The following is a 72,089-nucleotide window of genomic DNA, read 5'->3' as shown; positions in this document are numbered from 1 at the left end:
TTTCCATGTTTAAAATTTCAAGAACTGCTTCCCTACAAAACCTTGTATTACCTACAGGTCTTTGTACAATTCCGATATTACAAAATTGAACAACGTTATTCATTGGGGAATACTGCAGAAATTCTAGGTCCAATTTGGCCTTCCACCACTTTTTCAGAAATTTCTCCAATTTGCGACATTTGGTAAGGGTGAATCAATCATATCTTGCTGTGATGAGTTGAGAAAAATGTTGAAAACCTCTGGACCTGATTCGAAACAGGAGAAGAGTAAAGCCAATAGCCAGGCGAACATCTTTGGAAAACGAGTAGAGCGAGTTCAATAGAGAGGATAAATGTTCTTGTTTCAGGAGGCTAAGCCAAACAGTCTTATAGTAAGATGTGTATAGAAAGAACAGTCAGCTCATCATTGACAAATTTATTAATAGCTGCACTTCGGGATCACCCCATATCCCATCTTTCCTGGCTAAAGGTACAAAAAAACACTAATTAAAACTTAAACAGAGCTTACAAAATTAAAATGCTTCAAAGACTGAAAATGACAATGACAAAACAAGAATAGAATACCTTCTATAGTAAGTCAGAGGATGAAAAAGTTTGATGAGAGTAAACGAAGTTAGGAAGCTAAACAGGAATAGGGAGGGGTACTAGGTTATGTATAAGGGGGTTGAAATTAAATGATTGAATGATGGAACAATTTTTAGTAACAGGATTCCAAAATATTAAGGAGGTGTTCTTTCTGCGCCGTGGTCACTATTTCAAAGTTTTTATAGTTTATTGGGTTCTTACAAATCTGCCACAGTGGATTGAGCTATCGTACTGGTCTTAGGCTAGCAAAACCTGAAATGTCCAACATTAGGAATCATGTTAATTTGTAAGAACCCAGCCAAACTATAAAACTTTGAAATGGTGACCACGGCGCAAGAAGGAACACCTTAATATTTTGGAGATCCTTGGTTATCAAAGAAAGAGAATTGTTCCATCGCTCAATAATCATTAACTTCAACCCCCTTATACATAACCTATACCCCTCCTATTCCTGCATTTACTTCTAACTTTGTTTATATCATCAAACTAAATCCTCTGAACTTTTATAGAGAAGGTATTCTGTTCTTGTTTTCGTCATTGTCATTTTCGTCAGCATTTATTTTGTAAAACTCGTTTCAGTTATTAGTGTTTAATCTTTGGCCAGAAAGATAAGGATGTGGAGATCCCGAAAGCAGCTATAATAGTTTATTGTGATATTGTTCTCTATGCATACGTCTTGCTATAAGACTGTTTGTACTCCTAATAAATAATATATATATATGTATGTATATGTATGTATATATGTATATATATATATATATATATGTATATATAATATATATATATATATATATATATATATATATATATATAAATATACTCTCTATATATACTCTTTCTCCTATATATATATATATTTCAGAAAATATGGCCGCTACAATCTTATAAGATACATGGTGTGATGAAAGAATTTTTGGTGCGAGATGGTACTGATGAGAGCCGTCAGTTGTAAAATCTTTGTATTCAGCAAATAGTTTGATTCCTCAGCTCTCTGCGCGAGAAGCTCAGCAATATTGAAGTCCAGGTGATCTCGAAGCGTTATGTATATTCGTAGTACGTACGTTACTGATCTAAATTATGCAAAAATCTGCCCTAAAAGTGAGTTTGATCGTTCGTGCAGTAGCCAGGCTGCAGTTGTCCAGTCATAGCTTTGGAGTGGTTCCAGGCTTTGAAAATCGGCAAGATGAGTAGAGAGTCTCAAATCTCTGTTTTATGGGAGAAAATTGAACTTGCGATTTTACCATGACTTTCTAATTATGAACTTTTGAACTAGTGTAGGAGATTTAATATGAATAATTTAGCCTCTTTTATATTATTATTTTTGTTGTGTTACGTTTGCCACATCTTGCTATACATTTACACTGCATTATTGTGTTTTGTATTCATGTATTTTGGAGTTTTCTATCATGTTTAATTCTTTCGACAGATGTCTGTGGACTTGTTGGAATAACATGTGGAATTGTGGTAGACTGTTTTTTTGGACATGACTTTAGTTATTGTTTGGGAGTATGTGTGATTTTAGAATTTCAGGCTATTAGCCATAATGAAACTTCTTTAATCAAGTGCTTTTGCAGTTTAGAGTTTAGTTATCTGACTCGATAATTCATTTATTATGCATTTTAATCTTTGCTTTGTTTATTCATTTCTTGTTGGGTTATTTGAATAATAAACCTATTTTTGTAAAACGATTGTTTCTTTAAATAGTCATTTAATTACTTGTAAAGAGAATGAGAGGTCGAATTGGATGAGCTTCGGAAAACGATGAGAGAGAGGGATTCGGGAAGAAGAGAAGTCGATACACGGTGAGAGAGAGGGGAAAAAAATGCGGAGTGTGATCATGGGTTGAACCTTCGCGTCTTTTTCTGAAGTAGATCACTTTGAGATTACGCTACGTACACTTCTAAAACAAGTGTTGATCTGTTCCTGTAACAGATTTTAATGAGTAACATGTGTCCATGTCTTTATGGTAGCGAAAGGAGATTATTAATAGACTAATTGGTAACGTTGATACCCAAGGCATAGCGACCTCACCTAAAATGACGAGAGACAGTGTTGAATGACTAGTGGGTCGAGTTAACAACATCTGAGGAATCTTTTTTTTTCTGTCTCTGTTTGAGTACTAGGGTGGGGAGTTTATTGGGAAATAGATCAGGTGATCTCTAGAGAGCAATTTTGGGGTTAACAAAATACCCAAATAAGTGTGATTAGTGGCGATTGTAGTTAATTACGCAAAGTGGTGATTCAACAAAAATCACGCTTGTGTTCTCTGCTTAAATCTTCGAGATGGTGACGTCTGGGTTGCACATTGCTCTGTTTTCTGTTAGCAAGTCGACGATAAGTGCTCCGAATTTCTGTTCAAATTGGTAAGTACCCCATTCTCGTAAGTTGCGCCAGAACTCCATTTTCTGTTCTTCTTTTAGAAATTGCTTTTACCGTTCTCTAGTGTTCTTTTTGGTTTATTTTTTATGTTGTTACGCTCAGGGCGTATAATCACTTACAAAATGCCGGACGATGCAGCAAGCACATCCCAATCAGTTGTGGTGCATAAAGTGACGAGCGTTAGCGCGGGAATTACTAATTTTAAAGGGTTAGTTGACGGGAGAACCAACCCAAAATAGAAAACTTTCATTGAGTCAGTGAACAATTATCTGAATTCAAGAATTACGAATGGCGCTGAAGCTTTAACAGAGGCTAAAATCATTTCTGGATTTGAATGGAGATATTGAGGAAACGGGCACGCAGTTTCAGGGTCAGGTGTAAAACTTGGAATGAACTGCGAAATTTCTCTGACCTTTACTTATGGCGGAGTTCCAGCGTGAGTGTACAGTTCGGAATTAGAGAGTTTACTCCAAAATAAAGAAAGGCAATGATTCACTAGTCACATACAGTGCAAATTTATTTGACACAATGGAGTGAAGTTAAAAATCTATAACAGGCTCTCCATGGGTAACTGGAAATAATATCTCCTTAGATAATTTTGAAAGATTGTTACACTTTGCTTGCCTTTTAACGTCGGTCCCAGATGTAATTGTAGATAGTTTTGATAAGAGAATTGATCAGGACACAGATGAATCCTTTTTGTTTGCACAGATTAATAAAAATCTGTAAAATGCCCGGCACTGGACAGTAGTTTTTGTACAGGGAGGTGCAAAGATGTCAGCTGCGGTTTTGAAACCACGGAATAATGCTAGTACCTCGCATTCGAGGAAATGATGCAACTTAGCGGGCATGTGCACGAGTAGAATCGAAAGAAAATTCCAGAGAGATCAGTCAAAACGATACGTTGTTTTAATTGTGATAAACTAGGACATGGTAAATTAAATTGCAGAGTGAGATATTGTTCCAGTTTGCAAATCTTCCAGATGGATGGAGATTTTGCCCCATACGAAGAATAGAGATTATTCAGGGAAGTCACGGGGAGGTTTTTCTAGATATGATAGGAGAATTCCGCATGATGCAAGTTCTAGATACACAAAGGAACAGCAGAATTTTCACAAGATAAGTTCGAAGACAGACACAGGATAATGAGCAATCAGGTCTTAGAGTCACCAGAACCTAGGCCGATTGTACGTGGATTCTCTAATGGCAGTGAAATTTCTGTTTCATTGATTCTGGTAACTCCAGATAACTTAGTAAATGCTGACCTTTTTCACTCCAGAAGTTTCCAGAGTGCAGAATTAGTCCCTTCTAATTAGAACGGTGTGTGATGCACAAGCGAAGCGCTGAATATTTTAGGTTCGTCATTTCTTAGGCTTTGTATCGGCGGAAGAAGACAATGGTAGAAATCATTTTTGGTCATAGAAGGATTAGCCTTAGGTGAAATGGTTTGCTAGGACACCCTTCTTGCATGCGGCATAACAATATTAAACATTCTTTACCACACGGGAATTCAGGGGATTACAATGAGTGAGTCAGGTTTATTTTGTTCCATATGTACACAGGAAAAAACTTATGAAACTTAAGACACAGTCTGAGACATGTGTAACACATTCATTAGAGAGTGAAGATATTCTGCAAAGATCTTTCAAAGTTTTTGTTGGAAGATATTGAATTGCAACCGCGAAGTTCCTACATTGGTTAAAAAGTGTCGCTGAAAGAGAAAAAGTTTCCTTCTCAAGTGTGCGTTGTTGAGGGAACCGAGAAATTCAAAGACGTTGTGAGTACGGTGTCAGTAAATGAAGTTTCAGTCGCAGGCGTGACTTCAGTAGAATTAGTTAGCTATCAAGACTCAGTGAAAAAATATCACAAGGGTACTTATGTAATTGATTTTGAAGAGTTTAATGAAGAACATAAATTAGTGAGTTTTTGTGGAGACGGGAATATGTTTCCTAACGAGGAGCAACAGTTCCGAAGTCAGGTTCTACATGAACACTTGGCTAAAGTTGATTATCCTGAGTATTCAGATAAGTAGAAAGTGTTGAAAGAATATCTAGATATCTCATTGCTTTGAAGGAGATAAATTAGGAGTTACAGTGTTTTAGAACATTCAATCCGCCTAGAAAGGGTACAAAATCCATATATATTCAGCATATCGAATTCCTTTTAAGATCAGAAAGAAGTAGAAAAAGAAGTTCAGAGGTGGGGAGTCAGGCATTATTAGGTCGTCGAATTCTCCGTTTAATTTTCCTTTGCTTGCAGTTCCTAAGAAAGACGGTAGTATCAGAGTTTGTCTTAGATTTTCGCAAATTGAATGAAAAAACATGCCCAGCAGATAGATATCCTGTGGCTTGTTTGCCTGATTTTGTTTTGTTGAGATCAGTGGCAAGAATATATATTCATCTATAGATCTTATGCAAGGGTTTCTACTAGTTCCTTTGTGAGAGTAATAGTAAATATACAGCATTTTCGGTACCAAAGGGACATTACGAGTTTAATAGGATAACCTTTGGATTACAAGGGTCACAATAGCATTTACTAGACTAGTTAACACAGTACTTCATGGCTTGTTAGGAAAGTCGGTGTTTGTGTACATGGATGACATTCTCCTTATGCACAGGAATACGTTTGAAGAACATCTAAAGGTGACCCAAAAGAAATTCCTCAAGCGATTACGGTTCGCTGGATTAAGGTCAAATTGGCCAAATGTGAGTTCTGAAGAAAAATTGTCTATTTAGGACATGTTATCTCTAAAGAGGGAGTCAAGTGAATGATGAAAGTTAAAGCCATTGTGAATTTTCCAGTTCCCAAAACCAGGAAACAGATTCGTTCGTTCCCTAGGTATGTCGGGTTTCTTTCGCCGTTTTGTGCGGAATTTTCTACAATAGCTCCATTGACAGATTTGTTGCTGAGAAGACGTTAAGTTTTGTTTGAGGTGATAGTCAGCAATTAGCTTTTGAAGCAGAATGCTTTAGTGAACCCACCAGTTTTGAAGTTTCCAGATTTTTAGTCAACCCGTTCACCTTAGTGGACTGACGCGATCCAGGAAGTGCAGTGCGTGTTTGATCTGAAATTTGAGGGTGTTGATGAAAGTTTAAAACAGCATTGGTATGTGAAAGGCTGATGTCAGTTGTGGACAAGGAGGCTTTCGCGATCGTCTCTATTGTTCATTTTAAGATGTTGTTGTTGGGAAATAAAGTTGAGATTTTTACAGATCATCAACCTTTGTTGGGGAAGCTTTTAATAAGCCAAATTTGTCGTAAGAAGAGCACAGTGGTTCCTAACATTGAGGAATTTGTGCAAGCCTCAAATGCATTGAAGGTAGCATAATGTAGTTGCAGATGCATTGAGCAGATATTTTCCGGTTGAGGATGAAATACACACCGAAGATCCTGTGTGGGAGAAGAGAGTAAATATTTATTGTCTAATGTCTCTGATATTAGTAGTTCTGAGATATCATGGAGACATACGTTTCTACAGTGCATGCTGGGAGAATAGTGAGTCGGCAGTCTCAGGAGAGATTGTTGTTAGTCGTGAGAGTAATCTGCGTGTGCTATATTCTGATTGAATGTCACTTAGGACATAGGCTTGCTCGAACAAAAGCAAGATGAAGATAAATTGTTGTCAGATGCTAAGGCATTTCTTGGGAGTTTCTGAAGAAGAAAGTTATAAATTGCCTTTCTGGTCTAGAGTTGGAGAATAATTTATTGGTGAGGGAAAGTTCTAAGTATAACTGCAGAAATACTCAAAAGCATGGGTGAGATTACACAAATCATGTTCAGAGAGTCTAGTACCACAAGTTCTAGACATTGTACATTGTAAATTGATTCCCTCATTTGGGTGTGGACAAGACATGTAAACATCCCGGAGTCAAAGTTCTTTTGGAAAAATATGTTTTCCGCAGTGAAGCCTTTGTGAAGAGTGCGCTATTTGTAATGCGAATAAGCCAGCTTAGCGACAATTATTAAATTATTCGTTTGGGTTCATCCCGTACCACATAGGCCGTTCAGAGAGTGCATATGGATATTCTGGGTAACTTCTCAGAGAGTCCACTTGGTTATAGACATTTATTAGTAGTCGTTGATAGGATTGGCTGCTTTGTCGAGATTTCCACTAGTACAAATCAGCTGAGAAGTTGCTATAGCTTTCTTTAAGGGATATTTGTGGATATGGTGTTCTGATATCTGATCACAGACAATGGTAGGGGATTTATTAATAAGACTTTAGACGGTCTTGCTAATTTACTGAGAATAAAAGAAAGTATCTATAATCCATTGGGCCACCAAACCAAATGGGTTGTGTGAGGAAGCGAAATCGGAAAATGTCGAAGCTTTGCACTTGGTGGGTGGTTCCGATGCACGTGGGACAGATCTTTGGATGAAGTGCGATATAGTATCAATACTATAGTGAATGACACAATTAGATATCTCCAGCAAAAAGCTTTGTATGGTACAAGTTGAAAGGACCTTTTGATTTGTTACCAAGGCGTGTTCAGGGTGATATTCGGTTACTTCATTGATAAATACAGCGAGAAAAGGTTGCGTATCAGTGAACGAACTTAGTTGCGTGCAATGGTAAGAAAAGTAGCGCGAAATCGAGGGAGTAGCTTTTCGATGGGTGATAGAGTGTTTGGTAAGTGAATGTTCGGAATGATCTGAATTATAAATTAAGTCCGAAGTTCCACGGACCTTTACGAGATTATGAGATCAAAGAGGAATAGATTTGTAGTTAAAGATGTAAATACTGGAGTGACGAAATTGACCCATATTTCAGAAGTTAAAGAAAGTTAGGATGTAAGAACGTTTATTAATAAGTTAGAGGGATAAATGGGTTGATGTTTTGTATATATGTGATATTTATTTTTTTTTTTTTGTCTTGTTCATTCTAGATGTTGAAGTTCTTAATCATTTGTTTTCCAGATGATTTTTGGGGTGTATGGGCTAATTTCATACGAGATTTGACCCGTGTGTTAGTGTGTTAGTGTGTTATTGTGTTATGGTGTTATGATAGGTTTTGTCATCTGACGCAATATGTGTGTTGTTTATGATTTTTTGGGAGGTACTTGTATATCGGACCGAACAGTTTTTTAAAGAAAATGAAGGGAGCTGTATTGTGAGTGATTGTAGTTATTAAGATCGTAGGAGCGATTGCCATTACGTCAATTGCTATTTTGTTGAAAATTAGTCAGATGTTGCAAAATGTTGCTAACCGGAATAGAACTTTCATGTCTTTTACGAATGTAGTACAGCACAGTGTTTGGATAGGATTCTCAATTATTTTTTTTTCCGTTGGATAGTTTTTATGGGTGAGTTCCGTAGAGTTGTTGTGCTTAGTAGTGATTGACTGTGATTGATAGTGCCCAGAATTAGTTCACATTAAAGTGTTTGACTTTTGCATTAGTAGTCTTGTTTGGTTCAATAACATGAAACCTTTTATTTATTAGACCTTTTCAGAACTTTTAGGAGACTCAGTAGTGACATGGGATGGATTAGAGACCGTGTTCATTTTGGGAGATCAATATTAAGGTTCAGGAGTTGATTATAAGACAGGGTGTACTTTAGTTAGAGAGATTTTGTGTGTGACGAACAGTATTTTCCAGTTGCAGGGATTGTGTCTGTGGGTGGTTGTGAATTATCGTGGTTCTGAACCCAGACTCCGACAGAATGTGACTTTAGACAGTTCCTGCAGAGATTACCACATAATTGTCCACCAGAACGCTTACTGCCATGTTTTGCAAGAATTATTGCAGTTACAATGATGTGCCAGAACAACAAGTCGACATGTTCGTTCTTCAAGGGTCAAGCTGTTCGATTCATCCTGCAGAATCCTGTCTACGGACTTTCTCGTACTTAGCCGTGCTGTATTCAGCAGTTCCGAGAAGATAGTTATGCGTCATACGCATAACGAGCATTTGGTAGTGGCGGTACCTACAACCAAGGTGCCAATGACTGTTCCACAGTTGGAAGACATCATTGATCCGGCGATGTTCGGTATCAGGGAATATATTAGCGCGACAATTTTGGTGTACAGATAGCTATTTGCTGATAATTCTTGTTATTGAGATGGTAAAGCTTATTCGTGTTTGTAAGATTACATGTAGGCTCTAGAACACAACTGACTTTAGGTACGTCATGAGAGCAGTCCTTAAAGCTGCAGTGCAGTAGACATTGCTCATTGGGCATAACCCTATCTGTTATGTTTTATACATGCTTTTGTTTTAGTTTGCCGTTAAGGAGGCAAGGCAGCTCTTATGTGGTGGCGAGCACTATTTCAGAAAAATATGGCCGCTACAATCTTATAAGATACATGGTGTGATGAAAGGAATTTTGGTGGCGGATAATTTACTGACCAGGCCGTCAGTTTAGCAAATCTTTGTATTCAGCAAATAGTTTTGAATTCCTCAGCTCTCTGCGCAGAAGCTCAGCAATATTGGGGTCGAGTGATCTCCCGAGCGTTATATATTCGTAGTACGTGCGTTACTTTGATCTAGATTATGCCAAAATCTGCCTAAAAGTGAGTTTGATCGTTCATTCGCGCAAACAGAACTGCAGTTGTCCAGTCATAGCTTTGGAGTGGTTCCAGGCTTTGAAAATCGGCAGATAAGGTAGAGTCTCAAATCTGTTTTTATGGGAGAAAATTGAACTTGTGATTTTTACCATGACTTTCTAATAATTATGAACTTTTGAACTAGTGTGGGAGATTTAATATGAATATTCATACCTCTTTTATATTATTATTTTGTTGTGTTACGTTTGCCACATCTTGGCTATGCATTTTACACTTTCCATTATTGTGTTTAATATTTCATGTATTTTGGAGTTTTCTATCATGTTTAATTCTTTCGACAGATGTCTGTGGACTTGTTCGAATAACATGTGGAATTGTGATAGACTGTTTTTTCTGACATGACTTTTAGTTATTGATTTGGGAGTATGTGTGATTTTGGGGATTTCCAGGCTATTAGCCATAATGAGACTTCTTTAATCAGAAGTGTTTGCAGTTTAGAGTTTAGTTATCTGACTCGATAATTCGGCTAATGTACATTTTAATCTTGCATTGTTTTATTCATTTCTTGTTGGGTTATTTGAATAATAAACTATTTTTGTAAGAACGATTGTGTTTCTTTAAATAGTCCATTGTCACGTTAAGTGATGGTTTGCGGAACTGCTGGTTCCCCGCTCGTTCCAACGTGGATTGCTGCCTCCTTACCTTCCGAGATTTTTTGTTTTGATGTTCTCGTCCAGTGAGCTGCCGTTTTTCTTTCGCCAGTCGGGTCTGGTAGGGCAGCAAAGAGTAGCGGCAGTGGCGGCAGCAGCGAGCAGTTTTTGAGTCGACGTTGGTCGAGTTTTTGAGCAACAAATTGGAGCGCCTCGAAGTGGAGCACGTCGTAGAGGTGGAGTGTGACCATGAGTGATCGTGTGATGCAGGCTGCTCATCTTTGTTGACAGCGTGAGGCTGTCCTGACGTCTCCATCGGGGTATTCTGGTTGGTGGGTTTGTCCCTGTTGCACAGCTGAGGGCTGTCTTGGTGCCCTGATGGAGGACGTATGTTTGGTATTTTATTTTCTGCCTGCTGCTGTTTATTTTTGCCTCTTTTTTGTTTAAAGCTACTTTTTGTTACAAGTTAATTGTTCTTTCAGTTTTGTTTTAGTGCTGCCTTTTGGCCCTTTATTGTACTTATGTTTTTATCTTTTTGCCCAGACCTGACTCACTTGTAAATGTTGTAAATAAATTAATTTTGAGCTCATTATATTGTTTTGTTGTTTTCCTCAGCACATTTTGTGCATCTGCCGTCAGTCATGACAGCCCCGTCCTAGTATGTTAAGAACCTGCATAACAACCCACTCGGAGGTCCAGTTACAATGGCGACCGTGACGGTAGCGGCAGTGGCAGCAGCAGCAGGCAGTTTTTGAGTCGACGTTGGTCGAGTTTTTGAGCAACAAATTGGAGCACGCCTACGAAGTGGAGCACGTCGTAGAGGTGGAGTGTGACCATGAGTAGTCATGTGACCACGAGCTGCTCATCTTTGATGACAGCGTGAGGCTGTCCTGACGTCTCCATTGGGGTTTTCTGGTTGATGGGTTTTGTCCCTGTTGCACAGCTGAGGGCTGTCTTGGTGCCCTGATGGAGGACGTATGTTTGGTTTTATTTTCTGCCTGCTGTTGTTTATTTTTGCCTTTTTTTGTTTAAAGCTACTTTTTGTTTGTTTAACTTGGATTTTGTTTAGAGCTGCCTTTGTTTCATTTTGTATTTATGTTTTTATCTTTTTGCCAGACCTGACTCACTTGTAAATATTGTAAATAAATTAATTTTAAGCTCATTTTATTGTTTTTGTTGTTTTCCCTCCTTTGTTTGTTGCATCTGCCGTCAGTCATGACAGCCCGTCCTGAGTATATTAAAGAACCTGCATAACAACCCACTCACTCGTTACAATATACCGTGACAGGATATCTGTTTTTATATATATATATATATATATATATAGGATATATATATATAAAAAAAAAAAAAATAATCTTTTTTTTCTTTTATGTGTATACCTTGTGTGTTAACCAAACAAGACATAGGTTTTTATGGAGAGGGTAGGAGGGCTTGTTCAAAGCTCGTTCCCTTTGAGGCTTGCATCACTCCCATGACATTAACAGGCTAATTTTTTTTTGAATGTGATTTTGCACTGAATGTCGTTTTCTTTTAAGTCGGGTCTAAGGGCAAGAAAATAAGTCCTCCTAGTGGCACCACAAATCAGGCCTATGTCTTGTTGAAACGTCGGGTGACAGTGACCTTTTTGTTCAGCCATCTAGAGATATAACTTGACAGACTTACTGGACACGTCGTCCTTGTGGAGTGTGACCATCTCTTTATTCTGATGTGACCACGAGAACTGCTATCTTTGACAGAAATATGCACAGCAGAGTCAAAATCAATCATCTCTTGAAGGCTATTCTGGTTGTCATTTTTGTACCTTCCAGCTGAGGGCTGTCTTGGTGCCTGATGGAGGACAAATGTTTGGTATTTTATCAAACATGCTTCTCTTTATTTTAAGTTTTTTTGTTTAAAGTACAGTTTCGATTATAAAGATTTATGAGTCGCTTAATTTTGAACACGCACACAAACACACACACGCACACACTATATATATATTTTTTGTCTTCTAAATGATAAACACACGTGATTCTGCAAGTAAATAAATTCCAAAGTGTTCTTTTATATTGTTTTTAAAACAAAACCCCACCTTTGTTTGTTGCATCAGATACGGAAGACGTCAGAAAACCCGTCTTAAATTTTAAGAGACCTTATCAAAGTGAGCCTTTTCATACACCTAAGAAACTTCGATTTTTACTTGTGAATTACCGAATGAGTAAAGTTTTGATGCAATACACAATCACCAAGCATTTTGGAAGAGCTGATGAAACTGACGGCTTATGGTTTCTTTATCTCATTTTTAAAAAAAAATATCTCCAATTTTCCATCTTGATTATTCTCAATTCTTTTTCCTTTGGAATCCCATCATTTAAATTCTGCTAATAAAAATCCAATTCTCTGTTCTCTAACTTGTATCCTAATTTCAGATGATATATTAGCCGTTCAACTGATCTCAGTGACTCGACCTAGGATCTCCTGATAAATTACATCTACGCAGATGCCATATACTCATATAGACTTATATATATGGATATTAAAGTTTGGCTTTAATTAATTTTGATAATTATTCCACTGATGTTACTATCTGTTTACTTTATCTGTATTTACTAGACAATTTAGGTTTTTATTTTGATCTTCTAAAACAATACATGTCATATAAAAGGCTTTTCAATGATTCAATCTCAGTTTTATTTCTTTTTAGATCCAGGAGCTCAATAAAGCATTGCAACTTGGTTACATCAACAGTTATTCATATCTATAAGTCGACTAAAGACTTTCAATAAGTATCGTCTAGTACCTACAGAAATAATAATAATAACAACAATATCCTTTATTTCAGCTCAGGGCCATATACATGGAATATGCAAATACAATTTCATACAATCTGGACATAAGATAACATGATATTATTAAAATAATAATCAGGAGTATTTCTAGTACAGTTCTGGAGAAGCAGTGTTCTAGAAATTCATAATAATAGTCTTGACAGTAATTATATGGAGAATAAACTCCAAGGCTTACTTTTACCGCATCAGGTTCATCACCTTTTGGAATGCTTAATTAGTTCCACATGATCTTCCGGACTTAATCATGAAATACCATGGTCTCGGACCCTTATCGAAAATCTCATGAGGAACCATTACAACCCTGTATATTCGACTCCAGGAGGGGTGTCATCCGATTTCAGTGGCTGAAGGTAAAAATGAAAAATAAAACATGGGAGAAATTGCATAAAAGACCGTTTTTTCTCTCCGAATCATTTTGACTGAATGGACGCCGCTATGCGTCCAATGAACGCCGCAACATTCAGTCACAAAACGGAAAATTGATGACGCTATTCCAAAATCAATCTCACCGTCGACTTCAAACAACTCGTTCCATCGCTCGTTATTCGTAATCACTGATTGGTAATTTGGTTTTTTGTAGGTTTAATACTGGACTCTCTGACCTCTCTCCTGCTCAGAGGGCTTGGCCTGTTGTCTGTCTCTCTCTCTCTCTCAATGTTATGCAAAAAATATTTCTCGTTTTCACTAACGTGATTAGAGGGACAACATTTCACTAACATGAAAAGTTCATATCTTCATTTAAATCAGTAAAAGAAGAATAATGTTTTGTCTCTTCATCAGGAGGCCATTTTACTCTTATACGAAGATTCTCTCTGGGAAGCATTATCGATATTAAAATAAAAAACCATTCCCTTGAGAGGAACTTTTCATTAACTGAAAAAAATTGTCCTTTGAACTGATTTGATCACAATTACCTTATCAGATTCTTAACCGAATTAAGTGTCCATAACATTGAACAAGAACAAAGCCATCCTCCAGTCAATCGGAATATGCATCGCCCTGTAAGGATACAACCATCCTACTAGCAAACCTTTTCCTTTAAGAACTTGTTTTATGCACCTGCAAGATAATAATAACTATGTACAGTTTCGTTGCGCAGTCCTTTGATTCACTACATGTTGCTCAATCAGGTGGAATTCACAACACGTTATCCAATCCTTCAAGTCTAAACGTTGCGAACCTTTGATTCAACTGCCCATGTTGCGCAAACCTTTGATTCATTACATGTTGCCAGTCCTTTGATTCAGTTACATGTTGCGCAATCATTTCATTCCTAAAATTATCCTTCTGAATCAGTCTAAGATTTAATCATCAACAGACTTTCCACGTGTTAATCAGAAATAAATTTCTGACTCACCTCTTGAGATTCACCTCACTTTAGTATGATTATACGGACGCCCTCGCTGGCCAACACTATGTCTAAAGTTTTTGGAACAAGGGAAATTATGCCCTATGAATTACCTTTGGTTTTGCAACAAGGCAAATAAAAGTGAAATAATGAATATTTCATGCGAATGAGGAGAGAGAGAAGAGAGAGAGAGAGAGAGAGAGAGAGAGAGACATCAAAGAATATTATATATGTACTTCTGACAGTAGATTCTAATCATTATACATGTATATTATGTTAGATATATACAGTAAATATATGTACATCATGTATGTATATATCCCATATATATGCATATGTACATATATATACGTTATCCACTATATATACAAGTCTAAAATAGGTTATACACAGATACTGCACACAAGGACATACCTGGGCAAAACTGCTTGCACACACACACACCCCACACTTATACTCAGCATATGACCCAATATACATCATTTCATATATATATATATATATTTATATTTATATATATCATCAATAATTTTCATACGTGTGGAATGCATTAAATAAATTTCTGACTCACGTCAGGATCTATCTCTCAGGTGGAAAGCAAGGGCGTTATCCACTAAGCCATACAAGTCTAAAAGAATTTGGAACCTGAATCAACTGCACCAAAGAATTACCTGGGAAAGCTAACTGCTTGCATACCAAACAGTTTTCCCCAACTTCTCAGGAATGACCAATAGACATCATTTCATTTTAATTAATACTTCTGTAGTGAATAATGATCAAATCATCAACACACAATCACGTGTGGAAAATTTTCATAAATTTCTGACTCACGTATATAACCTTCCATAAAAGTCACTCAGATTTAAAGCAAGGCGTTAAGACTGTCCATGTATCTAAAGATCGAGTTGGAACCTGAAACAACTGCACAAGAATACCTGGGAATAGCTAACTGGCTTGAGCATGAACTGAAGTTTTCCCCAACTTCCCGACTCAGCAATGACCAACACTGAGACAACATTTCATTGAAATTATTTCCTTTAAGTAAAAAGATAGAAATCATCAACAACAATCACACCAGGAATAGTCCTAAATTTCTATCTCAAATCGGGATCGAGCCACATCAGGTCTCTCAGGTGGAAAGCAGGGGCTTAATACAAAAGCCATACAAGTCTAAAATAAAAGAATAAAATGAATGAGCAACTGCATTTGAATTACCTGGGCAGAGATAATGCTTGCATAATAATAATAATTCCCAATAATAATAACTCATAATGACCCAATATCGACAATCATTTCAGCAATTATAATTCTAATAATAAGAATAAAATAATAATAATAATAATAATGTAACAGAAATAAATTTCACACTCAGTAAATCAAGCCACAGGTCTCTCAATGGAAATTCAATACGTTATCCACTGGGCCATACAAGTCTAAAGAAGTTGGAACCTGAGAAACTGCACCTATGCGAATAATAACCTGGGCAATAACTGCTTGCATAAATGAGTTTTCCCCAACTTCCCGACTCACGAAAGTTCAATAGATCATTTTATTCGAATTATCCCTTCTGGTGAATAAGATATAATCATCAATACACAATCACGTGTGGAAGCAGAAATAAATTTCTTCACGTCGGGATCCAACCCCAGGTCTCTCAGATATGGAAAGCAAGGGCGTTATCCACTAGGCCATACAAGTCAACGTGAGTCAGAAGTTGGAACCTTCCTATAACTGAATGGGGGAATTACCTGGTCTGTACGCTAACTGCTTGCATACCAGCGAGGATTTTCCCCAACTTCCAACGACTCAGCAATGAAATAGACATCATTTCATTGAATTATACATATTCTAATATATATAAGATAGAAATCATCAACACACAATCACGTGTGGAACAGAAATAAATTTCTGACTCACGTCAGGATCGACAGGTCTCTCAGGTGGAAAGCAAGGGCGTTATCCACTATATATATACAAGTCTAAAAGTTGGAACCTGATAACAGCTGCCAAATATAATTACCTGGGCAAGCTAACTGCTTGCATATTGATGAGTTTTCCCCAACTTCCCGACTCAGCAATGACCCAATAGACATCATTTCATTTCGAATTATCCCTTCTGAGTGAATAAGATGAAATCATCAACACACAATCACGTGTGGAACGAAATAAATTTCTGACTCACGTCGGGATCAAACCCAGGTCTCTCAGGTGGAAAACAGGGGCGTTATCACTGGGCCATCACCAAGTCTAAAAGAAGTTTGGAACCAACAGGTAACAGCTGCATTCCCAATTATGTGTGATGATTTTCTATCTTATTCATCAACAGAATCATAATTCGAACAGAAATGAAATTTCGACTCACGTCGTGATCGGGAGTTGGGTCTCAGGTGGTATGCAAGCAGTTAGCTTGCCCAGGTAACCTCCTGCAGTTGCTCAGGTTCCAACTTCTTTAGACTTGTATGGCCCAGTGGATAACGCCCTTGCTTTCCACCACCCTGAGACCTGGGTTCGATCCTCGACGTGAGTCGAAATTTATTTCTGTTCCACACGTGATTGTGTGTTGATGATTTCTATCTTATTCACTCAGAGGATAATTCGAATGAAATGTTGTCTATTGGGTCATTGCTGAGTCGGGAAGTTGGGGAAAACTCGCTGGTATGCAAGCAGTTAAGCTTGCCCAGGTAACTCCTTGGGTGCAGTTGCTCTCAGGTTCCAACTTCTTTTAGACTTGTATGGCCCAGTGGGTAACGCCCTTGCTTTCCACCTGAGAGACCTGGGTTCGATCCCGACGTGAGTCAGAAATTTATTTCTGTTCCACGTGATTGTGTGTTGATGATTTCTATCTTATTCACTCAGAGGGATAATTCGAATGAAATGTTGTCTATTGGGTCATTGCTGAGTCAGGAAGTTGGGAAAACTCGCTGGTATGCAAGCAGTTAGCTTGCCCAGGTAACTCCTTGGGTGCAGTTGCTCTCAGGTTCCAACTTTTTTAGACTTGTATGGCCCAGTGGGTGCGCCCTTGCTTTCCACCTGAGACCTGGGTTCGATCCCGGACGTGAGTCAGAAATTTATTTCTGTTCCACACGTGATTGTGTGTTGATGATTTCTATCTTATTCACTCAGAGGGATAATTCGAATGAAATGTTGTCTATTGGGTCATTGCTGAGTCGGGAAGTTGGGGAAAACTGCGCTGGTATGCAAGCAGTTAGCTTGCCCAGGTAACTCCTTGGGTGCAGTGCTCTCAGGTTCCAACCTTTAGACTTGTGGCCCAGTGGATAACGCCCTTGCTTTCCACCTGAAGACCTGGGTTCGATCCCGACGTGAGTCAGAAATTTATTTCTGTTCCACACGTGATTGTGTGTTGATGATTTCTATCTATATATATATATATATAATATATATATATATATATATATATATATATATATATATATATATATATATATATATATATATATATATATATATATATATATATATATATATATATATATATATATATATATATATATATATATATATATATAAATATATATATATAATCATGAAACTACAAATGTCATTTAATATCAAATTCACCTACCTGGAGTATCTCCGATGGAGAATTATCACCGAAGGTGAATTTATATAAGTGATAAATGAACTTATTACCACTGGGACGCAGACCCTTGACATGGACCCATTCAACGACTCAGTGGGCGTTACCACGCGCCATCAAGAGAGTATAAATCATTACCGAGTCTGCTGTACTGTTTTCCGTCGTGGCGGTGAAATTGCTTAGCCTCGAACGGCTGACCCACCTCCGCCATGATAGTTCGTTGGTACGTTTGGAACACACACTCTTATTATGAAATTTTTATCACACCGTGATTTATATACAATCATGAAGCTACAAATGTGATTTTAATATCAAATTCACGCTACCTCGAGTATCTCCGATGGAGAATTATCACGAAGGGTCATTTATATAAGTGATAAATGAACAGGTACCACTGGGATGCAAACCCTTGACATGGACCCATTCAACGACTCCAGTGGGCGTTACCACCGCGCCATCAAGAGGTATAAATCATTACGAGTCTGCTGTACTGTTTTTCCGTCGTGGCGGGGAAATTGTACCAACCTCGGCAATGACCCACCTCCGCCATGATAGTTCGTTGGTACGTTTGGAACACGCAGCTCTTATTATGAAATTTTTATCACACCGTGATTTATATACAATCATGAAGCTACAAATGTCGTTTAATATCAAATTCACGCTACCTCGAGTATCTCCGATGGAAATTATCACGAAGAGGAATTTATATAAACTCGTGATAAATGAACAGGTACCACTGGGACGCGAACCCTTGACATGGACCCATTCAGCGACTCCAGTGGGCGTTACCACCAGCGCCATCAAGAGGTATAAATCATTACCGAGTCTGCTGTACTGTTTTCCCGTCGTGAGCTGGAAATTGTACTAACCTCAGCAATGACCCCACCTCCGCCATGATAGTTCGTTGTTGCGTTTGGAACCGCGCAGCTCTTATTATGAAATTTTTTATCACACCGTGATTTATATACAATCATGAAGCTACAAATGTCGTTTAATATCAAATTCACTTACCTCGAGTATCTCCGATGGAGAATTATCACCGAAGGGAATTTATATAAGTGATAAATGAACAGGTACCACTGGGATAGCCCTTGACATGGACCCATTCAACGACTCCAGTGGGCGTTACCACCACGCGCCATCAAGAGGTATAAATCATTACCGAGTCTGCTGTACTGTTTTTTTCCGTCGTGAGCGGGGAAATTATGTTAACCTCGGCAATGACCCACCTCACGCCATGATAGTTCGTTGGTGCGTTTGGAACACGCAGCTCTTATTATGAAATTTTTATCACACCGTGATTTATATACAATCATGAAGCTACAAATGTCGTTTAATATCAAATTCACGCTACCTCGAGTATCTCCGATGGAAATTATCACCGAAGGAATTTATATAAGTGATAAATGAACAGGTACCACTGGGGCGAACCCTGACATGGACCCATTCAACGACTCCAGTGGACGTTACCACCGCCATCAAGAGGTATAAATCATTGCCGAGTCTGCTGTACTGTTTTTCCGTCGTGAGCGGGAAATTGTACTTACCTCGGCAATGACCACCTCCGCCATGATAGTTCGTTGGTACGTTTGGAACATAATGCAACTCTTATTATGAAATTTTTTATCAAACCGTGATTTATATACAATCATGAAGCTACAAATGTCGTTTTATATCAAATTCATAATAAGAGCTCGCGTGTATCTCCGATGGACGAACTATCATGGCAAAATTTATATAATTGATAAATGAACTATTCCCCCAAATTAGCAACGAACCCTTGACGGGAAAAAACCTTTTTCGCAGCAGACTCAGTACTATTATACCGCGGCCATCAAAGGCGCGTGGTAACTCACTGGAGTCGTTGTATGTTTCCATGTCATTGGTACTAGTCCCAGTGGTACCTATTCATTTATCACTATATAAATTCTTCGTGATAATTTCATATACTCGAGGTAGCGATATTATATATTAAACGTTTACTTCAGCTTCATGATTGTATATAAATCACGGTGTGATAAAATTTCTCAATAAGAGCTGCGGCGTTAACGTATCAAAACTATCATGGCGGTGGGTCATTGCTAAGTGGGACAGAATTTCGGCTCGCCACGACGGGTGGAAAAACAGTACAGCATCTCGGCAATGATTTATAGCCACTTTGATGGCGCAAGGACAACGTCACTGAGTCGCTGAATGGGTCCATGTCAAGGGTGGTTCTTAGTCCCAGTGGTACCTATAAGATTTATCACTTATATAACTTTTAGCTGGCTGATAATTCTTTCAGATACTTACAGCTGTAGCTGAATTTGATATTAAACGGACATTTGTAGCTTCATGATTGTGCAAAATCACGGTGTGATAAAAATTTCGCATAATAAGGCTGCGTGTTCCCTCCACGTACCAACCGTGTGTATCATGGCGGAGGTGGGTCATTGCCGATCTATATAATTTCCCGCCAAACGTGGAAAAAACAGTACATCCTGACTCAGGTAATGATTTATACCTGTTCCTGATGGCGCTGTTTCCAGTATTTCCACTGGAGCATTGAATCCCCCATGTCATATATTGGCGTCCCAGTGGTACCTGTTCATTTATTCATATATAAATCAAGTTTGTTCTGTGATAATTCTCCATCGAATACTCGAGTAGCGTGAATTTGATATTAAACGACATTTGTAGCTTCATGATTGTATATAAATCACGGTGTGATAAAAATTTCATAATAAGAGCTGCGTGTTCCAAACGTATGTTAACTATCATGGCGGAGGTGGGTCATTGCCGAGGCTAAACAATTTCTTACGACGGAAAAACAGTTACAGCAGAAACTTAATGATATATATACTCTCTTGATGGCGCTGGTGTGCGTCCACTGGAGTCGTTAATGGGTCCATGTAAAATAATTTTTATCAGTGGTACCTGTTCATTTATCAAATTATATAAATTCCCTGTGGTGATAAGCCTTATCCATCGGAGATACTCTTAAGGTAGTTGTAATTTGATATTAAACGGCCTACATTTGTAGCTTCATGATTGTATATAAATCACGGTGTGATAAATAAATTTCAATAAACTGGGTTCCAAACGTACCAACTTCGAACTATCATTGCGGAGGTGTAAATTGCGAGCTGAGAATTTCCCGCTCACGACGAGAAAACAGTACAGCAGACTCCTGAACAATTTTACCTCTTGATAGCGCAGTGGTGGCACGAACTGAGTCGTAATGGGTCCATGTCAAATGTTTACATCCCCAGTGGTACCTGTTCATTTATCACTTATATAAATTCCCCTTCTGATAATTCTCCATCGAGATACTCTCGGAGGTAGCGTGAATTTGATATTAACGACATTTGTAACTTCATGATTGTTCCATAAATCGCGGTGTGATAAAAAAATTTCATAATAAGAGCTGCGTGTTCCAAACGTATTGCCACGAACTATCATGGCGGTGGGTCATTGCCGAGGCTAAGTACAATTTCCCGCTCACGACGGGGAAAAACAGTACAGCAGACTCGGTAATGATTTATACCTCTCTTGATGGCGCAGTGGTAACATCCACTGGGTCGTTGAATGGGTCCATGTCAAGGTTCGCGTCCCAGTGGTACCTGTTCATTTATCACTTATATAAATTCCCCTTGGTGATAATTCTCCATCGAGATACTCCGGAAGCATAGCGTGAATTTGATATTAAACGACATTTGTAGCTTCATGATTGTATATAAATCACGGTGTGATAAAAAATTTCATATATATATATATATATATATATATATATATATATATATATATATATATATATATATATATATATATATATATATATATATATATATATATATATGTGTGTGTGTGTGTGTGTGTGTATATGTATATATATATATATATATATATATATATATATATATATATATATATATATATATATATATATATATATATATATATATATATATATACAAACACACACACACACAATATATAGTATGTATATATATATATATATATATATATATATATATATATATATATATATATATATATATATATATATATGTATATATATATATATATATATATATATATATATATATATATATATATATATATATATATATATATATATATATATATATATATATATATATATATATATATATATATTATATATATGTATATATATATATATATATATATATATATATATATATATATATATATATATGTGTGTGTGTGTGTGTTTGTATATATATATATATATATTATATATATATATATATATATATATATATATATATATATTGTCACGAATATCAGCCACCTCTCTTCTAGGGTGCAGTGATGCAAAGATCAACTTAATTCACGTATTCAACTGAAACAAGGATAGTTCCTATGTAGGAATAGTGCCGTCGGTGCACCTCATGCGGTGCAATGTAGGCATTACTTAAGGGTCTTTGCAGCGTCCCTTCAGCCCTTAGCTGCAATCCCTTTCATTCCTTTTGCTGTACCTCTGTTCATACTCTCTTTCTTCCATCTTACTGTCCTTCCTCTCCTAACAACTGATTTATATTACAACTGCAAGGTTTTCCTCCTGTTACACCTTTCAAACTTTTACTGTCAATTTCCATTTCAGTGCTGAATGGCCTTAGTTGCCTGAGTGCTTTGCATGTATGCCTAAAAAGCTATAAATCAACCAGGGTCGTCGAATTAATAACCCTGCTGACAAACAAAGACAGGTTGTGGGAAAACATCGCCCTTCCTGGAAGAATCTCTCATTCCTCACCCCTTAAAAATAATCTCTTAATCCTCCTCCTTAACCTAGTGACTGTTCAAGCCTTTCTTCCAGGTACCACCTTTTGAAAACCAAAGCACATGTTTCCCATATGGCTCCCACATGCTATGAAAGTATAGAAAATGGACTGCCAATCGAGCGACAATACCGCCACCTGGAATGAGGAAAGACGTAACCCTTATGAGGGCATAAAAGGACAGATGATGACCGGTGCCCTCTCAGAACTCGGGTAGCTAGAGAGACACCCATCCCCAGAAACCAGACACTTTTCCCTTTTTTCATCTACTCCATCAGAGCCTGATTCTACCCACATAGCTACTTTGAGCCTGAGTCTTTCTTTGTGATGAAAGTCTCCAATTCATGCCCTCCATACTGGCACTGAAGACGAGGTCCCCTGTCTCCAACGAAAAGGTAAAGTACCTGAAGCTAGATTTTGAATCAATTACGAATCTATTATCCTTCTACTGATTTGGTTTTCTTTTCTGAAGTGCAATTTTTCACAAGACCTGATTTGTTTAGTGCAGTGAATAAATATCCAAAGTTCACGTGTTCACTCGATTCCTAAATTACGCTGCCTATTTTTGTGTAAGTAACTGAATGAGTTCTCGATTGCAGACGGAGTTGCTAGCCATGGAATCATCTGTTCACCTTGTGCTTGTGTCGTGGCCATAGCCACTGCCCCTCTCCCAACAGTGTTCTACGAAGTGGATTTTCCTCATTTCTGCTATTATGTAAATTATTGTAAATTTAGTCATTCGACAGGAATCTGTTTACCTGCCTGGTTTTTCAAATTTTCCCATTCTTCTGATTTAGTTTGTTAAATGTCAATATAAGTGATTTTAAGTGAACCCCAGTGTTTATATGCAACTTTCCCTGTTGAAGAAAAGCCTTCCGCTTAGATTTCTTTCATGACTTTTACCTGATTCCACACCTGTAGTCAGAATTGCAACCCCCATGGTAAGTTCCATATTCTTCCCTAGTTGCCCAAACTCTAATATATATATATATATATATATATATATATATATATATATATATATATATATATATATATATATATATATATATATATATATATATATATATATATATATATATATATATATATATATATAAATATATATATATATATATATATATATATATATATATATATATATATATATATATATATATATATATATATATATATATATATATATATATATATATATATATATATATATATATATTATATATATTCATATTTATATTTATATATATATATATATATATATATATATATATATATATATATATATATATATATATATATATATATATATATATATATATATATATATATATATATATGTATATGTATATATATATATATATATATATATATATATATATATATATATATATATATATATATATATATATATATATATATATATATATATATATATATATATATATATATATATATATATATATATATATATATATATATATATATATATATATATAGAATACAGTAAACATTTCTCCCCGTAAACATGTGAAATATCCTTGTCAGTATAATTTTGCCCACCATGGTAGATTTAATATTTTTTTCTCATATTTTACTGAATTTAATAAGCGCAACTCTTCAAAATAAGCACAATCTTTTCTTGTCGTCTTTTATGCATTTATCCTTGGCTGATAAGCCAGCTAAATTTGTTTCTTTCAAGCATTTAATTATGTAAATTTAGAAGCTACTGCTTCCTATTTTGCCCAGAGCAATATGATTTTATAAAATTTGCTGTGACATCAGCATAAGCATGCATTCAGGTATTGTGACTATTTATGTGAGCAAGTAAATTTAAAAGCATATTAAGCAGTATTCAATTCTACATAAGCCTGTTATTTTTAACCGCATCCGCCAGCTCCGAACAATTCTCTGCAAATCATTATTTAAGGCTTGTGTTAAACCTTGTGCTAAAATCCAAGTCCATTTCTAGAATTTATATTGGTGTATTACGCACAATCCAAGTCCTTATGGGACTCATTATCCCTGTCCACCACGAACAGTCTTTAGTCTTCCCAGACATATTGATTTAGTTTATTTACAACCTTGAGTCTTACGAGACGCCTGAATCGTTCATTTAGCACAAACCCTAAGTTCTCAGGAACCCAAATAACTGCTTTCAACATTCTCTGGAATGCCTTAATTTTTCGCTACAGTTGGCCCCGTCCGTGAGTGAATAAAAACCAAAAATTATGTTCATTTGCACAACCAAAACCCCTACCTTCATTCTATAGCCGGCCACGACAGTGCATGAAATAAACTCCAAATTACTTCTTTGGAGACATTAAAAATCTGGAATGGGCAAATGCTTCCTGAACCAAACCAAATTCGTGCTATAGCTGGTCTTCTCCATGCGTGAATAAAACCAAAATTCCTACATCCTCTGGGACAATCCAAACCAATTCCCTGCAAACAAAACCTACATCCTCTGGGGCAAACCAAACCAGTTCCTCGTGAACAAACCTTATGTCACCCCCAAGACAAACCATAAAACCCATTCTATTTTTGAACAAGCCTAAAGGGCCACAAGACATTCATTTGAACTGGAGCCCAAACCTCATGCCCTATTCCCAAGGAATGAGCCTGCACCAAGAGTGCCACTATCCATACCAGAGCACCAACACTGGTTGCTACCCTACGTCCTAAGACCTTATTGTTATTCCCAAGGGCCACACCCCTCTCAACACCATCTCAAGATGTTTAGGGCAACGAGAACCCAGCACAATGATGAGCTTAAGTTCTACATGGAAGCTGGGAGGGAATTGGAACTGATGGGCCAAGTCCTGAGGGAGTGGGTCTAAGAGAGGCTAAACTCTGCCAAGGAAGAAAGAGAGGCAGAGGGAATAGCTTAAGAGAAAAGGGAGGAGAAAGAAAACAGGAGAAAGAGAAAGAAAGGGATGAGAAGGAGAAAGAAAGACAGGAAAGGAAGAGAGAGAGAATAGCTTGGGAGAAATGGGAGGAGACAGAAAGGGAGGAGAAGGAGAAAGAGAGGCAGGAGAAGGAGAAAGAAGGCAGGAGAACGAGAAAGAAAGAATAGCCCGGGAGAAACGAGAAAAGGCAGAAAGGTAGGAGAAGGAAAAAGAAAGGCAGGAGAGAGAGAAGGAAAGAGATCATCAGCTTGAAATGGCAAAGGCATGAGCAACACATCAACACCCTCTCCACATTCGACCCTCAGTAGTGTCAGCTCCCTCATAAGAAAATGGGATGAAGCTGAGCCTGAAGCTTGGCTCAACCATGTCAAAAGGGTCCTAGAAACCTATAAGTCCTCTCCCGAGAAAGTGTGTTTGATCCTAGGAAAGCACATTGAAGGGAAAGGTGTCATGGCATTCAATGTTCTCCAACCAGAGGACCAAGGAGATCTTACCCTTGTTTGCCAAGCCATCATAAAAGCTTTTGAAATAACCCCCTACCGTTGGAGGAAAAGGTGGAGAAATATGCCCAAAGAATCAGGCCAAACCTGGTCTAAGTGGATTTTCAAAAAGACCGAGGCCTTAAAACAATGGCCAGAATCTTTCAAAGCCACTAGTACTGGGGACATCCTCAAACTCTTCCAGCTTGAGAACTTCTTATTTTATGCCCTGCCAGTTCTCACCACTCATGTATGTGATAAGGGGGCCAAGACAGTGGTCAAGCGCTGTTACTGGGTTGACACCTGGGACACCAATCATCCTCACCTTAGTTCCCATGGACAAAAATTATATCCCTCCTCGCCTGCCTCAACCAGCTCTCAGCAACCTCCCAAAAATGGACAGCCCCAAAAGAAACCAGTGTGTGGATACTGCAAAAGAATAGGGCACCCCATGGAACAGTGCCATTTCAAGGCCAAGAATCAGCCAGAAAATCCCTCTAAGTCCCCAGATGGGAAAACACCCCACCGAGCCATGTATGGCTCTGGGATGAAAAGCAAAGGGTCTGCTCCCTCCAATGGGACAGTGCCAAGCAAATATTATAGCAGGAGTTATTGCCCCGCTTGCAAAGTTTATGGGCATAGCAAAACGACCTTATAAATCAAGTACTCCCACAATTGCTTTGGCAGTTACAAATTCTAAATCATTAGGACCTCCAGCCGAAGGTCCCATTTATGTGACACCACCTCAAGGTAGCTACCCCGCACACCAGGCCAAAACATAAGAAAGGACCAGGTTCCCTAGCTATGGAGCTAACATTAACTGACTTAGACTCATCACAATTGAGCATCAATCAGTTTAAAATGGTACTTTCTACTGTCCAGCTGAGAGTCACGAGACCCCATAGATCCAAAATCTGTAACCTTGCCAGTAGCAAGCTACATTCCTGGAGGTTATGACATCCTCCTGGGACAAGACTTCCAGTCTCCATCTGAAATTACAACAATCCAGGGGTCCGAACCCCTCAAGTTATTCATTAGGCATGAGTAATTCTAATGAGCCTCCATTCATTCCACTGCTAGTGCAACCTGAGTATTCTGTGCAGTGGCCACCTCTGTCCGGGCAGATTTCAAGGCCCAGTCCTGTGCCAGACCCTGCCCCAGTGCCAGTGCCAAGGCACCCAATCGATCTCCCTCCTAGAGACCCCAAGGTTGACTCAGTGCCACTTGAGTGCACTGAGCAGTGCCAAGCTCTGTCCATCCCGAACGGCGAGCAATCACCAAATCCTATACCAGTGCCTGATCCTGCCTTAGAGTTAGTGCCAGTGCATGCCCCAGATCTCCATTCAAGCGATCCCAGTCCGGATCCCCTCTCTTCCCCTGGCGTGCCTCTGTTACCAGTGTCGGTAAGAGAGACAGATTCTCTCGACCACAGGGGAAGCTCACCCAAAGGTGTGGCCTCACAACCCATGCTTGAACTGGTCATTGCGAACTGTGAGCCTCCCACACCCACTAGGACCTCGTCCTCTCTTTCCCTGTCCTCCGCAGACATGATTATGAGTAAGGATTCTGCCATACCTCAACTGGCCGATGAACTCGAGCAAGTGGAATGACTTGGGGTAGAGCCTGTAACAAATACCCCTGCTCCAGCCATCAAAGAAACCAAACCAGGTGGCACTCCGTTGTCCTCCTCCTGCTTGGTTCGACGGATTCCTCTACCAAGAAAAACCGTCAGCCTAAAAACAGGTCCACAGAAGAAAATCATGGGCATAGATGACTCCAGATAGCCTAAAGGGAGCTACTGAGCTACCTTCGGCACTAGTGCCATCAGGCACAGTGTCACCCCTTTATCCTGCAAGGACCTTGGCACCTATATCCAAAAGAGGTTGTCAGGTTTCTTCAACTGTTTATTTCCTTATAACTTGGTTATTTATTCTTTTCCTTTAACATTTTCATTTCCTTATTTCGTTCATTACCCATTATTTTACGCCTCACAAAGGCTCATATTTTACCTTGTTTGTCACTCTGCCTATGCAGAGTGCAGTTGACAGATATCCAAATTTTTGTAGGTCCTATGACTTCCCCTTCATGCCTATCAAAGCATGATACATTTTAAAATAATATATGCCAAAGCCATTAGGTATTACTATATGAGTACCAACTGGGCACAGTGCCATCATCGTAAATATTGGCAGATGATCGTGCCATGCCAGGGGAGTCGCGTCCTCTGACTGCTTGCAGCCCTTGGGCTAAAACATGAACCTAGCCATTTTTATAGGCTAAGGAGTATAATTTCGGCACATTAATCATCATGTTATCTTAGCAATTATCAATTACTTTGTGTCTGTCCTCTGTTCTTTTGTTATTCTTTTGTAATAAATCTCGAGTCCCAGACTCACAAACTTGTGTAAATTACACACAGTTATACTTCACGTATTTAGATGAGTGCCACAAGGCACCTATAAGGTTAGTGCCATGATTCGGTCTGCCTTGTCAGTGACTCCCAAAGTGAGATACTCCCTTTTATTATTGTTCTTTTCCTAGAAATTTGTAACACCTGGCTTTCATAGCCAATGCTAAGCACTGATACATCACACATACTCATAATATGTGCCTCCTGGCACCAGTGTATAATGCCCTGAATAGCACTGAGCTGTTGCTCTCAAGTATCGTGGCAACATCTAACTAAGCCCACGAATAACTTCGTTTTACTGCCTCCTTATGGTATATTAACCACATGAACTTGTGAATAAAAGTCTTTTACTAATAAGTGCATGGAATATTCTGAGCATAACAATATTAACCTCTAGATGTTAGGTTCAATTTTATAACCAATTCAGTAATCTAGCTATTTTATACTCATTAAATGCAGCTTAATCTCATTTCTTAGAAAGTAAAATTATTAATGTTGTCAGCAGCAAAATTAATTCTGCGGAGTAGAGTAAAAGTCATAAGTGATTCCTTTTGTTTATAAATAACTCTGATCTTTAGCAGAAATTATTTTAGAATAATGTACTCCAAATGTTTTGAAGAGAGAAATAATTGCCTGTTGCGATACCATAATTTTAACCATTTCAACCTGACTAAGGTTGTAAATGTCATCAAGGTGGGGAAGGTGTTGAAAATATCTTCTCAGATGCCATCTCACCAGTCAATAAGTCAAATGAAATAAGGAATATTCACCTAATTCATTTATTTTAGTATGATTCACTGCAGGCACAATTCGCCTCTAGAAAACCTCTGTCTCACCCCTGCTTTGGAGGGAAACCATTTTCATCTCCTTTTGTTTATGGAACTGCCGAAATTCCTTAAATCTCAGGTGTGGACCCAATCGGAGCTAATCGTTACCAGAGGCAATTCAGTTGGCGGACTGAACGTGTGCGTTCTGCCATCTTGAAACTTCATCTATGCTGCCCACATTTTGCCATGTGCACAGGACAATCCCAATGCCACCTAGGAGGAAAAAAAACGTAATTCCAGGAAGTTATAAAGTGTCGTGGAAGAACACGCTCGATCTCAGATTTGCTCGGAAGCTGATCCAGGACGGATGTCCTGTCCCTTGATCCATTAACCTGCCTAATTCTAACACGTGGCTGACAGTAACCAGAGCATCATTTTGCTGTGAAATTATTCACTTGCCCTCCCCGCTAGCTGGCCCCCATAAGATGAGGAACTTCATCTCCATATTAAGGCAAAGTACCGGATTTAAGGTTATTTTCATCAGTCACGTCCCTATTCATCTCCAACTATTTTCTGCTTTTCTTTTCATAGTGCAATAGACCTACATTGAGACCTGTATTGCTTTTTATATTGGTGCTGTTTAATTTGCAAAGCATTAACGTGAAGTGTAATGTAAATCGTAAAATATTCAAGTTATTGGAATCGAGTTGAGTCTAGGCATCTTCCATGCATTTCCTCGATTCCTTCATTACAGTGTTATTTTCGGTTGAGTAACTGTAAGTGTTTCGATTACAGATTAGGAGTTAGTCAGCTGTGGATCTGTGCATCATCTTGTGTGCGTGGTGGCCCCACTACATCAATTGCAACGCCTTCTGAAGCGGGCATCCCATTGTGTTTCCTCAAGCAAATTCCCAGTCATTTGCTCATTCATCTTGTATTACAGGACCGTGTTTGCCTGTCCCCAGAACTACGCTACTATTCTTCTGATATGTGTTTTCTTTTGTAAATATAATTAATTAAATTAAACCCCAGAGTTTACCTAACCACTCCCCTCTTGAAATAGGCCTTCAGCTTTATTTTCATGTATATGTTTTTTAGCTGACGTCAAGGCCAGAGTCCAGAATTTTTGCGTTACCTAAGGTAAGTTGCGTAATATCCCTAATATGCCTCATTAATCTAACTAGACCAGAGCTAAAAATCAATATATATATATATAATATATATATATATATATATATATATATATATATATATATATATATATATATATATATATATATATATATATATATATATATATATATATATATATATATATATATATATATATATATATATATATATATATATATATATGTGTGTGTGTGTATCTGTAAGCAAATTCATGATTTAGTAATTTAAGCATGACTGAAAAACTAATATTTTATCAGATTGTCTCAATAAATTCATTTGATAGATCATTCCTTAGCATAATAAAGAGCAGCCATAATCAATAGTTGATAAGGGCCGAAGGTATCAGTACGAAAAGTAAGTTGCTGCATATCTGTGGTATATAGTTCCATCTATACATAAGTAAATTGTTTTTGAGATCTAAGTACATCAGTATAAAAGGAAATAATGCATCCAGTGCTTTCGGAAAAATATGTCTTTTCACGGTTCAAAATGAAAAACAAAACCACTGGTTATAAGAATAGGAAATGGTAATTAATCAAAAAGGTTATGAAATGAGTAACTGAAAAAGAAGAAGGTATAGTAGAAATCCAAAACTGCGTAATAAAATCCAAAAATATAATAAAAGAGGATCACTAAAACATAGGATATACAATACTGAATGTATTATTTCTGGAAATGGACTATATAATATGTAGAGAGAACCAGGAAACAAAAATGCACACAAACGCATAAAAAACAGACTAACATTTTCTTGTCTACAGCACAAGCAAAAACTTATGGGGTAAAGACTGATATGTTAAGGAAAGGAGCAAGAAAAAAACACACATTAACATGCTTGCTAAGAGATGAAGCAGCCGCTGAATTTCACTGAAATTTCTGCAATTAAACTGAAAAGAGGCCCGAGAAACTGTAGAAAATAGCTCTCCCTAATTTTCAAAAACTCACCTGCAATCTTTACTGCTCGGTGCCACTTTCTGCTTCTTTTATTTGTAAAATGATTTTAATATGTGTAAATAAAGCCAGTCATTGTTTGATAAGCTACTGTATGATTTTGCATATCGCCAATAAAGCTGCAAATTTACTACCTTTCCAGGTGCTATGATATAGAATTTGAAAGAATCACCTTTCAACTAGCTGACAATGAACCCCATTGTGAGGTCTATAGCAGTTAGCTAAAATTGGCTAGTGATCCCTAATGGTGCAGATATTAATGTCTTTAATTCACCTTATAGTTAAATAAATACTTCTATTGTGTCATTCATGCTTTTCAAATCCTCATATGAAAGAATGTTTGGTGCGCCAAATCTTTTCCAACACAATTCCATAGACATGGACTCACCATGTTACATTCATTTAAACTTTCTTGAGAGCCAATGCCATTGACTGTGTTGTGACCACCGCAATGAATTTCCGATTTGTATGCACTATAGGTGAGAGTTTTGCGAGTAGAGGGAATGTTGTGGGCACAACTACTTCAAAAGACAGAACAAAAGTGCAAACTCTTCAAATAAGCCCCTACATCCTACATAACTTGATTCACAATATGCTCACCTTTGTGAACCATTTTTTTTATTATATATACTCTATATAAAGTTCGAATCCTGGCTGCAGCAGAAGCGCTTATCAATTATAATTCCCCATAGGTGTCAGCTATTCCCCAGGTAATGTGAATTCGATATTAAACGATGTTTGTGGCTTATTATTTGAGAATACAGTCCATGTTACCTTCCACATTAAACTGAATCAGATAAATGACATTCACTAGAATCGAATGCAGGAATGGTCATTAAAGATGAAGGTACAAGGGGAAGGTCAAAAGCACTTGAAATTTCAGTAGTGCAGTTGAGATGACCACTATCTGGCCTCTGAATTCAACATCTTACCAAGGAAATGAGTTTAATTACCCAATTAACATGGCTTTTGTCTTATTCAATATGTTCTAGCGCATGATGGACATATGGTGTACTTAGAAAACCTATTCAAAATTCCAACTAGGCTGTCAATTTCCATGACAGCCACCATTGCAGTTGAAAAGTAAAACTCAGGACAATTTCCCATTCAAGTTTTTGGCATCCTCAGTTTGTATATGGTCTATATTATAGAGCATATATAAGTTAAAGATGACAAAAATGCTACCCAAAGAGTTATTTTATTTGTAAAAGTTGATAATAGATAAAGATGAAGATTAAAGGAAGAAGATAATGATGACCAAGGCTGTCAAGGAGAAGGTCTGAGAGAAAATAGTTGAATCTGAGTAGGAAAGTAAAAGAAGAGAAATGTTAATGAACGAGTGGATCTCAGAACCAAAGATGCAAATGTCTTTCGAAGTTGTTGGAAGATCATTTTGTATTCCTGTGGTAATTCAATGCGTATTCTGAAGGGTTGTGATTGGAGAGGATAGAAGAGAGGTAGATCTTAGTAGAAAGAGATACTGCAGATCTGAATATCCTTGTAGAAATGTCTGTTGAGGGTAAAAGGAGGGCAATAGGAAAGTTGGTGACTGAAAATATCCCAGTAATTTATGAAATTATAATTGAGAAGCTGTAGTAGGTTTGCAGGACTATAATTAAGTGACAGACTTGTGAAACATCAACATTTTTAAAGATCTGAATCCAGTCTCGAGGGGTGCTGAGTCCTGTCTTCTTCAAGAAGTAAAGTGTAGATATTTCATGTAAATGAAAGCATAAAGGCAAAAATTGCAGAGATAAAATTTGTGAATATGTATAAGATAAGAACAAATCAGAAATATGGAGATATAAAAGAGTGGTAGAATGGCTTAGAGTAGGCAAAAAATCTATCAGAGGTGGAGGTGGTCTGGACATGTCGAAAGATAGTTGCTTAGAAGGGTAGATAATTCAGACATGTCAACAGAAAGGAGGAAAAAGAAACTGAGAAGGGATTGGCTAAATGGTTGTAAGTGTTGGCCTATGCATCACGAGAATGCATTTAGTATCAAGGTAACTGGTGCAGTATGTACGGTAGATGAGGTAGGAAAATGCTGTTGATCAACAGTGTCCTGCTTAGGTACATGAAGGTATGGTGCTAAAGGAACCCCATAGTAGTGATTGGCCTCTTGAGACCACCCTATGTGCACATTCATATGCGTCAGGAGTGACAAAATGGTAGTATTCTTGTTTTAAAAGTTAATTCATTTTAAAGTGTAGCCATATAATTCTTGCATTTTGTAGTTCTTCGTTGGACTGGTCGGCATCATTCCCGGGTAGCACTCTGCAGGACCCGCGTTCGATTCTCCGGCCGGCCAATGAAAAATTAGAGGAATTTATTTCTGGTGATAGAAATTAATTTCTCGGTATAATGTGGTTCGGATTCCACAATAAGCTGTAGGTCCCGTTGCTAGGTAACCAACTGGTTCTTAGCCACGTAAAATAAGTCTAATCCTTCGGGCCAGCCATAGGAGAGCTGTTAATCAGCTCAATGGTCTGGTTAAACAAAGGTAAACTTAACTTAATTTGCGTTTTGTATAATTGTTCTGCATCAGAGCCAGTAACCTCCATAAAACCCAGTATAGAAATTCATTCATAAACAGCCACATTGTGGATTTCGCAACATATTGTAGCAAGGACTCCCGCAAAAGAAAATTTCTTGCCATCTATGTCCCTGTAAGTCCCCCATTACGTCGAAGATGAGAAAATGTCAGCTGGGCTGGGAAATGAGGAGCTGTAAAGGCTTTCATCCTGTCTTAAGATAGGGTCTCCTGGCCGGGGATTCATATAAAGGAAATATAAAATGGAATGGTGAACATTGACCATAACATTTGGATTACGATGGGAAATTTTGAGAATGTAATCTCATAAACGTTTATCTTTTCTTTAGAGCTTAAATTCTCTCTCTCTCTCTCTCTCTCTCTCTCTCTCTCTCTCTGAGTATGGAACGGAATGAAATACAGAGTTTAAGCCAAAGGCCAAGCACTGGGACCTACGAGGTCATTCAGCGCTGGAAAGGAAATTGAGAGTAAGTAGGTTTGAAAGGTGTAACAGGAGGAAAATCTCGCCGTTGCACTGTAAAATAATTAAAATAATTGTTAGGAGAGGGTGGATAGCAAGTTGGAAAAAAAGATAATATGAATGGAGGTACAGTAATAGGAATGAAAGGGGTTGCAGCTAGGGACCGAAGGGATGCTGCAAAGAACCTTTAGTAATTCCTACAGTGCACCCCGTGAGGTGCTTTGATGGCACTACCCGGCCCCCCCTCCCCACGGGGTCGCTGAATATGAGTGTACATCCATGCATGCATGCACAGTGCGATGCATTCATACACAGATACGCATTAACCCTTTAAAGTCCACCCTAGGTTTTATGGGAAATTTCAAAAACCCTCTTAGTATGTGATAGTATATCAAAATACAAGATCAAATCATTCCTGCATTTTTTGAAATCTTGCAAAACTTGGCAAATAATTGCATTCAATGAAGTAACCCGCACGGATGCCCCCACGGACCACGCTCATCCCGTGGGGACACTTCGGACTATAACGGTAAACTTTTTCCGATAATACCACTCTTTATATACTCACCTTTTTTACCAATTTCCATGATGAATTTATTGTGTTTGACATTAATATGACTTGCTACTGTGTTTATTATGAATTTTTTCTGTTTTTTTCCTCTATTGATGTATAAAAGATACCCTGGGATAGTTGAATACTTTATTTTACAAAAATAAAAAAATATACAAGTAATACTGGCAGTGAAATGTGTTAGTAATTATAATTTACAGCTTAGACGTACATAGGTTAGCATAAAAAAATAGACAATAACAAACTCACAAGACTTCCACAACATACAAACTTACACAAAATATATACAATATTTACAAAAGTTATGCCTTGTGGAAGAGTGCAAAACAGTTCCTTGCATCAGTCAGACACAGTGCCACTTTACAGTCCTCACACATCCACCGGGACCTGTGGATGTGGCCCTTATAGAACAAAACTTACAGGTCTGCCTAGCCTTGACATCAGCAGCACTATCTACCACATCTGGCATAGGGTGTGGCACTGCAACAGGGACAGGACGGCCACCTGAAATAAGAAAAGAGTCACATTAGTAATACAGACAATAAATCATGATTGTGTTGTGTGGTGGACAATGAGTGTGTTATTGTGTGCATGTGGCATGTGTATGTGTGTGCATGTGTGTATGAGTGTGTGCATGTGTGTGTGTGTATGTGTGTGTGTAGGCACTGTGTATAGTGAATAGAATGATATGTAATCCATCAACAATGAAAAGTTTCAAAAACACCTGAAGTTATGTGTATCTGTATGAGTGTGTGCATGTGTATGAGTGTGTTGGCTCTATGTATAATAACTAGAATGATATGTATAATAAATAGAATGATATGTAATCCATCAACAATGAAAAGTTTCAAAAACACATGAAGTTATGTGTATCTGTATGAGTGTGTGCATCTGTGTATGTATGAGTGTGTGCATCTGTGTATGTATGAGTGTGAGCATGTGTATGAGTGTGTGTATGTGTATGAGTGTGTGCATGTGTATGAGTGTGTTGGCACTGTGTAAAATAAATAGAGTGTTGGCACTGTGTAAAATAAATAGAAAGATATGTAAAATGATATGTAATCCATCAACAATGAAAAAATACATGATGTTGTTATGATACTAACTAAGTAATAGGCTGAAGAAATTCCGCGCGCCAGCCAGCTCATCAGGTTGGTATGTTGGGTCCTCAGTCACTGTCTACCTCCACATCAACATCACTATCTTCGGGGGGCTATCCATGCCGTGTGCTCTTCCTCCCTGTGTTCCAAGGCAGCATTCCTTCGCCCATTAAAACATATCACTCTAATCTGCAAAAAAGTAAAAGCAATTAGCTTCTGAAAAATTTTTGAGGCGTAGAAATAATACTTTTACCGCATGACCACTTATATACTGTATTTAAAGCTATGATTTCAAATACTAAATATTATCACATCACCTTGAAAACACTTCAGCATGAAGACACATCATTCAACAACAACCTATGAAAAACTGTGTACCCATGATTACAACGGGGTGTGGGGGATCCTTCAGAACAATTTTAGCGTGAATGCACCCTATCACGTCATTCAAGAGACAGGTGGAAAAGCACACGCCCCACCCCATGGACAGTGCTGTCTTCTGATTGGTTGATTTGAAGAGTTGGGAGGTGTGACAATAAGGTACCAGATAGTCAATTTCATACACATTATTGTTGGTTGAGTTCCCAAAAGTTTAAATTATATATGTTTACGGTCCGTAGCCCTTACTACACCTTTTCTTAGTGCCTCCATAAACTGCGTGTTTGGAGATTCATGTCCTCAGAGGTAAAATGGGTATCACATTCTTACGCTTGTGGAAAATCGGAAGTAGAAATAATAGCATGCCCACTTCTTTGTGATTTAAAGCCCTCAAGTGGCCAGAGGCACGAGCCAACAGCCCCACAATTTGTACTGAGTGGAAGAGCAAGTGTATGGATTCGATAGTGGGAAGAGTTGTGTTCGGAGGTATACCTGAACATTATCTGGTTGAGGAAAAGTTTTAAGTAACGTGAAGTCTTAGTTAGCGTGTTGAAATTCATGTAAAATGTGCTGTGTTAAAGGAGCACTTAAAGGAGGAAAGATGCTTAGCGGTTTGAAACGTTTGAAAATAAAAGATGCAAAAGGAGAGAAGGTGTCTGAAAAGATCATATCTGAGAGTAATGCAAAAAAGCATCATATGTTATACCAGGACCTACAAAAAGCTTGTGATAAACATGATAGATTCCATTTAGATGGTGTTCGGGAAATAAGATGCAGAAGAAAAGTTATTGAGTGATTAGAAGTTTATATGATGAAACTGGAGTATGTTAGAATATGCAGACTAGAGAACAGTTGGGTTTGAAAGAAGGGTATGTTATGTTTTTATGATTTTTAATATCTTTACATATGACGTAATGCGAAAAGTCACAGAAAGAATGATGGATGCAGATCTATGTCGTAGAAGAAGGAAATGGGTTCTGAGTCGAGTGTAGACTGAATGATGTTTGTAGATGATACAGGACTTGTGGGATTCTAGGGAAAAGAAACTACAGGAACCAGTGAACGAGTTTGAAAGTGTTTGTAAGAAGAAAAAGTTACAAGAAAGCTTTAGTTAGTACACAGTTAAGCGTGGACAATTTGCAACCACGGATATGGAGCAATGAATGTTAATATACTGTAGATAGTAGAAGATTGGAGGCAGATGATTCATATAGATATTTTAGAGTAAATATAATGGATTATGGTAGGACGAGAGAGAGGTTCGGAGCAGAAAATTTGGGAAGAGAACTGGAGCGTCTCTGGAACTGGAGGTTTAAATGTTTGAAGGGATTATTGAGCCAGTCCTCTGTATTGAAATGAATTATGGATGTTTGAGTGTATGAAAAAAAGTTTGAGCCCATAGAGATGAACTGTTTACATAGTCTAAATGGCGTAGGAAGGACTGGGATAAGGAGGTAAAAAAGGATAGTGAGAGTAAAAGGAAGATAGGAGTGTTTGGAGATGTGTCGGTCATGCAGAGAGAATGGAGGGTGAAAAGAGTGCATGATTTCGAAGTGTCAGGAGGAAGGAGGACGGAGGAACCTTAATTAAGCTTTTACTGAGTTTTTACGTTGAGACGGAATCTTTTAAAATATATCATGGAACCAAACACGCTAATATTTATAATTTATTGAGCAACTTGACATTTCAGGTCAAAGGCAATGCTGGCAGAACAGAGTATAATATCTATACAATATGGTCTCACACGAGCTGTAAAATGCTGAAGAGTTAGAGTAATCTCTGTTGAGTGGTCCGGCCGCATGTACTGTATGTATACTCTCCACTGGCATTCCGAAATCTAATTGCTTTTTTTCTCATTATTTTGTGAAGAACTTGTAAAATATACCCTTTTTTTCTTCAGACTTTCATTTCCGTCTAAAAAAGAAAAATAAAACAAAAATAAAATTTTATGTGGTGTCAGAATTAACAAGTAAAAAATGCGTCGAAGTTTCTTCGGCGCAATCGAGTTTTCTGTACATTGTATAATCAAGGCCACCCAAAATAGATCTATCTTTCAGTGGTCTCTGTATAATGCTGTATGAGCCGCGGCCCATGAAACTTTAACCACGGGCCGGTGGTTGCCTGTCCTATATCGTTGCCAGATGCACGATTATGGCTAACTTTAACCTTAAATAAAACAAAAACTACTGAGTCTAGAGGGCTGCAATTTGGTATGTTTGCTGAGTGGAGGGTGGATGACCAATATATCAATTTGCAGCCCTCTAGCCTCAGCAGTTTTTAAGGTCTTCTGGCGGACGGACAGACAAAGCCGGCACAATAGTTTTCTTTTACAGAAAACTAAAAAAGGCCTTCATACAAGAATTAGAAAAAAAAAATATAATAAGGTCAATAAAAGTCGAGTCACTATTTAATAGAGATATTAATTCGGGTAATGTTAGAAACATCAAGGGAAAGGTCTGCATGACCTGCATAACACTTCCTCGAAGTATTTTCGTCCGAATTCTTTCATCTGTGAATCGAACTCGTGATTGAGACCCTCCTCCCAAAAGCCATTCTGCCATTTGCCCAAATAACATTCATAATTCACACCTAACCTGGTAGTCACCTAGGGCGAGAGAGAGAGAGAGAGAGAGAGAGAGAGAGAGAGTCTTACTTTGTACTTTTACCTATGGAAACGTTAGTCAGTATCATTCAGGCAACTGTATTTCAATGACCGATATTTTCTCGATATATAATAGTGAATGACCACAAAATCTGTTATAATTCTCACAGTCTTTCCGCACCTAAATTCTCTCTCTCTCTCTCTCTCTCTCTCTCTCTCTCTCTCTCTCTCTCTCTCTCTCTCTCTCTCTCTCTCTCATTAATCAATTAAATGAAGGTCTTACATGTGCCAGTAGGAAAGAAATGTTGCCTGTAAGAAAAGGAGGAGAAAGTTTCTTCCATATTGAGCCAAACGCAGAGTATTCAAGCATGAAAAGGAGGGCGCCATATTGGTCCTTGCCAAGTATAATATGGCGAGTTATGTTAACCCCAAACCTTGTATTTTTAGTTTATGTTTCACACTATTGCGAGATGTGTGTTTTCTTCGATAAAACTTTGGTGAATAACGAGAACACATTAATATTCCTGAAAATAAGGGAATGTCTTGTAACGGAAAATAAATATCCACTCCACAGCATTACATTGGATGCATGGCCATTTTTTTATTACACCCTAATCTGCTTTCCATTCATTATGAGTCTCTTCCAACCCCAGGGAGCATCTGAGAGAAAGAATAGTAGTAATTCCCCCCAAAAAAATATTCACGTTCGGTATATTCACAGAAGTGACTAATATATATATATATATATATATATATATATATATATATATATATATATATATATATATATATATATATATATATATATATATATATATATATATACATACATATATACATATATATATGTGTATATATATATATATATATATATATATATATATATATATATATATATATATATATATATATATATATATATAATGTATATATGTATATGTATATATATATATATATATATATATATATATATATATATATATATATATATATATATATATATATATGGTTGTATGGCACTCTGTTTCTTCAATACAGGTGCAGTGGCTTAGGAGTGATTATTTTGGTTGGGTGGCACTATGGTGCCAGTGCGCTCCATGCAGCAATGCAAAATGTCAGTGCATGAAATGGCACTGAAGGTGAATGGTACTCTGCCTGGGCAAAAGGTAAGTAAGGAGTAGAAGGTAAATGAGAGACTCCAGCAGAAGGTAAGGGAGAAAAGGAAAGGGAAAGAAGAAAGGTAAGTGCTTCAGTGATTGGGTGCTTAGCAGTGCCGCAGATTAGTGGCACTGTGAGAGATGGAAACTGGGTGTGACACGAGTGGGTGGCTAGTTATAAGAACTAGAGATCACTGCCTAACATAAGGACACGTAGGATATGGGGAGTGCACTCAATATGCGGTTTAGCACTTGCAGTATAAGCAAGTCTGTAAGGAGATATACCCAACTCGTGCACTACAGTTGAACAACGCGTAATTAGATAGATGTACGTGCGCTCTATAGCGTACGAGAATTGATCTGGGCTGAAGCACGAAAAGGGAAAGCAGGTATGCGAGATTATTCGCTAAACACAAGTGCTTATAAATTTCACTCACTGTGTATATGATAAAAATTTTAATGAGTAATGAGTTTGAAAGTTTAAAAGTGAGTTACACTAAAGAAAATTCTTTGCATTTAGCTTTTATGATTTGTGGGTTGTTTTCCAAACTCGTAAATAAATTTGTGTCAGTCCCGTGTTAAGATAAAAGGATAAGCAAAGAGGAAAAAACTCTCTCTCTCTCTCTCTCTCTCTCTCTCTCTCTCTCTCTCTCTCTCTCTGAATGTTAAAGTCACTTTACTTTATGGTTATGAGCAAATATATTAGATATGCGAAATTACGTTAAATTACTTTTCTTCTACAATGAACTTTTAGTATTTGGTAATTTTTTACTGTCTCGCTCTCGTCATGATAAGTGATATGGTAGGTAAAGGGTTTCAAATTGTTTCATAGATATTCACATCTTTCACGGTTTACGTTAGGGGACAGAGGGAGGAAAGTTTGTTCAGTGAACGGACGATGTGGGACTGCATCGCTTGCGGAAAACAGCTAATTCGCCCACTTGCTGCGTCGTGCGACAAAGTATGGCAATGAACTTGGACGGGAAAATGCAAACATACTCTACTTTCTTCAATAACTGCGGGTTTTTGAATGAAAAGGTGAATAGTTTAACGTTAAACATCAGTAACGTCTTTACTTTACTTCTAATATACTGGGAGGGTGGTTAAATAACTACGCTTGGAAATGTTTTTATTTCTCCAACACTGGGCAATCTACGCATGCGCCGATTTGAACCGAACATTTGCTAGCGCATCGTGTAAATGCCAGATACCGCTATACGATTCCCTGTAAGCTACTAGTTATCCCAAAATTTATCACTGATCGAGAAGTTGTACACTTTCTCGGCCGTACCTATTCCGAAATAAACTCTTAGCTACTTGTTCTCGCTAACACATGCAATAGTTCCCTAACAAAGCAATTCCTAATTCCTATGTTCACTCGTCCAGCAACACAACACTTTGCGCCTACACTTTGGAAATTTTGCAGATGGGAAATTTGCCCCTACCTCTCGTTTTACTAACTTAAGGGCATATGCTTTCTCTTGTGTTCTGAGTAAATTCTAACAACAGAGATTCGTTGTGTTTCTTTAAAAGAATATTAATATCACTTTTCTTATTTCCTTACGTATCCTTAATGTTAGAAAACCATGCAAATACCCTTTTTTACCTTAAGTCTCTGCTCCAGTCGCTTCTATGCCTTTTGTGAATAATGAAATTATTTAATTTAAATGAATGATGACATTCAAATGCCTGATTTATTTCTGGTACGGTTTTAGTCCAGCGTATAGTGAGGCTAGTTATCGCTAATGTGAATAAATCCCAGCAATTGGTTGCCAATGTCATAAACTGGGTCCTTGGTGGAGGAAGGAATTAGAACAATTTATTTTATTTGACTGCCGATGGACCAAGGGGGCCTGAGTTTATGAACAAAAGAGAAAAATTACAGGAAACTCACCTTAGAACTTCCTGGATTTAAGTACCCACTGTAAGGTTGCCATTTGGAATTAGAATTCTTTGACAATTTAAAAGGGGTTTATTTACAGATAATGGGGCAAATATGCAAGACCAAAAGAATGTAAAATGCAAACTGATTACAACCACATAAATTACATACGGTAGAGCAATAACACAGTAGCCTACTTGGCAAACGAGCAATGTAAATATGAGGGGCCACAGGTACAACAATCCCTGTTATAACAAATAACTCTGTTATGTTAAAATTACATCAAGTCGTCACAGACAGTAATACATTGGAGGGGCGAACTTCAAGGTAATGGAAATCAGTTAATTAAGATGATGGCAGGTTGGGCAACGGGTGCTTATGATCAGGCTGCGACCAGGAATGGTTGAGAAGTTGAATGGCAGTCATCACTAGTGGGACATAGATTTGTGAACTGGGCAAGATATGATGACTCCTGGAAGAGAGGTCCGGAGTTAGTACCACACGGAAAACAATGAAATCTCCCCTGGCTGTCCATTAAACAATAAATCTTCGCACAGGGGAGGAATCCAACACTTATATCACTTAGACTAATTTGCCCTTACTTTGCACTGGGGAAAGGAAATTCAAATACTTATCACTGAATCATATTAAGTTGATTTCAAAGCAAGTTATGGGGGCCGGGTTACAGGCTGCTCGATGTAGGATGACTTAACAAAGGGAAATGCTTGGTGGAGGAAGGAATTCAAGTTTGAAGGCATGAAAAAATCAAGGAATTTCAGGGGGGAGGGAAAGGGCTGGCGTACCGACTAAGCACGATCAACTTACCTGGCCTACAAATGTGTGCCTAAACAAATGTATACCTTAGTTTTACCAGACCACTGAGCTGATTAACGCTAAAGGATTAGACATTTTACGTGGCTAAGAACCAATGAGAAATACATTCCTCTAACTCTTCATCAGCCGGCCGCGGGACTTCGGCAGTCTGGTTATTCGGCCAACAAAGCGAAACATGAGAGACTTGGCGTTACACCACCAGCGGGAGAAGGAAGGAAGTGTCGGACATGCGTCCGTGTCTGGAGTCTGGAGGTCTCTGCTTGCTATCAGGGAAAAGTGCGCATTTCCCATGGTTGTTTGTGTCAAAATGTAGGCCTACTATCGACCTGCAAAAGTCATACTGCCAGCAAAGGGAGCAGAGGAAAGTGACCTTAAGATTAAGTACTTAGAGGTTAAGGTCCTACCTATCTCCCAGCCCGAAATGGGGGTGAAAGGGGGGTCTCTATTGTCCACCCCGGGTCAGCTGAGGTGGGAGGCAAGCCTACATGAGTGAGAGAACTGGCCCTAGCTGCCTTTCTCTGGTTCAAAATACGTAAGTTCTATCACAACTGCCATGTTTTCTTGCCCCCATAGTCAAATGAAAGGAGAAAAGGCGTCAAAGGATAAATGACGCACTGGCTGCTACATGAGGGAGGTATATATATACTGTATAGTCTTTATATAAATTACAACAAGTATTACGTATTAACTCATAACATAGTGCGCATGTTTTCTGAAGCTGCATAAAATGGCTGAAAATTACTCCCTAAGATCACCAATACCTAAACTGGTCTTTCAGGGATGTCCTGCAGCAGCGCTATCCTTGACAGGAACAGACATCTCGGATTAGTATAAACACCGGTTGTAATGGCCAGAATTGCGAATAATTCATGATTTATCGTATTTTCTTTCATAGCCAAAACTCCATTTGTTAATTTGGGGTAATCTCCTTAAATGGAAATTCTTTAACAAACTTTGGATACTCAGTTTTCCTTTCCAGCAGACTTTGCAAAAGGACCGCGCCCATCTTCATTTCTAAGGGAATGTTTGAAGTTTCTGGCACTTCATCTCACTGGTTGAATTTAGACACGTCTTGTTTATGTTGCGATGATATGCGGATGTTAGAGAGGTTACATTTAGTGATGCAAAAAAAAAAAAAAATTCTTTTGTTCTAGGATGACCTGTGTTCACGACAGGATGTATATTTGTCCCTTTTTTGAAGTCCAGAAGGAACATGAATGAAAGAATTTGAAATATCCAAATCCAAGTATCCTACCTGGTTAAGCTTTTTCCTGTTTTAAATTGAGAGGAGTGTCTATCGTGATAGTTCGTGTATTTGAACAGCGTGGTTTTCCAGGGTGACTACGATTTTGCTTGTAACCGATACTACTCATTTATCCTTCAGTACAGTTTTTAAAATTAAGCTTTATTCTTTTACCTTTGATTGACCATTTGCCGATCATTTCTCACTCCTCAGTTCTAGTTGTTTACGGTACGAAGAACTGAACTCTAGCTGCCTCTTACCTCACCCTTTGTTGCGATCTTGGCACTGTAATTACATTTGTAGCGTTTACGATTTACTTGATATTCTATTTATTATGAATATTAATCCGTTTCGTGGAGAATGTTATGTAAATAAAAATCTTTTAGCTTCACTCTCAACTTTAAAGTACCGCAGATGCTACAATGTTCGTCAAAACCCATCGAAATGCAGATTTCGTCTCTGTTCGTAATTTTCTCTCAAATCTAAAATGTCAAGGTAATGAGAGAAGGCTTTTCTTCATTATTTGAAACAGTGATATCATTCCGCAGAAAGCCAAAAAACAACTATCACCTTATAGTTTGTGCCCCGAAAAGTTTTTGCCAGTTTTTGGAATTCCTCTGCTTTTTTTCCCTATGGCTTTTGTTTGCAAGTCGCACAATTAATTATGGAAGACATTCGGAAGGTTGGTAAAATATTTTTAACATTGGCTATTAAACTGATCATTCTCTTAGCAGTCTTATTAGTTGCGGTAATAAACATGAAACAAATAATTCATAAAAAAACAATTGACATTTTCATAAGATAAACTTGTCTGTCAAATGCTGGCAAAGTGAGATTTGTTCCCCTACGATATAATAGCGTTTATTAAGTATCAGTATGTACCTTGATTTGTTTGCAGTTATGTTTCTGAATAATAGTCCCCTTTTTACCAGTAAAATCCAGTGTAACTTCCACAAAATAGGGCATGATTTGAAGGCATCTTATATCTACGGAGACGACTGCATGAAACCATAGCTAGAACTTTTCAATTCCCCCTCTACCTGGAGAGTTTGCAAGTTCTCTATTCCACTTTTGCTCTTACAGTCTGTGCGGAAGAGCTAGTGTCCGTGTCGGTCTAAGGCCATTTTAATCTAACACCATCAGTAACAACTACCTTTTGAAGATTTACACTAATTTAGTTCCATTTAATTTCATAGAGGAGTGTTCACAGGAGTGTAAACAAAGGTCAGCATTTTACAGGCTCCTATTTTTCTTGATTATTTCGGTGAACGAGGACAATATGAATGCCTAATAATGTCATGAAGCTTTTAAAGTATCAAGGATAATTGAACATTTCATAAACTAAAGCCCACTTTCCTGGCCTGGCTAGGCCATATGCCCTCGCTGGCTGACGTAATAGAAGTGACGTATAGAGCGTTCGGACGAAGTGAAAATGGCTTCATTTTATACGCCACCCATTAGGAGAAAAGACTCCGTTGGTTTAATATTTTCGGGTAAACCGAGCTTGAATGATGTTGATGATGTAATTTTTGAAAAGCTGAGATATTGAAGATTTGATTGGTTTCAAGAAATGCGAGGCAATAAAGTGATCTTGAAGTTCCGGAATCAATATGTATATGAAACTTTTCTAAACAATTATGATGAAAAAAGTAATTTGTTTACCTAATGGTTTGGAGGTGAAAGTAGTTAATTTCAGCAGTGTCTTTACATTTGTCTCAATAAGGTACGCTCCATTTGATATGCAAAACAGTGTGATGAGTGATGTATTAAGCTCGTACGGGAAAGTTATTGGGATACGTGATAATACTACCTCACTCGGTAGACGTAAAGGTCTGTTAAACGGAATACGAACGGCTAAAATGGAAATTAAGAAAAACATTCCATCGGCGTTTTCATAGGAGGACATAATATTACTTTCATGTATAACGGACAGAAAAGACATGTCTCAAATGTGGCAGTGAGAATCATTTTGCTGTAGATTGCTCCGTGGACAGAATAGTGAATATTTTTGAGCATGAGAAGGATTTTCCAAGTCTGCCGAATCTACGAGGGAACGAAACACAAGAGAACGAAACACAAGGAAGGGAACGAACAAAACTTTGAGAAGGAAAAGCAAGAGTCACTAGGTGAAGATACACCAAATGGCAAAAATGTTCATAATATCAAGAGTGCAGTAGTGGAAAATGGCAAAAACGAGCCAAGTGTTTTAACGGAAAGGAAGAATATTGAGCTTGAGGATAGTGAAAAACTCAAAGAATGTGAGGATAAGGATTCAAATGAGGAGGAGGAGGTGATATCTATGGATGAGGAGGTACATAGTGGACCAAGTTGGGAAGCGTCTGAATTGGTGATTATACCACAAGAAACTGCACCTGTTGAAGGCAACACTGTTATCACGACGAATGTTGACGTTCATCAAGAGGAAAGAAAGATAAATCTGAAACCGGGACACGAAATTGGTCAAGGACGAGGAGGAGGACAAACTGGTGCAGAATATAATGACGAAGGATTAATGGAGACTGATGGAAATTTGGAAAGTGCGTCTGGAAGCGGAAAATGGAAAATTCAAATGGAAAATGACGTAAAGATGAGAATCTCAAAGAAGAAAATAGGGACCCAAAAGTATTCAAGATCCGAGGACAATAGTGATGAGGAAAATTGGAAAAAATTGAGAGACCAGAAAAGGAAAAAGTTGGAATCTTCCTAGTTTCACACCTTCAATCTCTCAATTGGTTGTTTAAATGTGAATGGATTAAATGACGTAGGTAAACAAATGAAGTTGTTATCCTTGTCTAGGTATTATGATATAGATGTTTGGTTATTGCAGGAACATAATGTGAAGGATTTAAAAGCCCTGAGTTTTTTCACAAATTATTATGATGTTTTGTTAAACCCAAGTAATAATCTTAAAGGAGGTACAGCAGTTTGTATAAATAAGTTTAAATCATTATCTGTCATAAGCAAGGAAATGGATACTGAGGGACAGATAATAGGAGCTAAAATATCCTGTTTAAATCATGAAATACCAGTTGTGAATATTTACGCACCTTCTGGTACAGATCAAAAGAAAGAACGAGAAGAATTTTTTAGCAATAAAATCTTATATTATTTTCGTAAAAATGTTGAAAATGTAGTTTTCGGGGGGGATTTTAATTGTGTTACATCTAACAGAGATGTTAATACAGGGAAAGATAATTTAGTGTCAAAATCATTGCAGACCTTCATAAAAAATGTAGGATTAAAAGATGTAACATGCACTTGTAAAGGCATTCCAAAATATACCTACATTAGAAAAAGCTATGGTTCTAGGATAGATAGCCTATATACTAAACAGCTACTCCATAATGTGATAAGTACTGATAGAGTGCCTGTGGCCTTCTCTGATCATTGTATGGTCATTGCTAAATTCAGGATAGGCGATGTGCAAAAGGGAAAGGATTTTGAAAATTGAATGCGTCTTTACTGGAGACAGAAGGAGTTGGCGAAAATTTTGAATGTTTTTGGAGACATTTAAAACTTAAAAAGAGTTTTAAAAATATAATTGAATGGTGGGAATTTGCTAAAAAGGAATGTAAAAGGTTTTTCATTAAAGTTGCAACGAAGGTATCACATGAAAAATATGGCTTAATAAATTTATTGCAGTATGATTAAAATATCTTTATGGCTTATGTAATGCTGGGAATGATAAATATGATGAAATTTATGCTTTGAAAAGTAAAATAAACTGTCTCCAAAACGAACTTTGTGAAGGAATTAAAATAAGAGCAAAATTAAAAGATCAAGTGGAAGGGGAAAAATTGTCATCGCACTTACTTGGGAGGGAGAAAAAGCATAAAGGCTGGTAAAGATGCTAAAAGGTAAAAGTGGAAATATGCCAACAGATACAAAGGCTGTTCTCTTGTTTCTTAAGGATCATTTTAAAGTAATGTATGAATTTATTGAGGGAAATCACGAAGAACAATCATATCTGCTTGAGAAATGCAAAAGAAAGGTAGATGAAGAGGACAATGAACTTTTAGGGGAGGAATTTGATACAAAAGAATTATGGGAATCATTGAATAAAATGAGTAAAGGGAAATCACCTGGAAGTGATGGATTAACTGTAGAGTTTTATAAAAGATTTTGGTATATTATCAAAAACGATTTTTTAGAGGTAATAAAATGTGTGTTGAAAGGAAGAAATTTATCGGAATCACAAAATTTAGGAATAATAAAACTATGTCCAAAAAGTGGAAATTTGGAACTGATTGAAAACTGGAGACCAATCACTCTGTTAAATGTTGATTATAAAATTATAGCAAAAACAATGGCAAATCGGTTGAAACTTGTACTTGGAAAAATCATATCACCTGAACAATATTGTGGTGTTCCAAACAGATCTGTAATTCACTGCAATAATACAATAAGAGACATAATAAATTATGTAAGGGAAAATCATTTGACTGCAGGGATGTTAAACTTGGACTGGTCCAAAGCTTTTGATAGGGTGAACTTGCCATTCCTTTTTAGAATTATGGAAAAGTTTGGATTTTCAGAAAAATTTATTACATGGTTAAAAATATTATATAAAGATTGTAAAAGTATGATATGTGTGAATGGACTATTTACAGGCACCTTTAATGTAAGAAGGTCGGTTAGACAAGGTTGTCCGCTATCAATGTTATTGTATGTCATTTTCCAAGAACCATTGTACCTAGCATTAAAAACCAATAAAAAAATTGTACCCCCTACATTACCAAACAATGACAAAATTAAAGTACAGGGATTTGCTGATGATACAACAGTAATCTTTGCAGACGATGATTCATTAATAGAGATTCACTATGAAATAAAGAAATTTGAAACAGCAACTGGCTCATTATTAAATAAAGAAAAATCTGGCATCTTAGGAATAGGTGAATGGTCCGGCAGAAGAGACTGGAAGTTAACTTGTTTCAAAGTTGTGGATTGTGCTAAAATTTTAGGCATTTATTTCAGCAATTCATATGAGGAAACTTGTGAAATAAACTGGTCAGATATACAGGAAAAAACTGAAAAGGCAGTTAACATGTTGTGTAAAAGATATTTAACACTTTACCAGAAAGCATTAATAATCAACTCCTTGATATTGTCAAAAATATGGTATGTAGCTCACACACTTCCGTTAAGTAAAAAACAAGCTCAAAAGGTGAATGCAATTATTTTCAAGTATATATGGTGTGGTATGTATCGACCTATAAAACGCAGTACCCTGCATTTGTCAAAAATAGAAGGGGGTTTAGGAATAATAAGTATTGAAGAAAAGGCAAGAGCAATCTTCAGTATAACTTGTTTAAAAGTATAATAAACTGTAACAGGTTAACCAGGTATTATTGTTCTGTAAGATTAGATGGTATGATGGAATTAGATAATTTATCAGAAATAGCATATTTTACCCCTGCATATTATTCTTTGGGAGTAGATGATATTAGGAAAGCATATCACAATAAATTCTTTCCAAATATAAATAACAGGAAATGTATTCAATCATTTGGAGGAAAGAAATTCCAGTAGTAGAAAATAATTATCCCACACTTAAATGGAAAAATATTTGGAGAAATATTAATAGTCAATTCATTAAAGTAGAGGAAAGGGAATTTGTGTTCAGGTATATTCATGAGTCACTAGCAACAAAACAAAGGCTCCATATGTTGAAGTTAAGAGAGGACTCAAAATGTGACCAATGTGGGGAAACAGAGTATCAAATGCATATTTTTTACTTCTATAGAGAAAAGAAAAATATAGTAAATTGGTTTAATCCCATTCTAAGGAAATGCTGTAAACTAAATAATTATAGTTTATTAAAACTATTATTCTATGATATGGTAAGGAAATCAAACGTTGATAAAAACACAACCATTTTATTGATCACCAGCTATTTGTACTGTTTGTGGACGTGTTACAGACACAACAATAGCTGCCAAAATATAATTGATTTTTTGAAAAATAAACTAGAATCACAAAGGATGTATATTAAATGTAGATATGCAAGCAATATTTCCAAGTATGTAACCAAAGAATTTTTAAATTATAAGTTTTGATTTTGATTTGCATTATTTTGTAGCAAAATGTTGTTTAAGTTTATATTTATATTTTTGTATTACGAGAAATACTCAATGTAAATTATTGAAATGTAATTGTATTTTTATAATAAAAGATTAAAAAAAATAAATTTCATAGATAAAGCTTAGTCTGCGAAGTATCATTCAGTCAGTTTCCGCTGCATTTGCTGTTTTTTGTCTGTCAAACGTCCCCTCTCTTTGTCTATAGTTCTAGTCAGACAAAATGTTTAAGACAAATTTAATAAGAAATCGAAAGATCAAAATACCTTAAGACTTCCCGACAGAACTTTTGTTTTACCGTTGTAAGAGGACATTCTTTCAGTGACTTAAATGGTTAATATCATTTCTGTGACTAAGAGAAGGATTAAACCAACCATTTTCGTTGAGGGCGATTTTTCTTCTTAAATTTATGTCACAAGTTCAGCTCTCTGTTTTCTAACTTTCTGTATAATAGACCAAGCGGGACACCTTAACATTGTTCCACAAGTAGACCGAGGAAACTGGAGAAATTTGTTGATTGAGTCTACTTTTGTAAAACAATATGCATTTAAGGCAGAGAGAATGGGGCCTATTCCACAATAAAAATTATGATAATGTTAATTTGTATTTTGACTTGCTGAATGAAGTTACTTCTGCTTAGTATTCACATCATCCAGGTCTTCTTATTGATAGGCTATATTCTTATATCAATTATTCTAGCTTGTTTAAATGAACCCCTCAATGATAGATTTATATTTATTGTATTGTTGTACTTCTTTCTCTTTGTTAAGCAGATCACATCTAGCAGTGTATGTGTAGTTTTCAAAATGCCTGGTTACTGACCTTCTTAATTCCACCATTTCTGGATTTGTGATATTTTGTGGCTTACAGTGACAGTTCTACCTTATCTGGTCTTAATTCATCCTTAAATCTTAAATGTTTTCAGTAATTGCGGCCTGAAATACAATTCCTTATTTTCATTTCAAGTCTGCGTATGAAAAAACGACACGTGTTCACATTCCCTAATGGAAAAATAAATATAGAAGTTTCGGTACATGGAAACGTGAAAGGAAAAATAAAGAAAACACCGAGAAAAATGAATAAATTTTCCATTACTGTAAATTTAGCAGAATGCGCAGGATTACCATAGGAACGAAAGCTCAGTCTCTGATGCGGAAAAAGCAAAGTTGTTTCAATACTACAAAATGCCTTTTCAGTTAAATGGGGAAAAGTTTCGAAGCTTTATGGTTAATGAAAGGACAAAATAAATAGATTGTTTTGAAAGGGTGTACTGGAGGTATTAAAACCATACAGTGCAAGGGATAAAGAAGTCGTACCGTAATTACATAATTATATGAAGGTATTAGCCGCTGACTTTTGCAGTTAGAATGCTCGGTATGTGATAACAACTGGAAAGAGCACTCTTTCCAGAAACCACTTCCTGTAAGCCATTACACAACTAGCGTTTACCATTCTCAGCAGAGAGGATAACAATGATGATATAATAATATTGCAATGTATAAATCTGTATGTTAACTTTTACAAAGCAATGACTTCTGGAAATTTTCGAGGTAGCTAAAAGTTTTGTTAAAATCACAACTGATGCATAAATTTAGCTTAGTTTAATCCATAACAGAAAAGAAACTCGGCAAGTTTGTGTACAATGAAGACAAAATTACAGAATGAAGGTGAATGGCTTAAATGTAGAAGTATATTGATTTTCGCTTATTTTTTTTTTTTTTTTTTTTTGAGAACAGGTGGAAATTTCATATATGGAAGGAAATTACTAATAATCATCACTGCTGTCATTGTCATTTGACGACTATGTTTTTCGTTTCGTTTCCGTGAGATAACGTCTAACAATACTTAGTTCGTGTATTCGGTGCATATCTTGATTACACAAGAGCAAGACTTGAATTTCATCAGTTTTTAGTTCTGTAACTAAACTTCTAAACTGTTTTATTGTTTATTTACGTTACACTGAGGTGTAAAGGATTATTATTTGTATGGGTTAATTTTCACATAATTGTTACGGAAGCCTCATAGAATAGTGTTAGTAAGAGAGAATGCCTTGTTCTCTCAAGGAACCATTTGCCTGACCAATATCGATATTTTCCAACATACGCGACTAAATGGTCCTCCTTCGGATGCTCGGAAGACAGATGGTAGATGTTGGATTCTATTGAATACGGAAGTAATTTTTTGGTAAAAAGTGGACTTCACAGAACATTATATTTTTGCATTTAATGTTAAATAAGAATCAGGCTGTTTAAATATCATCTGTAATATCTATTTTAATTTTTTTTTCAAATATCCCCCTCTAGTGAAAATATAAAATTCCACTGAAAGTATAATCAGTTAAACGTACCAACGTATATTCCTTTACAAATCTGCGGACGAATGCCACTGGAGAAGAATTTTTCTCTCTAATGGTCGCTGAAAGTGTTGATTAAACCTCTGAGGATTTAACGTTTTTAAGCACGACTGGCCCAGTTAGACCTTGTGCCTGATAACAATTGACAATTTGATCTTTTGAGAGCCAATGAAACAAAGGCTGTGCGATGTCATGCAGTTATAATGCATCCATTTTCTTCTGAAATTTCCCGTTTAGATGATTTTGAGAACCACTGAATTAATAGCTGACCTAGCCAAGGGCTGTGCGAGCTTATGCCAGACTCTGAACCAGTTAGCTCACATGACCGAAAAAATATATGTAATATTCTACACGAAAACAAATCAAATTCATCCGTACATATATGACACAAAATCTGCAAAAATTCCAGTAGCAGTTTATTTTATTATATGCTGTAAGTGTTTTCTACTTATAAGTCCAATGCAGTTGAAGAATTTGAACATGTCCTGTCTAGGGACTATTACTTGGTATTTGCCTCCCTTTACTGCTTCCCGCTTTGATGCTTTCGAGAATTTTTAAACCAATAACCTCACCTGGATAACGGTGATGTGAAGTGATGTAATCACTTTGTGCGTGTGTCATCCATAGATATTTCACATTTTCATATTTGTCAGAGCATCTGAACATATCAGCTCACTTAGCCGAGAGCTTTATGGCGTCTTCTATCTGCCACAATTAGCTAGTTCAGTGGTTCTTTTTGAGAACCACCGAACCAGTTAGTTAACCTGGCCAAGCTATTTGAGATATTAAAATCACTTATTTTCGGCAATCATTGACTTTTCACATTTTGATGTTAGTGACTGGACCAATGAGCTCGCAGAACAAAAATTTATGAGCTGTAATCTCTCATCAACTTAAAAATAATTTTATGCATTCATATTAGTTCACTCGTGTATTGAACAAAATACTAGTTTAGTTGTTTATTCATATCAGTTGATTTAATTACTTGAATTGCATATAGTTCATATATTAATCCAAAGAGCTGTATTGTGTTACCAAAGGATATTTCTATAAATATCCTCGACCACTGACATAGCGAATGCTTTTTCGTTATTGATAGATGGTCCTATATTGAGGAAGCGCATACAACTATTTTTGTTCGATGTAAATGTTCTATTGATTTTGGGACATTGGTTAATGTAGTCTGTCTGTGTGAGATCGCTTCGATGATGAATTGCTTCCGTTCATTCTTCTTTGCCCGTCGCATCTGTCATCCTTTCGCATATTCAACAAATTTATGAGCTGTTTTGGTGCTCCGTCATCGCTATTTGTGCCTCAGGACATTTCGTTATTATATACATAATTTGTTCCCAAAATATGGTGCTACTTTACAGCTCAAGACGGAATTTAAATGGCTTTGGTTTCGTTTAAAGATTTTTTGATAAAATGATCGTTTACCCTTCTTTTTTCCACTATGACCAAGAATGATCACTCATGTTAATAAACTTTGAATAAAATGATGCATGCTCTATAATTTTTTCAACATGACTGTTTTTCCGTCTCTTTTTTTTTAACTTCGTTTCTGCTAGGATTACTTAAATTCTCTTTACTTCAGTCAAAAAGTTTTGGGTCATTAGTGAGCTACAGTTCTGCTTTGTGAAGGAAAAATTCACATTTTTTATGCCGTTTGGAGAATTTTCATTTATTTTCTAATATATCAGCTGCTAAACTTTTTAGCTAACAACTAAACTTATTAACACTAACAAACCACTGCTGGCTGCCCCATTTAATAATATCTTAATATCTTTACCACTAATAGTAGAATGAAAAAGAAAAAAGTAGTAGAAATATTCAAAATGAAGTGTTTATCTCCGACACATTCATTTCCCTCCTCAGAGGAAAGATCATCACTCAAATGCTCCGGTCATTTTTCTTTGTTTTTCCATCACTTTGAACCATCTAGTCTTTCTTTTTGCATCTTCCTTAGAAGTTGGGAGAAGAAAAAGCCCCCCAGTAAGTAGTATGCAGAGAAAGGTAAGTTTGTTAGTTCCTTAAAAAGGATTTTCTAACTCAGTCTAAGGATTTCTGTTGAACTTCTCCAATACTAAGCTATTTCTCGCCTCTGTCTGCTAAATAAAGAGAAAGTGTACATGTACACACACACAAAATGCGCACACACACATGTACACATGGACATGCACACACACAATATATATATATATATATATATATATATATATATATATATATATATATATATATATATATATATATATATATATATATATATATATATATATATATATATATATATATATATATATATATATATATATATATATATATATATATATATATATATATATATATATATATATATATATATATATATATATATATATATATATATATATATATATATATATATATATATATTGTCAAGGATTTACAGTCCTCCTCATCAGGCAGGTAGGAACTAAATTATTCAAGGAATAAAACCACCTTTCATTTGACTGTTAGGCCAAGACAACATGGCAGGCAATGTAGGCCAACATGCATTTTGAACTAAGAAGGACAGTTAGAGCCTTGTTTTGAACATCATGTAGAGGAAAACCCCACCTCAGCTGACCTGGGGTAGCACAATAGCAACCCCCTTCACCCCCATCACGCGATATGTAGGAGTGGCCAGTCTGTGAGGTAGATAGGAACTTAACCTCTAAGTACTTAATCATAAGACTCAATTTTCTCCACTCTTTTGCTGGCTGTATGACTTTCGCAGATCGACCTAGGCCTACACTCTGTAGCAAAACTATCTGGAAGGAGAGCCCGGGCTTTCTCACACCTACACACTCCGAGCACAACCAGCAACTGATACACACAAGCATTTTTTTTCCTCTTCCACTGGTGAAGACTAACCATGTTGATTGGCCAAGCCTTAAATGTTCAGCACAAAGTATCTACAGGCCCCAGGTACATCGACTGCAATTAGTCAATAAGCCAGCTCCTTTCTCTCCATGAATTTTTTTTTTTTTTTTTTTTCTCCAAATCTCAATTTTCATTCTCCTAAAACGCAGCCCCTTTGTTAAACCAACCTATGCACCAAGCAGCCCGTGAATCGCCCCTTGACTTGCTTTGAAACCAACCTAATCCAATTCAGTAATTAGTATTCAAATACTCCCTCCATAGTGTAAATTAAGGGCCAATTAATTTAGGTAACTCAAGTGATCAATTCCTCCATAGTGTAGATTCATGTGAGAGAAATTATTGGTGTCAAATCGCTAACCCTGGATTTTTTTTCCAGGAGTTCAACCAACCTCTGATCAGTCAAACCTCCGCTTTATGAATCAAATCATTAAAGAATACTGCCATCTCTAAAACCAAGAAGTCGGGATAGCATTTCCCCAGTTGCTCACAAAGCCAATTATGGAAATTATTACAAGCCTTATCACGCTTAGAATTTGAGATGTGTCATTTACGTCCGCAATTTTCATTTTCATTAAGTTTGATTGCCTGTTGGATCCTCAGTTCCAGCCTCATTTGATTGCTTCATGTGTAAATAAATTCACTGTAACGTAACACTGACTCATTCCTATGGAGACCTATTCTTTTATCAAATTGGTGCAATAAGGTAAGTTCTTCACTTTCACCTTTATTTTGTTTACAGCTTGGTGTTCTCTTTTGGCCTCTCTGGCAATAATTTAATATAAACCTCCCTTTCATCCCTCCAAAGAGACTCAATTTGTAAAAGTGGCGACCTTGCCAGGATCTAATTGGACTAGCAAAATTAGCTTCGCTATTCACTAAGGACTAGGAACGAGACAAACCAGGAATAAATAACTCATTTAATTTAAATGATTCCATTATTCACAAAGGTATAAAGGAGACAGGAGCAAAGAGTATTAAGTTAAAAGGTTATTGTCATTAAGTCTTGTAACATTAAGGATACGTAGGGTTAAATAAGAAAAGTGATATTAATATTTCTTTAATGAAAAATGCAACAAATCTCCTTTCATTAGAATTCATTCATAACACAGGTGAAAGCACATAGGTTCTTAAGTTAGTGAGCCAGAAGGCAGCCCGCGAACCTTCCACCACTGCGAACTTTTGAGTGTAGGGAGCAGCTGTGTTGTGTTGCCAGATGAAGGAGCACAGGAGTTAGGAAGTGCTTTGTTAGGGATTACTGCATGTGTTAGCGAGAACAAGTAGCTAGGAGTTTATTCAGGAACAGTTACAGCTGAGAAACATGTACAATTTCTCTGCCTGTGATATAGGATTTTGAATTTACGATAGCTTAAAAACATGTAGCAGTCTCTGGCATTCAGACGCCGAGCCAGCAAGCAGATGTTCTGTTCAAGTTGGCACATGCGTGAATCATTCCCAGTGTCGTAACAATGAAAACTTCCCAAGTGTAGTTATTTAACAACCCTCCCAGCATATATTCAGTAAAGTAAGGTAAAGATATTGTTGATGTTTAACGTTAAACCATTCACTTTTTCATTTGAAATTTTTTTTCCCCACTTCCCATTCTCTATTGCCGCGACAAAGCAACGAGTCGGCCGCCAAAGTGATTCGACCCGCTCAGCTGTTTTCATACACGTGACTCAATCCCACATCTTTTGTTCACTGAACAAAATTCCATCAATTTTCAACCTTAACGTAAAACCTTCGTGAAAGACTTGAATATCTTTGAAAATAAGTTGCAACCCCTTACTCAGCATATTACTTGTCATGACAGAAAAGAGACAGTAAAAATTACGTAAATACTGAAAAGTTTATTTTAGAAGAAAAAGTAACTTAGAGTAATTTTTGCAAACGTAATTCGCCTTAAGCAAAAGAGTAACTTAACTCAACAAATACGTTCCATTACCATACGCTCTCTAAGAGAGAGAGAGAGAGAGATTTTTCCTTTCATCATAACTAAGGGCATATTAACAATTAATCAATGAGTATTAGAAATAAATCCACAAATTTATAAAGCCAAGTACCATAAAGAATTTTCTTTTCATCTTACCCAACCATTGATCTTTTAAGATCCATTTCATTTTTTCTTTGCTCATTCACACATAGTGAGCAAATTTATATATGCGCCAGTGTTCATTGAATTATCTCCCATCTCTTTTTTTTTCTCATTAAGTGCATCAGCCATAGAGTGAATTCTCTTGCGTTCCATAGAGCGTACATACTGCTATTTAATAACATTTATCAACTACCATGCACGAGTGGGGATTCATTATCCAAGACTTGCCTATGCCGCAATCACCAAATCACATATTGCATGCAAACCCCATAACTTCCCTTTCCTCATGTCAGGGAGCACCCACTAGTTCTTAGGACTAGCCACCCACGAGTGCACGCCCGAGGGTTTCCATTTCCATACTGCCACTAATCTGAGGTACTGCCAATCAAGCCACTTACTGAAGCACTTATCTTTCTTCTTGCCCTTTCCTTTCTCACTCACTTTCTGCCAGAGTCTCTCCTTTCCCCTCTTACTCCTTACTTACCCTCTGCCTCAGGAAGAGTGCCATTCCCTTCAGTGCCGTTTCGTGCACTGACATTTTGCATTGCTACACGGAGCGCACTGGCACCACAGTGCCACCAACCAAAATAATCACACCTAAGCCACTGCACCTGTGCCTAAGAAACAGAGTGCTATACAACCAGTGTTTCCACCCATAAGGACCTTAGAGCCTTCAGGAACACCCCATTAACAGTGCATGTGCCCATAAGGACCATAGAGCCTTCAGGATCACTTCCATTTCCTAAGTGTTTCTGCCCATAAGGAATAATATACCTTCAGGATCACTTCATGACCTACTAGCGTATTTGTCCATAAGGACTCAGACTTCCTTCAGGAACGCTCCACTAGTGTGACCTTCGCACGGCACACTCAACCACAGTGCCACCTCATTAAAAGGTGCCACTTACTGAAGTGCCAATAATTTAAAGGACACTTCCCCATCGTCACAAACCCTTTCCTCCAGGAACACCCACTCAATCCACTTAGCTACCCTTCCCCACCAGCAACATGTCAACCGAAGAGCACCAATATTTCAGGGATATAGGAAGGGAGGATGACCTCACAGGCCAGGCCCTTAACAAGTTTGTAAAGGAGCAGATTGCCAAAAAGAGAAAGTACAAAGAAGAACAGAGACAGTGACACTGGCTCGGATATTAGCCTGATCGATCGGGCCCAAGTACCAGCCAGTGCCAAGGCAGATGAGCAAACCAAGTGGACAGTGACCTGGGTTGATGAACAATCCTTGACTGTCCCCACAGTTGAACTCAGGGTGATCACCCTTTGGAGCAACAAAATTCACTGCCTTGGCGTCGTCAAGCGTATTCGGCACGGAGTGGAGTTCCTGCTTGGATGAGACATCCTCTGGGATGTCCCACCCCCACGCCACTCTGTTGCCGGACTGCTTCCGCCGGTGAGTCCACATCAAACACCTCTGATCAGGACACAGCCTCTGTGACAGCTGTGCCACCGTCAGCCAAACCTTCCATTCGCCCAAGAGCGACATTAAGTAACACGCATCCAACCACTTCCAGGCCGAATCCTTGGAACGCACCACCGGACAGCCCCCACAAAACTCCTCCCTCACCACGAAGGGATCCTACCAAGCATCGCTGCAGGATCTGCAAACTACGAGACCACTCAAAAATGGTCGGAATGCCCCAGCAAGCTGGCCGCAGCAGCCACCATTTCCACAGACCCAAGAGGCTCAGCCCTCTCCCCAAGACAGGGTTTTGCACCCCCTGGTCCCTCTTCAGCCTCGTCTGAATCAAATTCGCTGCCAGTGCCACTTGCGCACGCTGGTCAGTGCCAAGCTCCGCCTATCTCAGCAGAAATCTCCATGTCAACCTTAATCCCTGTACCTGGCCCTGAGTTAGTGCCAGTGCCAGATCCAGAACCTGACCTGGATCCTCCTACGGGAGATCCACCTAACCTCACAACCATGGTCATCGCCCAGTGTGAGCCTCTGACCACTGATGTTTCTTCTTCCCACACTCTTCCACCTGCTGAGGATGACCCTCTGGCAGGCCTGGACATTACCTCTTTTCTGGTTGACCAGGAACTGTCCAGCCAGGATGCAGACGCTGGTTTTATTCTCATGACGGTTGTCGCAGCAGCCAAAGTAGGAGGCAGCTACTAAGGCTGCCTCTGATCCTGCTCCTGGCGGCACTCCTGGCCTTTCTTCAGAGTCAGTATCCTCATCACCTCCTAGTAATGGCTTAGCCAGACCTTGGAGGCCCCCAAAGAAGAAGAAGAAGAAGGGGCAGAAGAGATTCCATTAACCCATCAGAGCCATAAGCTCTTCTTGTCACTTGTACCCAGTGGACACAGTGCTGCTTCCAGCTCAGAGTGACCCTGGCACTTGCCCAGAGAAGGTAGCCTGTGTGACCTCTGACCCAGTAGCATTAACTCCTAACACCTTAGGCATTTGTAACACTAACCCTTTTCCTAACTAACCTCCTTCAAAACCATTCCAAACTCAAACTGATACGTTACTTAATTGTAGAATGTGATTTACCCTTCAGGTTACTTATGTTTAAATTTGTTGCTTGTATTAATCATTAAGCATTGTGTAACTTATAATTCATTGCGTGCCATTAGTCAGTGCCAACTCGTTCAGTGCCAGAGTTGTAAGATAGTAGGTTAGGTTAGGTATTTACTATGTGCATTTACCTAAGAGGAGAGTTCTCCTGTCATTAGAGGCGGTTAGTAAAAGTGTCTATACCCTTAGATAAGTTAGGCCTGTTATAGATGTGAAGTTAGCCACCACAGTTCCCCTCTTAGCAGTTAGGTAGGCCCATTTAGCCATTGCAGTGCAAAAGCACAATTTATGTAGGGTCGCTAGCTGCCCAGTCGGGACAAATTACTAGTTAACCAAGACCTTCATGCCCGAAAGGGCGTGAAGTCCTTTCCAAAAGGGGGGACCTGTCAAGGATTTACATTAATCCCTCACCAGGCAGCTACGAACTAAATTATTCAAGGAATAAAACCACCTTTCATTTGACTGTTAGGCCAAGACAACATGGCAGGCAAGGTAGGCCAACACATATTTTGAACTAAGAAAGACAGTTAGCACCTTGTTTTGAACTATGTAGAGGAAAACCCCACATCAGCTGACCTGGGGTAGCACAATAGCAACCCCCTTTACCCCTATCACGCGACATGTAGGAGTGGCCGGTCCATTAGGGAATGGTAGGCGAATCCAGGCTGTGAGGTAGATAGGAACTTAACCTCTAAGTAGCCTACTTAATCATAAGACTCAATTTTCTCCACTCTTTTGCTGGCTGTATGACTTTTGCAGATCGACCTAGGCCTACACTCTGTAGCAAAATAATCTGGAAGGAGAGCCCGTGCTTTCTCACACCTACGCACTCCGAGCACAACCAGCAACCGATACACACAAGCATTTTTTCCCTCTTCTACTTGTGAAGACTAACCATGTTGATCGGCCAAGCCTTAAATGTTCAGCGCAAAGCATCTACAGGTCCCAGGTATGTCAACCGCAATTAGTCAATAAGCCAGCTCCTTTCTCTCCACGAATTTTTTTTTTTTTTCTCCAAATCTCAATTTTCATTCTACTAAAACGCAGCCCCTTTGTTAAGTCAACATACGCACCAAGCAGCCTGTGAATCACCCCATGACTTGCTTTGAAACCAACCTAATTCAGTTCAGTGATCAGTATTCAAATATTCCCTCCATAGTGTAAATTAAGGGCCAATTAATTTAAGTAACTCAAGTGATCAATTCCTCCATAGTGCATAGTTTCATGTGAGAGAAGTTACTGGTGCTAAATCACTAACCCTGGTTTTTTTTTTTTTTTAGTTCAACCACGCTCTGCTCAGTCGAACCTCTGCCTTGTGAATCAAATCCATAAAGAATACTGCCATCTCTGAAACCAAGGAAGTCGGGATAGCATTTCCCCAGTTGCACACAAAGCCAATTACAGAAATTATTACAAGCCTTATCATGCTTTCCAACTTGAGACATGTCATTTACATCATCGTAATTTTCATTTTCATTCAATTTGATTGCCTGCTGGATCCTCAGTTCCAGCCTCATTTGATTGCATCATGTGTAAATAAATTCATTGTAATGTAACAAATGACTCATTCCTATGGCGACCTTCCATTCTTTTATCAAATTGGTACAAGAAGGTGAGTTCTCCACTTTCACCATTATTTTGTTTACAGCTTGGTGTTCTCTTTTGGCCCCTCCGGCAGTAATTTAATATAAACCTTCCTTTCATCCCTCCAAAGAGACTCAATTTATATATATATATATATATATATATATATATATATATATATATATATATATATATATATATATATACAAACTATTTCTGGTCCATATCTGCTAAATAAAGATAAAGTGAACATGTAAAAATACACACACACACACACACACACACACACACACACACACACACATATATATATATATATATATATATATATATATATATATATATATATATATATATATATATATATATATATATATATATATATATATATATATATATATATATGCATAATATTCTTTATTGCAGGTCAGGGCCATATACATAGAATATACAAATACAACACACAATCTAGATGCATAAGATAACATGATAAAAATAATAATAGGCAGTATCCGCACAATTGCTGAAGAAGTAGAAAAAGTAGAATTCATAATAATGGTAATGACAGTAATCATATGGAGAATAATAGTAAAAAAATGTATTAAAAATGATAACAATTAAAAATACGGATTGCAGATGACTAACTTCCAGCTAGGGACCTCAGATCCAGAAGGCTAAATACGTGAATTGAAAATTGCTAAACTCTGCAATATTATTCACAGTAGTAACAAAAAAGGAAAAATACAAATAATAACAAGAAACGCAGCAATATATAATAATAATAATAATAATAATAATAATAATAATAATAATAATAATAATAATAATAATAATAATAATAATAATAATAATAATAATGACAGATTCTGGAGATGACCCTGCATAATTGCAAAAATGGAGAATAAGAAATTTAAGGGTCAGACGCCTCATTATCCCATCTTTCCCACAATTTAGACCTTCTTGCTCACTACTTAGGATGCTTTGTATGAGCAAATTGCTGCTGTGTCTCAGTCGGGTGATCAGACTGGACATTGTTCGCCTCACGATGATTTTCAAAGTATCCAGGCGGTTTTCTATGAACATCTGCGTGGCGGAGTGTTAGCGAGGAGTGTTTGTGAGGCGTGTCAGAATGTCATTGTGAACAAGAATGATACGTCTCATGGTCTCTAGGGTATAGTTCGTTCAAAGGGAACACCCATATTTACTGTAGCAGTACTAGCGGAAGAGCAGCAGTTCCGTGTCTTGGTGACAGAAGGCAAACCTCCTTGCAATCATGTTGCCAATTGCACATAGTTTACGACGCCCCTGTTATTTGTCTGCCGTATCTTTTAGGTCGTTCGTGACAATGTGGCCCAAATACAAAAATTCGTGCACGAATTCCAGATAATGATTTCCGAAGAAAATTAGTGGTTCTGCAATATGCTTGAGCGATCTCGGGAGCAGCGACATGCACTGGGTCTTGGTTTCGTTGTATAGGATATCAAATTCCTCTGCATAATGGCGGCAGGTGTCGATGAGTCGCTGGAGACCTTGCACTGATGGGGAAATCAGAACCATATCGTCGGCGCAACAGAGGTTGTTTATTGTTGTTTCATTGATAGTGCATCCGATTGGGAGTGAGTTCAGTTTGACATTCAGGGCATCTGTGTACGTGTTAAACAGGTATGGAGAGAGAATGCCCCCTTGCCGGAGCCTGTTTAGGGAGCTGAAGGTGTACAACAATACATTACCCCATTTGACACAGAATTGCTGTGTGGAGAACCAACATAAAATGCCAATTAGATATAGAGGTGTGCCTCATTTGTGCAGCTTTAGGAAGGGCTTCAGGTAGTTTACTCTGTTAAATGTTTTTCTCACATCTACAAAACATAGGAAAACAGGAGAGGCTGATTATATGTAAGAGTTCAGCAATTCTTTCAGGATGCAGATGCAAGTGTCGGTTGAGTGGTTTGCTTTAAGCCAAACTAGTTGCCAGTAATGTATAGAAAGGGGAGAAGTCTCACCAGGAGAACGGACTCAAGTATCTTCGACGCATTTGTAGTAATGGCAACAGGGCGATAATTGCCAGAGTCAGCTGCATCCTTTAGCTTGTTTTTTTTTATTAGTGGTATTAAGTGAACTAAGAGTAGGGCTTCTGGGAGAAACTGGTGCATTATGCACGCATTGAATAGAGCAGCTAGCAAAATGTAAATTATCGGATGGCAGAATTTGAAAGCTTCAGCAGGCAGACCATTGCAGCCTCGTGATTTATTGTTAGGTAGGTTGTTTATAGCATCACTGATGTTACCTGGCGTTATACAATCGGCGAAATGAAACTGAATATTATCAGTAAGGAGGTTACCTACACTCCTTCGGGAGTCTTGATCGTTTATGCAATTCAGGATAGTGCTAAAGTGATCGCCCCACATTCCTGCAATAGCCTCGTTACCGGCTGCTTCTCCTACTCTCTGTGATAGCTTTTTAGTTTTGGGATCTAGGGATTGAATGTCCTTCCAAAGACGGGGTTAATCGCCAGATTCTAACTTTCTAGACATTGCATCAGCTCTTAGTTGCTTTTCATTCAGTCTGCAGTGCTTAAGAGCAAGTTTGAACTGCGCTCTTGCCTGCCTCATTAGCAACGCAAAGTGTCCTTCCCTCGGGCTACCATTTTACCTCCACAGTAAAAACATTTCTCATGAATGTGTATATAGACCCTGAACCAAGTCATTCCATCCAGGTATATTATGAGAGTTGCCTTGGCGAGATCTAAAGGTATCCCTGCTGGAGGCAAGCATAACGGAAATTATATTCGAATAGAATTCTATCAGATATCTCCTGTGATTGTCATTTCTACACTTTGCGCTAGTGCACGCAAGGCATCTGCTGGTTGAACTATCGATTGCGTCCTGGTTTCCGTGGTTTCCCTAAATCTGGTTTTCTGTTAGTTTTCTAAATCCCAGTTAACAGCAGGTGGGCGATCAGTTAGGGGGTTCACAGTAAGGAAGGATGGGGTATTGCCATTTCTACACTTTGCGTTAGTGCACAGTAAGGCGTCTACCGGTTGAACTATTGACTGCAGCCTGGTTTCCGTGGCTTCCCTAAATCTGGTTTTCTGTTAGTTTTCTAAATCCCAGTTAACAGCAGGTGGGCGATCAGTTAGGGGGTTCACAGTAAGGAAGGATGGGGTACTGAATGACACCTGTACGGGAATGTGATCATAGCCCATTGCAAGATTGTAGTGAATGTTGCAAGTCAGAATAGAATCATGAAGTTGTGGGGACGTGATGCAGAGGTCCAGCCAGGAGGTTGTAACTGTGAATAAGTGAATAAGTTTGTTATAAAATTGTTTTGTGGGGTGAGAATTAAGGTCCCCAATTATACAAATATGATCAGCAGTACAATCATGAATAATGCTGTGTAACCTACCTAGGAACATGTAGTACTGATCAAAATTGTTATTATATTCCCAGGGCATGTAAACATTAATTATTAGGATCTCAGAGTCCCACACTGTCACTTGATGCCCCAGCAATCTATCACTCCTATAGGTCAACACGTTCACCAAATCGTCTAAGGATTTGTTCCACAGGAAAGAAAGGCCCACTTTCGGGTGACCGGCTACGATGTGATCTGCCACTTGCATCGATGAGGTCGAGAAAACTCTGAAGTCTTCATGCACTGAATTGCAAATGGCAAGGTCATGAGGTCAGAGGAGCGTTTCTTGTAAAGCAATGATGCCTTTGAAATTTTTGCAGAGCATGTTTAGGGGAGGAATGTTCTGCTTGAGGCCAAAAATACTCCAAGGGATTACATCTAATGTATCCATGGCAACTCATGAAGATGGGAAATAAATTAGTTGATCATTTGGGCGGATGGGGGGTTGGCCAGCACAGGTGAGCATTCACTAGCCCTGGGAGGTTGACTGGCACTTGTGGTAGTGGGGCGAGCCTGTGCCTAAACCCCAGCTTGGGGTGTCAGTAAGTTCCCCTGGGTGGGGGGTTGGTCCTGTATTATGTTGTATATTGAGACTTTTATATTAGGACCAAAATTCTCGCCTTTAAGAACATCGAGGTGTTGAAATAGGCAGGTAATCCTGTAGGACACTTCATGTTTAATTTTGCATGGGAGTTTGTGGGAGATAAGAGGGTCGTAGCCCGTGAGAAACTTGACTCTCTCTACTATAGCGTATAGCTTCACTGATGAGCGTAAATTGCGGATCACAACGTGACATCTCTTCTCAGGTTTCGGGCGAGGTGATTCACGAATGATGGGCTTCGGTCCAGCCGACAATCGAGATGTTCTTTTCTTTTTTCTACTTGTTTATGTCTGCCAGCCCCCAATCCCCTCATGATCATTCACATCCTCATCCATGACAGGCGGCTTGTGGGGGGGGGGCGGCGGAGATAGGGTCGGAATACTCATGAGGGCTGGTGTTCATCACTGAAGATCTATCTTCCACTGGAGGCACTGGGGAGGGAGAGGAAGTTGGGGGTCCATCAATCCCCTCCGACAGGTCTATAGGTGATGTGGGCACTTCATCCAACGGGGAGAGGGCAGTAACCAGTTGGTTCTTAGCCACATAAAATAAATCTAATGCTTTGGGCCAGCCCTAGGAGAACTGTTAATCAGCTCAGTGGTCTGGTTAAACTAAGATATACTTAACTTTCGACAGCTAGCTAATTTCATGCAAAGGTTTGCTGACATGCAAATGGCAAGAAAACTCTAACTCGATAACTCACTACTCCTGACTGAGTGTGCCTATCTACCAACACTGCGAAGAATTCACAGATCTTTATTCATGCACCCATAAATAAACACTTTCCGCTGCTACTTGCATTCGCTCTTGCTTTCACTTATGAGAGTTGAATTCATAAAGTTAAAATGTAGCACGCATTAATTGTTAATTTCCTACCTATTGCATGTTCAATGGACAAATTAAACACTTTGGTTCTAAAACCACATTACCTTCCATTTCTGGTCCTGATTGCCTTTCAAAGAATTATGTTGCAGGTTCGCATCAATTGCTGAAATTGCAGAGGGGGTAATTTTGCTTGGATTTCTTTACATTAAATCTAATTCCGTTTATTAGCAATCATGCTGGCTAGGTCGCCAATGTTATGGACTACAAATGGGGTTGGCTGAGTATTTTTACTTTAAGTAAGCAATCTACCTTGCAAAACCCCTTGTAAGCCAACAAACAGGATAATTACTAAGTGGAAAGGTTGCCAAGTGAAAGTGCATTTCTTGACATTAATTTCACAACAGCGTGAAATTAACAGGAAAAAATTTGACACTCTCACTAAAATAACAAATGGAAATAGGACACAACAGCAATTACTGAGTGAATGACAATGCTTCAAATTTACGCATGCTGGCCACTTGCAAGTGGCCCCTAAGCCAAATTGACAATGAATTTCTATCAACCTCAGTATGAGCTGATTTCTTCAGGCACTCGGGAACACAGAGGCACAGCTACATAGGTAACTGCACTGATAACACTCCCGGAAATGAGACAATTCCAGATAAGACTATTAAAGAATTACATTCTCTACAACAAGTTACTGCGAGAATTGGAGTGAATTCCTTAATCTACTCACCTCCTAGCAAGAGGCAAGAATTACTTTATGCACTGTTCAAGGAATTACACACTGGTATTGCAAGGTCGCTGTTCAAGTCAAAGAGATAAGGAATTACTCGAACATTGAAATGAGAGAGAGAGATAATAAAATGAGTCAAAGAAAAACACACTGGGCCAACCAATTTCCCTTCCAGGGCACATACCTTCCTTACTTCCTGTTATTGCTTGCACACACAACCTTATGTCGATGTGATCCAAGTTATTGGCGGTGTCCAGTAATGACACAATCAATCCAGTGTGAGAAAAATGTGAGTTTTACAGTCCACAGTTTGAGGCTCAGTTGGACAGAGGTTACCTATGGTTGAAAGTCGATGGAACTGAACTCAAGATGGAGGCTACCCTCACCTTATATGGTTGTTGCTTGACGCATTGCTTCGGGCTGGAAGGGAGGCGCAAACCTGTGGATTAAGGATAGAGGTCTCGGGCAAGTAAAGGTGGAAAACTCAGCTGGAGATTAACTGAATCTGAGCTTAAGACAGGGGGAACAGCTACTTCCCCCAAGTGTGTTCCTTTGGGACACATAAAGCCCCATCCCTTGAAGAGGGGAGGCACTTAACAGCTAAAACTCTCCTCTCACTCCTAGGCCTGTGGGCCTGCCTGTACCCCATACTCTCTAGTATTTTCCTCATAAGGTTCTTGAGAGTTAGTAATCCGCAGCGATAACCATGAAAAAATTTATATCTACAGTATATATATATATATGTATGTATGTATGTATGTATGTATGTATATGAATACGAAGTCATTTCAAAGAAACCTCTTTTCCTTCCACTGTTGGGATGTGGGATCGAAGAAATGATTATTCCTGTCTGGTATACTTCAGACAAGTTTTCAAATGGAGGTTACTTCTGACTGTTCGTCTTTCAAGAGACTAAAAATACTGAATGACTGAATTCTGAAAGCTGTTGAAAAGACGGAACTCAATAAAACAAAGGTAAGACCATTATGAATAAGGGTATAATGAAAATAATGACACAGTCATTTTAAAAAATCTCCTGCTTTGTCTGTCGGTTCTTCAAGCCTAATGGTTTTCTGTAAATTTTTCAGAAGTATGATAGATGACTGGAAAATATAACACACGCACGCACACACACACACACATACACACACACACACACACACACACACACACACACATATATATATATATATATATATATATATATATATATATATATATATATATATATATATAATATACTACGTGTCATCATTTGCATTAGATACTTATTCGTAATGGTCTTACCTTTGTTTTGCTGAGTTCCGTCTTTTCAACAGCTTTCAGATTCAGTTATTCAGTATTTTTAGTTTATTGAAAGACCAGCAGCCAGTCGTAACCTTCATTTCACAACTTGCCTGAAGTATTCCAGATAGTAATAACCATTTCTTTGATCACACATCCCAACAGTGAAGGGAAAAGGGGTGTCTTTGGAATGACGCCGTATACAAGAGGAGTTTTAAGGCCCGACACTTTATATCTGAGCAGGTTAATATCTTCTCTTTTTATGCTAGCGCCATAAAACAATGGCCTCCGCTTAAAAACTCTAAAGTCTTGTTAGCTGGTTCCATAAACTCGGGGTCTCTTTACGTGGGAGGCATAAAACGGAGGCAATGTTCCACAGATTCTCCCAAACGGAGTGCTTCCAGACGCCATTAATCATATGCAATTTAGCCAATAGATGCAATATCTTCAGATTTGCCTGCGGAATGTTTTAAAGAATGCCGACATTGCATTTCAAGGCTCTAAGAGCTTGTCCTAAAGGGTATAATTATAACAGATATGTATTTGAACACCTTGATTTACAACTAAATGCAATAGGAAGAGAGAACGAAAGATGGGAAAAATGTAAATTAATTGACATCACATTTGTTGCAGAAAGCTTTCTAATGCTTTTAAAATTTTCCCTGAAGTTACGGTAAAGGGTTAAACACTGACAACTCAACCTGTTGATATTTTGTAAAAATAAAAAAATCAAAGTATTTTTCTTTATTATTCATGCAATGGCAATTAAAGTTCTTACATTATGGAAATGATATTTGGAATGTTTTTCGTTTAGACTAATCTGGAGTGTATCTATAATGATAAAACCCGAGAGGAACTGATCTTGTTTGTCCTCCCATAGGTGACAGTAGGGAAGACATGACACAGCCACCCACCCCTTGCAAACCGATTTATCTGTCCCGGGTGGGGGCGGGGTAGATAGGGGAACGGAGGGGTAGGGGAGACATCCACCCTCCTCCTCCAAACCTGTTTGTCCACCCAGAGGAGGGCGGGGTGGGTAGGGGATTGGGAGGGTAGCAGAGACGGCAGCCCCAGGTTCCAGTGCATGTAGCATGTGCCAATAAGCTTGTTTGTGATAAAAATTATTGATGCAAAATGTTATTATACAAAAATAAAATCAAGTAGCTGTTGAACCTGAAAGTGTATAACTTTCTAAAGAAAATGGAAATGTAAATTACTCTTACTTGAAAAAGAGAAATTAGTCTTTCCATTTGGTCCATTTTTATTCCTATTCACCGTTTAAGGTGAACATGGGAGTTGTGTTAATAACTGGAATAACAAAATGGTTTTTGGAATGATTAATCAACCACTTCTGGCTTTATCCATATTAAGGTTCTGGGAACATTAATTTTCCTTATTACTTTCGTTCTTAATGAGAAAAGCTCACGGTTGGACTTGTTATTTTGCTTTTTTGTAGTAAAGCAAAATTTTTTTCATTTTTATATTGGATATGAAAATAAAAAATTGTGTTCTTAGAGTTTCAGAATAACAAATAGTTTAGAAACACGCACCAAAGAGAGGGAATGAAATAAAGATGAATGCACAAATAGAACACTAGCCTTTAAAAGTAGATATGGAGATTTTATTCCGTCGAGCTACATCAAACACAAAGCAAGTAAAACTCTCGAAAGAAAATTCAGCAACATCAAGTGACATTTTCTCTTCTATCACGAAAAAGGTGACACTGTCTTTTCATTGTTAGAAGCACCGTCTCATGTATTCACTGCAAATAATCTGATTGCTTAAAGAGCAAGAGCCAGTGCTAAAACAAGGTAACCTGTACTACAAAGAAGACTTCAAAAAAGATTTTATTGCTCTGGTAGGCTTTCTTCAACTTCCTTTATATACTGGATAATATATTTTAAACCGGCACTGAATACAATGCTGATGGTATGCCTAGTTTGATATTTGCGTTTCGTATACTAACATATTGTTAAATATTTCTTTTTGTTATTCTTAGAGTGAAGTTGTTTATGAAATATGAGTTAACACTGTTGAGCGAAAGAAAAATTTATGGATAATACCAATCTGAGTAATCTTTGCAAAAAAGAAAATATGCCACATTTAGCATAAAAATTGTAAAATTATCTTGCGCAGAGTTGTCATCAAGCGTTAAGAAAGAGAGAGAGAGAGAGAGAGAGAGAGAGAGAGAGAGAGAGAGAGAGAGAGGAGCGTGACGTTGTTCATTCCCTGAGTTAGCTACCAGCGGTAAGGTAATTGGGAGCCTGACACCCTGTCACTACTGTCTCTCCCCCAACGCTTGTCTGAAGGAGAGGATGAGGGAAATATAAAAAAAGAATGCAGGGCATAGGTAAGTCAGGCGGATAAAAAAAGACAATGTAAAGTCAACTTGAAGAGGCAGTCAAGTAAATCCCACTGATATTGACTATTAAAGCACTATGCCTAAAAAGAGCATAGAGAACATTTTTATCCTTTCAAAGTATTTTCCTCTTCTGAAGCATAGTCTTATTAATATCATGTGACTGTGAACACCTATTGTTTCGAAATTCTGGTCTTTATGAGACCTTAATTGATCCTGAATTATTTTACAATATGTGAAAGCTTAATCTATTTTTCCCCCGAGGATAATGACCAAACCATAGAATGGTTACGAAAACCTATTCATATCTGTGGGTGTAATATTCTGGGCAAAAAGTAAACGTGAATAAACATAGAATGAGATTGGGACATGTGAGTAATTTCAAACTGCTGCTCTGCAGGAATCTGGAGTGAATACCTGATTAAGCAGTATCCTTAGTGGTGTGGACATCATCCTTGACTGTAACATTAAAATAAAGACAATTTTGCTTTTAACTTGTCTGCGTAATGATCCTTTACGGTTTTTACACATAATAAATATTTCAGATAAAGAAATAACTACAACCTTGACACAGACAAATCATTGTTGCATCTCTGGTAGTTTTTCGCTGAAAACTTGGAATGGAGTTTTTGTCTAAAGTTATTATCTGCTCCAGGAAGTTTTCCAGTTACAGACTCTTGCAAGATCTGTTATCTACCGCCGCGTAAAGCATTGTTCCAATAATGGTCGTAACTTTTTACCCTCACTCCTTAAAGGGGAAATATAGACCTATTTTATTTCAAAACTGCTGCAATAAATATGAAATTATTATTGAATAATAGTGTTCTTTTTGTTTAGCTCTAAATTATTCTTGATTTGTTTTTATCTGGAGTTACAATAAGTTCTGAAATATCTGACGACACTGAAGATGCTGCTCCCTTGCTTGTGAACACAAAGGGGAACTGAGTGTTCACATTCTACTGAACTGCATATTTTAATTTAGATTTAATGATGCAAAATATCTTTATTGGAATTAAATTACTTTATCAGTAACGCACAGTGTTTGAGAGAGAGAGAGAGAGAGAGAGAGAGAGAGAGAGAGAGAGAGAGAGAGAGAGAGAGAGATTGAAGGTTACGGAAAGAGAGACATCCCATGCGATTATGGAAGCTAGAGCA

This window comes from Macrobrachium rosenbergii, chromosome 12 (genome assembly GCF_040412425.1).
Source record: "Macrobrachium rosenbergii isolate ZJJX-2024 chromosome 12, ASM4041242v1, whole genome shotgun sequence".
NCBI classification, from domain to species: Eukaryota; Metazoa; Arthropoda; class Malacostraca; order Decapoda; family Palaemonidae; genus Macrobrachium; species Macrobrachium rosenbergii.
The sequence above is the reverse complement of the archived record's forward strand: the minus strand, read 5'-3'. Positions refer to the sequence as shown.